The sequence below is a fragment of the Ruditapes philippinarum genome, unplaced genomic scaffold (assembly GCF_026571515.1).
Source record: "Ruditapes philippinarum isolate M1 unplaced genomic scaffold, ASM2657151v2 ctg3524_1_1_1_1, whole genome shotgun sequence".
NCBI classification, from domain to species: domain Eukaryota; kingdom Metazoa; phylum Mollusca; class Bivalvia; order Venerida; family Veneridae; genus Ruditapes; species Ruditapes philippinarum.
Window position 1 is genome coordinate 116,668 of NW_026852478.1, and position 55,613 is coordinate 172,280.

The following is a 55,613-nucleotide window of genomic DNA, read 5'->3' on the forward strand; positions in this document are numbered from 1 at the left end:
ATTGCTTCAAGAGTTATGAACCTTGTCACATAAGATGTAATTGAGGAAATTAGAGATAAGTATTTGAAGTTTGAGGTAGATACCTTTAAAACTAAAGTTATAGTAAAAAAAACGTTTTTAAATAAAAAAAATCTAAGTTTATGGGCAGATAATTCTTGCGATATTGGTGCTAGAGTTATGAACCTTGTCACATTACAAGTGGTTGATGATAAGGAACATATATTTGAAGTATGAAGTTGATCCCTTAAGAAATAATGAAGTAACTGTAAAAAATAATATTTTTTAAGGAAAATTCTAAGATCAAGTGGAGATAATCTGAAAATATTGGTGCTAGATATATAGACCTTGTCACATACGGTAAGTTGTGGTTGGTGATAAGGAACATATATTTGAAGTTGATACTTTAAGAAATTAAAAAGTTATACAGAAAAATATTTTACTGCACCAAAACTTTAATCTGAAATCTGGATGCGGAGGCCAGGGAGAGTAGGACAGCTCTCTATATCCTTTGTATAGTCGAGCTAAAAACAAGTGAAAAAAGTATAACTTCAAGGTCAAGGTCATTAAAAAGTGAATGTCAAATTTAGTTTGATCTTCAAAAATGTCTTGTCCTAGCTACCGTATTTAAGAATGTTCTGTCTAAATATGAAGACAATTCATTTGAAATAACACATTTCAAGCCAGTTATGGCAAAAAATAGCAAAAATCAAAATATCTTGACCTTGGAGGTCAGTCATTTATGACTCAACTTAGTCAAGGTCAAGGTCAGTCTGGTCATTTTGAAGGAATATTCCAAAGGATTGTTGTGTCCAAGTTTGAAGTTCATTCATTAAAGCATTAGCCTTTTTGGTACATTTTTGGATATTTACCAAGTTAAAAAAGGGGCATAATTCTGTCAAACTACCTATCAAGAGTTATGAAACTTGACAAAGACAGTTGTATTGTGATACTGCTTTGAAGTGCCAAGTTAAAATATTTGGTAGGGGTATAATAATTTGTGAATTTTCAAATAATTTCAAGAGTGCAAAGCGCAATCCAAAGTGAACTTGAAATAGAGATATGTTCTAAATCCTAAATGGCTTGAAATTCCACTTACAATGGAAAACAACATGAAAATTTCCTCTTGTTCAGGTACTGTTCCCAAAACTGAGAGAAAGTCCTGGACATCATGAAAAACAATGTGGAAATAGGGTGATAATTTTTTTTATCCAATTGTAAAGCATAAGATACAAGTACTTGGTTCAAACTGCCAATCAGTGTTGAAATTAGGAGGTACTGTCACTTCACAACCAGTTTAATAAATATACAATCTAAAAAATGTTAATGAAGCGACAGTCTGTTTTTCTTTATTATATTTTTAATAGCAACTTATATGATTAAATTATTAACAGACAAACAACATAATAATTTTTACATACAAAAGGTAAAATAACCTGAACTTTGAAACATTTCTTTTGTCATGCAATAACATCTCAATATCAATATTGTAAAAATTTTCATATAAAACATTTCTCATCACAGTAAGCTAGTTATTATACACATTCTCTGCCATGTTTATCAACTAAACTAGTCAAAAAATCAATAACAAAAAAAAAGAAGCAGATTTTTTTATCACAATATCATTTAAGTACCTGCTAAATACACACAGATAACAATATATATTTAGTTTTAAAATAATCCGAAGAAAGGTATATCTATCATTTTAAAGTAGCACGACTCCAGATTCATGCTAATTTTCATGAAAATTCTGAAATGTATTACCAAGTAAAATATTGTCAAGTGAACAAAGAAATCAATTTACACATGGCAAATAACACTCACAACCAATGTAAATTACCAAAAAGATGTCAAAATATGCAAAAATATCACTTACTGCATTAGTAATGCAGTAGAAAATATGGTGAAAATTACTGCAAATTGAACATAACACGCAAATAATACCCTTTCTATTAAATCTTTTTACTATTCTTAAAATCTCTGTACTTTTTTCTCAAGTTTGATTTTCTTGAAATATTTTGGCTCATTTGGAGGCATGCAGCTTTAAGATTTAATATATATACATCTATATACATATTCATATATTTCTTGTTTAGAAAATAGATATCAATTTTCATTTTGAGCTCATTATTTACAAAGCAATATTGAACGATAAATTATAAAAAGTCTTTCTTTAAAACTATTTATAATTTTTTATTTATATAGGATTTTTTATATATTAATTTTTTCATTTTTGCTGTAGAACAGAAGTTCTAAATCATCAATTTTGTTTAGAGTTACGGCTACACTTTTTACCAAAAACTTAGAACTAGGCAACTGTAAGTTGTTAATTAGCTGTTGAGCTAATATTGAACTAATAAGAGGGCCATGACAGCCCTTAATTACCCAACTTCTGATATACGGTTTACATGGAAAAGATTTCATTATTAGGCAGTTCCTATTTTGTTATAAAGGTTTATGTCATTTTTGCATATTTATCTCCCAGGAAGCCATCTGGTTCAGCAAACTGTAATAATTTAATTATTGTTTTGTGCATCATTGTGGAAGGTATGTTGTTTAAGGCCTAATTCTATTTTTGGGCTTTGGTGGTCATCTGATTTAGGAAACTGAAATCATTTTACAAAGATCACTTAATATTTAGTATTTCTGTAAAGTTTCATCAAAATCTGCTGGACAACAGACACAGGGAAATCACAATCAGCTCACCTTGAACATGTTGTACTCAGGTGAGCAGTCAGAGAAGATAATTCATACTGCATATATGACTAGATTAACTAACTTTAAAGGTACATTATGTCTCAGAAATGAATAAAAAAATTTTCAATATTTAGAAACGGCAATATAAGTTTTATAATGTTTGAATAATGGTTTTAAAGCATTATAGATGCTAATCATCTGAAGGTGTCACACTGCATGTGAAATTATCTGTCAAACAAGAACTGTCAGAGGACAGTAACACTCGACTATTCAAAATAGTTGTCACAAGGGTGTTTCATTGAGTATAATAATGCTAAATATATGAATACATAAAATTGTCCGAAAAGGCACAAAGGCTTGTTATTAAGATGTTTAATTGAATTAATCACTGCTTTATTATAATGAATGCATAAAATTGTTCCAAAAAAGGCACAAACCCTTCAGTAGTTATGGAGATACCAGCTTACCAGCAAAAACTTTACCTAGAATTTCTAAGCCGAAAAAGGGGCATAATTATGCAAGAAAAAATCAAATCAGAGTTATGGGACTTGTGATAATCATGTAAGATAATCACAGACAACAAGTGTGTGAAGTTTCAATCCATTTCTTTCAATAGTTATGGAGATACTTGCTTACTCACAAAAACTTAACCAAGAATTTCTAAGTAAAAATGGGGCATAATTATGCAAAAAAGCAAATCAGAGTTATGGGACTTGTGCCAATCATATAATATAATCATTTAAAACAAGTGTGTAAAAGTTTTAATCCACGCTCGGGTGACTACAATAGCTCTACTTATTCTTATCGAATAGTTGAGCTAAAAACTTAACCAAGAATTTTTAAGTTGAAAATGGGGCATAATTATGCAAATAAGCTAATCAGAGCTATGGGACTTGTGCTAATCATGTTAGATAATCACAGAGAACAAGTGTGTGAAGTTTCAATCCATTCCCTCCAGTAGTTATGGAGATACTTGCTTACAAGCAAAAACTTAACCAAGAATTTGTAAGACAAAAATGGGGAATAATTATGCAAAAAAACAAAACAGAGTTATGGGACTTGTGATAATCATGTAAGATAATCACAGACAACAAGTGTGTGAAGTTTCAATCCATTTCTTTCAGTTGTTTTGAAGATAGCAGCTTACATGCAAAAACTTAACCAAGAATTTGTAAGTCAAAAAAAGGGCATTATTATGCAAAAAGGCAATCAGAGTTATGGCACTTGTGCCAATCACGTTAGATAATCACAGAGAACATGTGTGTGAAGTTTCAATCCATTCCCTTCATTTGTTATGGAGATACCAGCTTACATGCAAAAACTTAACCACAGGGATGCCGACGCCGACAAATGGGTGACTGCACTAGCTCGATTATTCTGCGAATATTCAAGCTACAATGCAAATAAATATAAACAATGCAAATAAATTTGACTTCCATACAAAATATTAAATCATGATATTTTTACTAAAAAAGCAACAGAAGTAAAAGATGGTTTTAGTAATTTGCCAGTGAGTAAAGGTTAATTACTACAATTAGCATAAGAAAACACACAGTTGCTGTGGTGAAGTGGTTAGCATACTGTACCGGCAATCCAGACACCTGTGGTTCCAGTCCCACCTGTGGTTTGCCCAATATCATATGATTTTGCTGTGCATAATTTCCATATATAATGCAGAAACAGGCTATTGGATAAAAACAAATACTGATAATCAAAACATTAGGTTTAACAAAAAAATTTCTGGCAGGTTTAAATAAAATAAAAATTTTCTTGCATATAATGATCAGACAACAGGTAAAAACTTTTTTTTCTTGAACAAGGTAAAAATTCCATACATATTTTATCATTTCAGTTTAAATAATATTTTATCTCTTAAGTATGAAGTGAACTTGTTTTGCACTGTTGATGTGACATCTTCAATTTGATTTAAATTTGTTAACAATGTTTAATCAAGAATAGATAAAAATTTATTTGCACAATTTAGTAAAAAAATAAATTTTCAACAAACATCAAACTTGTTTTGGACACATTGTGACCATGATTTAAGATTTGGCCAAATTTAAGCACTTAGTCCCCATGTGACCTAAAATTCAACTGCAATGTAAAAATCTTTAAAATAAAAAGTTTGAAAAGAGTATGTTCAACAACTATATATAAACAATTATATAAGTTTTGATTATACTGTTTAGAAAAAATACAAAATGGTATGTGATGAATATGATGAGCTAAAATAAATATTCATATTGCAATTTTAGATGCTGAAATTTTTTATCTTGGCAGAACTACTTTCATTTTCCTCCCTGGAATGATTGAGTCATCACTAGAATCGTTGTAACAGCTCTCATATCTTGGTGGCAGGGTACCATATCTCTCTAGAAACTCTCTCTTTCCCTGAAAAATAAAATTCAGTAAATTCTAAACAGATACAATTAAAGAATGCCTTTACAAGACCATACCAGAATGCTAATCTATGACCATAAAATGATCAAAGCTTTTGATATAAATAAGCAGCTATTATAAATTCTTCAGACTCAAGTTTACAAATCATCTTCACAATCGGCCTATTTTGTTTAACATTCATTTTGACAAAAAGCTAGAACATTCCAATAAATGAATTTGTGAACACAATATGATACAATGCTTGATTTAGGGTAAATAAAAACTAGAACTCCGCGAGTCTGATGTGTCACCTTGTGAACAATATAGTTTAGGAGAAATGGCCAGAACAAAAATGAAATATGAAAATTAACAAAGGGCAATAACTCAAAAAATAAGAAGAGCAGAGCAGCAGTTTCTGTGCACTGCACTTCTTATCAATAAGATCTATCATCCTATGAAGTTTCTTGTCCATAGCTTTTATAATTTATGAGAAATGGCCTGGACTAAAAATAAAGTATGAAAATTAATAAAGGAAAATAACTCAAAAATAAGAAATGCAGAGTACCATTTCTTGTACACTGCACTTTTTCTTAATGAAGCCTATCATCCTATAAAGTTTAAAGACCATAGCTTTTATACTTTAGGAGAAATGGCATGGACAAAAATAAAGTATGAAAATTAACAAAGTGCAATAACTCAAAAAATAAGAAATGCAGAGTACCAGTTCTTGTGCACTGTACTTCTTCTTAATGAGATCTATCATCCTATGAAGTTTCATATCTATAGCTTTTATATTTTAGGAAAAATGGCCTGGACAAAAATAAAGTATGAAAATTAACAAAGGGCAATAACTCAAAAAATAAGAAATGCAGAGTACCATTTCTTGTGCACTGCACTTTTTCTTAATGAGATCTATCATCCTATATAGGTTCATGTCCATAGCTTTTACACTTTAAGAGAAATGGCCTGGACAAAAATAAAGTATGAAAATTAACAAAGGGCAATAACTCAAAAAATAAGAAATGCAGAGTACCGGCTCTTGTGCACTGCACTTTTTCTTAATGAGATCTTTCATCCTATGAAGTTTCATGTCCATAGCTTTTATACTTCAGGAGAAATGGCCTGGACAAAAATAAATTATGAAAATTAACAAAGGGCAATAACTCAAAAAATAAGAAATGCAGAGTACCGGCTCTTGTGCACTGCACTTCTTCTTAATGAGATATCTCATTGTATGAAGTTTCATGTACATAGCTTTTATACATTAGGAGAAATGGCCCAGACAAAAATAAAGTATGAAAATTAACAAAGGGCAATAACTAAAAATTAAGAAGTGCAGAGTACCAGTTCTTATGCACTGCACTTATGGTCATTATAAGAAGCATGCATGCAAGTTTGAAGTCAATCCGACTTATAATGACTGGCTTATGCTCCGGACAAGCTTAAGGGGACGCCGCTGCCGGAAATGTGTAATTCATAAAAACTTAAAAATTTGGTGTTTTATGACAATATTTTTTTCTGAAGAAAACCTGTGACAATCTGTTCTATTTTTGGACAACGTCATTACAAAGCAGTAACATTTAAGTTATACTAGTATTAGTATTTAGCTACACTCATATTGAAAGATGAGCCCCTTTAAATAAGATCAGAAAATTTCATAAATTGTGTGTTGCAGTGAGCATCTAGACACCTGCCTGATGATGAAATGAATCAGTATTAGACAATTTTTCCATTCATCAAAATACCCAATGTAAGTAAACATTCACAGTCCACTTAAGTAACAATTGCACAGGATCCCCTAGTGTTTTATATATAAAAAAAAAGCTCAATTACAAAAAAAAAATTGTAACAGGCCAAATAGCTCAGATGGTAAAGCCATGGAATGTTGTTCCAAGGGTCACGGGTTCAAGTCCCTGTCAAACAGTTGAAACTGCACATTTTTCTCATCCTGTGACATTTGGCGCCCAACATGAGGTTGTTACTGCATAAAACTCAAACTTTGATTAATAAGCCTAAGAAATTCGAAAAAATGAATTTCAATATAGCAAGGAAGTATGTCACAGTTCAAAACTGTTCACTGTTTAGGAAAAAGATGTGTAAGCAGTAAAATAGCTCAGCCAGTAAAGCTGAAAAGCCGCAGAACAGTATTCCAAGGGTCCCTGGTTCAAATCCAAGTCTGTCAGTGCACATTTTTTTCACCCCATAGATATTCTATAAAATTCTGTTTAGCAGGTGTTAAAAATCTGTCAATATTTAAAAAAGAAACAATAAAGACAATTTAACTTCATGTACAAAATACCGTGCAATTTTAGGAGTATTTTGAACATTTGTCAAATGTATATATGAATGGCAAAAAATTGTATTTCCACTATAATCATCCTTTTAGTAAAATCCTTGATAAAATTTTGACATTAATTTTTTACTTAAAATTTGTATTGTTTTTAAACTTTAAGGTACATACAAGGTAAATTCTGTCCTTTTCTTCCATAATTCTTCTTCGCTTTGATGCCTGAAAATAAAGGTAATATACATATGGATGTTAAAATATGTAATTTTAAAATTTTAGGAAGAACACAATTAAGTATCAGATGCATATTCATTTATATCTCAGTGACTTTTTTTCAAATTTCATAACAACCTGTGGCCTCCTGAAGGGGAAAAGAAGCTCAAAAAATTAAGCAGCCAAGCCTGCCCTTAGCTTTTGGGAAAAATTACAAGGTATTTTTTTCAAAAGAGGAAGAAAAAAAAATGTTAATTCAATTTTGGGAAAAAACTGTATGATTTTAAAGAATCTTTCTTTGGGGAAGCAGCCCTATAAACAGCCCCTGCTATAGAAGGAAAAAAAGCCCTGTATCTTGAAAATATATGATTCCAAGATTCATTGATATTTCTGCTAAGACTTCTATTTGTACTTTATTAAATAATGACATTTTTAGATGATAATTAAAAGGTTCAAACAGACAATTCACAAATGTGTCAACTAAAAAAATTGCATGATATAAAGTCAAAGCATGGTTTGAACATGCAATAAAATTTGAGCAGGTCATTTAGAGCTCATTGCAAAATTCCTGTGTTATTGGGTCAGAAATAAAACAGGTCTAGATTTAGTTTATGGAGAAAATGCCCCTCCATATTGTACAATTGCCAGGTGGTTGTCAATGTTTAAGGAAGGTTACAACTAATGATAAAGGATGATCCCCACCATGGGCAGCCAATTTCTTCTACCTCTGAAAAAGACATCACCAATGTCAAAGCCATAGTTGATGGAGATGAAAGATATACTGTGGAGGAGATAAGTGACATATCAGGCCTAAATGTGTCATATGTTTATAGTCCTGTCCTCTCTCCTTGTGACTTTTGGTTAACTTATATCCATACATCAAATATTGCCTTCACGGTCAACGGCGAGAAAATTGTAGTGTCATCCGAAGGACTCTCTACCAGTGTATAAACAACACACCCAAAGAACAGTTCAAAAATGCTTTTTCGAAATGAATTCTGAGGCTGGAAAAGTCCTGCAGAGGTCAATGGTGAATGTTTTGAAGGACTCTCCTTATCATTTTTCACAGGTATGACTTATTTATAAAAAAGCCCTGGTATCTATCCCTTTTAGAAAGGTCTGTAAATAGTGACTCAATTTTCAAAGTACAACACATGGTAATCAGAAGTTGAGAAAAATTGTTAACACAAAAGTTATATCTATATACAGTGAAACCTGTTATACTTACAGTTCGGTAGATGAACAGTGCAAATAATATATGGAAGACAATGAGAACAATTGCCATTAGAACCATGGACCATTTGTCATAGTATTGTACCTGCTCTTTTATCAGAAAATGACCAAGAGCATTCATTGTAGCATTCTGGGCAGCTTGTAGACCAAGGAATATCAGGGCTGCTATCACATATACATCCTGTAATAAAACCAAAACATACATTCAGTCAGCACATTTTTCTTACCTTGTGAAGATATAACCCTTGTTTTTCAGAGAAATAAGATTGAATATTTCAAATACATTCAAACCTTTAAACAGGTGAAGTAAGAGAGAAGATTTACAGGAAAAAGAAGTAATTTCAATTAAGGGCTATTAAGGAGAATTTTATTTTTTTACTAAGTAGAGGAGATGATATTTAACATTACATGTAGTTTGACTAAAAATCACTTACAAGATAAGTAAGGTATGAGATGGTAGGCAGGCTTTGTTTGACAACCAACTTAAATGCTACAGCAGTGAGAAACAGAGTGATGGTGACAGTGAGTCTATCGGCACTGTTGAAGTCAATCGTGAATGCAGCAAACGTCAAACTGATAATCAACAACTGAAAGCAAACAAAAGTAAAACAATTTGAGATGTAAAAGCAACCTACTTACCAGGTATGTAAGGTATGATATAGTTGGTAAGCTTTGTTTCACAACTAATTTAAAGGCAACTGCAGTCAGGAATAGGGTAATAGTCACATTTATTCTATCAGCATTTGCGTGCTCTATAGTGTATGCAGCAAAAGTTAGACTGATGATCAATAACTGAAATATACGCAAGATCACAACACATATTATTTATTGAATTTAAACAGGCTTGCTATAGAGCCACATAATGCCGGACAAGTAGAGGAATATTTTTGATCAACTTTTGAGAAACATTTCAGATATACAACAGTAATTGAATACTAAGAATAAACAGTTCTTTAAGGGCAAATATACCAAGACAGCAAATAAATACAGTGACAACCGATGTGAATGTAGCTTTAATAACTTCTTTATTTGAATTTAGAACATATACCAATAGGACTGGCACTTTCTTCTACTACATTAATGAGAATTTTTTTTCTTTATGAAATTTATTGAAGCAAAGTTCATTGTGGGTGCAGATGAATTATACATCAGAATTAGTTTGAAACGTTTTTAAGTTGTGTGCCACAATATGAAGTATCAGCAGTTGAGATGACACACCTGCACTCTAAAAATGTTTCTTACTGGCCACTTCATGTCTGGTTTAGTAGTATAACAAACAAGAGCCGGATAGGGGCAACACTCGACATCTTCCAAGAATAAACAAATAAACAGACAGGACAAGGCGCCGACTATATGCTCCCCCGAAATTTTTCGGGGAGCATAAAAAGCTTTAAAACACTCTGGGTGTATTCCATTTATTCCTTCAAATATCTGATTGACCTTTTGACAAAATATTTATCATCAACAAGAGTGTTCCATTTATTCCTTCAAATATCTGATTGACCTTTTGACAAAATATATCATTTGATGATGATATACCGTATGGTAACCTTATAAGTACCTGTATCTACCGAAAGGAGTGGCAAATGTTGTAACTTTAGACGATTGTTTGTCTAGTTGTACAGACCAATATGCATGAGTAAGATGTAACATACTAAAGAATTTAGCTCCAGGAAGCTTTGCTGTTAAGTTCGTCAAGTGTTGATGTGCATAATGAAGTCTATGTATTGCGTCATCAGGCTGTTTTGGGTTTAGGCAAATACGTGATTTTCCGTTTGGTTTTTCTACCACTACAATGAGGTTTACCCAGTCTGTAGGTTCCCTCACTGGCGTTATAATTTCCTCTCTGACCATTGGCTCTAGCTTATGTCTTGATTTGAATGATTCAGTACACGTCTCGCAGGTGTAATTACTGGAATAGCGTCATCAGGAAGGTGTAATTTGCTTTTACCAGGGAGTATGCCTACGCCCCTGAACAAATCACCGTATTCAGACATAACTGATTCTAAAATATGTCATGTACTGAGTACTCATTCTCGGTCAGCAAAATTAAATTCTTTGGAAAATGTCAAATCGTACTTAAATCTGCTTTTAATTACCAGTATGTTGAAATAATCCTGAGTCTCTGAGTCTCTTATGTGTGACAAATACAAATAGCATTAACCAGTGCATTATGCTATAAACAAAATGATCAGTTAATTTCCCATAGATGAGTTGTGTAGCCACAGTCAAGCGCAGGCTAGACCTGAAATTTTTTTAGTGTATATTGTTATGCGGGTCTGTATCTTTTGAACTGGTTGAAGCAAATTGAAACAACTTCCATAATTAGATGATGCACAGAGCAGCACAGGTTTCACCTTCCTCAGATCAAACTCAAGATAATTTTGTTTAAATTTCATAATTTCATATCCGTTCTGCCTCTTTTGTACCTATTGGTACAAAAGAGACTGAACTTTTAAAGAAAGAAACTTTTAAACTTTTTGGCAGAAATATAAAACTTATAATGAGACAATGTGCAGAACACATGTTCCAGAGCTTTCTGATATCAAAATTGTGAGCTTTCAGGGTCGTTGAAGTTAACACTCTAGAAGAAGCATTTGCAGCCCAATTATCCTGAAAATTTGTCAGAAAGGTTGTCCAGATGGTTTCATGATTAAGTTTAAATTTGGGGTCAAAAACTAGGTCACATAGCGCAAATATGAAAAAAAAAAATTGTTAACACTCTAGGGGTTACAATTTTCAGCCTAACTATCCTGAAATTGGTCAGAAAGATTTTACTTCAAGTTCACAATATAGGCCATCAAAGTCCAAATATAAAAAAACAACTTTTTTAACACTCTAGAGGCTACTACTCCATTCAAAATATCCTGGAAATTGATCAGGAAGGTCGTTTAGATGATTTTTAGGTCAAGTTTGAATTTGGGTCAGCTGGGTAAAAAACTAGGTCATAGAGTCCAAATATGGAAGAAACCTTGCAAACACTTAAGAGGTAAAATTTTCAGCCTAACTATCCTGGAAATTGTTCAAATGATTTATAACCCTAGGTCGATACATCTGGGGTAAAAAATTAGGTCAGAAAGCCCAAAAAAAACAAGAGCCCGGTTTGAGCCGGGTGATGCTCCCCGAATAGGTTTTGGACACAGGAAAGTACACCTCATGAAGTTTTAGAGTTATGTCCATGGAAAAAGTTTAAAGTCCAAGATTAGGCAAGGCAGAGTTACTGTTCTTTGCACTGCACTTCTAATCAATGTGATCTATCAACCTACAAAGTTTCTTGATGATATCTCTTATGATTTCCGAGTTATGTCCCGGACAACTTCAAAAAGTAAAAATAAACAAAGGGCAATAACTCCAGAATTAGGCAAGGCAGAGTTATGATTCTTGTGCACTGCACATCTACCCATTGAGATATATCTACCTACAAAGTTTCATGTTGATATCTCTTATAGTTTTACAGCTATGTCCTGGACAAGATTTTTCTAAAAGGGGAGATTATTAAAAAATGAGGCTTAACAGAGTTATGGTTCTTTTGCACTGCACCTCTACTCAATGAGATCTATCTACCTACAATGTTTCATCTTGATATCTCTTATAGTTTTAGAGTTATGTTCCGGACAAAGTTCAAAGTGTTAAAATTAACAAAGGGCAATAACTCCAAAATTAGGACAAAAAGAGTTATTGTTCTTATGCACTGCACATCTACCCATTGAGATCTATTCACCTACAAAGTTTCATGTTGATATCTCTTATAGTTTTACAGCTATGTCCTGGACAAGATTTTTCTAAAAGGGGAGATTATTAAAAAATGAGGCTTAACAGAGTTATGGTTCTTTTGCACTGCACCTCTACTCAATGAGATCTATCTACCTACAATATTTCATCTTGATATCTCTTATAGTTTTAGAGTTATGTTCCGGACAAAGTTCAAAGTGTTAAAATTAACAAAGGGCAATAACTCCAAAATTAGGACAAAAAGAGTTATTGTTCTTATGCACTGCACATCTACCCATTGAGATCTATTCACCTACAAAGTTTCATGTTGATATCTCTTATAGTTTTAGAGTTATGCCCCGGACAAGATTTTTCTATAAGGGGAGATAATTCAAAAATGAGGCTTAACAGAGTTATGGTTCTTTTGCACTGCACCTCTACTCAATGAGATCTATCTACCTACAATGTTTCATCTTGATATCTCTTATAGTTTTAGAGTTATGTTCCGGACAAAGTTCAAAGTGTTAAAATTAACAAAGGGCAATAACTCCAAAATTAGGACAAAAAGAGTTATTGTTCTTATGCACTGCACATCTACCCATTGAGATCTATTCACCTACAAAGTTTCATGTTGATATCTCTTATAGTTTTAGAGTTATGCCCCGGACAAGATTTTTCTATAAGGGGAGATAATTCAAAAACCGGGCAAAATAGAGTTATGGTTCTTTGACACTGCACTCCCCCTCAATGCCCTCTACCAGTGTATGAAGTTTCAACAAATTATCTCCATGGGTTTTCAAGTTATGCTCCGGACAAGACAACGGACGGACAGACGGACGGACAGACGGACAAGGCGCCGACTATATGCTCCCCCGAAATTTTTCGGGGAGCATAAAAAGCTTTAAAACACTCTGGAGGCTAACGTTTTAGTCAAAATATCCTGGAAATTGGTCGGACAGTCTCAGATTATTAAGGTGATTTCTTGGTCAAGTTTAAATATGAGTCACCTTGGGTCAACATATGGTCACACAGAAAATATACTAAAAACCTTGTTAGCATTTGAGAGGCTTCTATTCCAGTCCAAATGATATACCTTGGAAACTGGTCAGAAAGTTGTTTAGGGGATTTCTAGGTAAAGTCTGAAGATGGGTCACATGGGGTCAAAATTAGATCCCACAGCCCAAATATGGAAAAACACTAAAAGGAAACATTTTCAGTTTCACTATCTTGGATATTTTGTCAGAAAGGTTGTTTAGATGATTTTAGCTCAAGTTTGAATATAGGTCATCTGAGGCCAGAAACTAGTTCACACAGCCAAAATCTGGAAAAAAACCTTCTAAACACCCTAGAATCTAGTATTTTGGTCCAAATAGCCTGGAATTTGGTCAGAAAGGAATATTTACATAATATGACATCATCTGTTTTAATGACAGGTCAAATGTGTGCATTTTAATATTTTCATGGGAATCAAGATAATGGCTAAGACAGCAGAGACAAAAAGGAATGGATATTTTTTTATTTTTGGGGGTGGGGGGTTGGGGGAAATACACTTGCCCAGGGATGACCAACTTGCCCAACCAATTTTTAACTTTGCTGTGCAAACAGGCAATCTTTTATTTCTAATACTGAACTGAACAGATGAGCACTAAAACCTACATTTTCTCTCCTCACAAACTTACCATAATGAAGATTATATTCCACACAAAATAGCCCATCTTTCTAGCAACTCTGCATTGTGCATGTACAATTGGGTGCACAGTAGAACTGCAGTATTCAACAGTTGTGAAATCCCTTGATGTTTCTATATGTTTGTATAGACTCCACTCCTGGTCCATGAATGCTTTAGTGTTGATAGAACTTAGTGATGTCTGATCTTCTATAAGGTCAACTTCCTTGTCAGATCTTTCAGTGGATATAGATATTGTCAGATCCTTGAATCCCAAAAATAATGACATTAAAATAATGAATTTAATATTCGGAAATATTTAAATATTCAAAGTCTTATAAGAATATTAAGGGCAAAATTGCAAAAGGATATGAGACAGGTTCTTATGTTCTTGAAATACTGAAAAATATCAAACTTATGATGAAATTGAAAATGATGACAGCTCTTGGAACTCAAGACAAAATATGAAATGGTAAGTAGAATGCATAATAAACAACTGTCAGATCCTAGATTTTAAAATGCTAGATAGAGATATTGTCAGATACAGGAATCCAGAAATGAAAGGTATTGTTAATGCCTAAAATATATATAATCTAACATTTTAAATTTGATGTTGTCAGATCCTGGTATTCACAACAAAAGTTGTTTACACACTGGTCTTGTCCTGATAAAGGCCCCCAAATTTACAATTTTTACCGTTTACACTATTGCTAAGGACCGAAACGATACCGTTTAAATGGTGGTACTGTTAAGTACTATATACACCATGCATTTGAGTCGCCAAATGAAGACTTACTTTCTTTTTTTAATACATGTACAAATAAAGAATGTTCAGGGCTCATTACAATTGAGTCGGCAAACATTTTCTGCATGGTATCCCCATTTTTTACCAAAAATTTATTATGTCACAAGCAATTTTTTGCAGGGTAATGCTGTGTGGAGGGTTGTAAACATCCATTTTCCGTTTTTTAATTTGGAATAAACCACTAGAATTGATAAGATCCAACTTCAAACCAAAATTTTCTTAGATCAATTGTAACTTCTTTGCATAATAACGATTTTTGTTTTATATTTACATAATTTTCTGAAACGCCAAAATATACCTACGAGGTATGTTCAAAAAGTTCGTGGATTTTTGCTGTCATTTTTTACTTGGTTCATAAAAACACCCTTAGTGGATATGAAACGAAAGAGTGTCTTTATTTCTAAAAGTAAGATTTACTTTTATTGTAAACTTTTGTTTCCTTTACGAGTTATGTGCACTTTAATAACCATGGCAACGCAACATCGGCGCACGCCGAAATTTTCATATAATGTTTAAATATAAACAAATGTTGAAACAAACTGAGTGATTGTTTTATGAAGTAAATTACAAGTAATCATCTTATAGTATGTAAATGACATAAATCTGAAATTTGACGTCGATTGGACGTTGTATAGCTGAACAAACAGGTTTTGAGCAGTAGTAGACAGACGGGTTAGTTTGGAAGTATAAAGCCCGTTTAAAAACTAGAAATTTGCTCTTTCGGAAATTTTTACCAATAAATGTGGGATACTCCTTCATAATTTTATTAGGTGATTAAATTAACTAATAACAATGGGTTGGCGAGCAGGTCTCTTAGTTTCAGGTCGCGCAAGCGATTTAAATACGGCAAATACATGCTCACAGACAGAAAGGGTGACGGAGAATTTTTAGCGGCAAATTGTTGGGACGTTTGTAACGTCAATTGCAAAAGATCTACAGAAGTCCAGACAGTATGAAAGGTTTGCGATATGTCCGACATATTTAATTTCTGCATCGGATCTTTGCATTCAATTCTGACAAAACAATTTAATTTAATTAAAATAATATGTTATTTCATTCACCAGGATATATGCGTATTTACAATAAATAATTGTAGTTATTTTTGTATTACGTGTATTTACTCTGGTCCGTTTGATAATTAATGCTATTTAAACCGGTATTCAGTAGATTTACCGCATAAAATGATTGTCAGTTGATAAATGTTTTTTCTTTATCATTGATAATCATATTGTTTAAAGATCGGACGAGGGCGGTTTCAAATTGATACTATAAATCAACAATTGAATTAAACTTAATAACACTGTCCGTTAAGTGTCGAAATTACTCAAAAATCCCGATAAAGAGCGGAAATTATGCGGCACTCGGACCTTTATACGGAGAATGGAGCGAAAAGATGAACCACTTTATATCTCGGGTCATCATCACACACAGAAAAATGGTTTTGGTATATGATCCGCAGATATTGAACACTAAAAAGAAACAATGTCGCTGGTAAAATGTTTCATTTATATTGCGACGTCACTAACGTCATTTTGTTTCGTCAACAGCGTGCGCCGGATTGTGCACCCCTTGTGATTTGTAACTGTCACAGAATTGTTATTTGTAAACATATTGTATTGATTTTTTCACTGTTAAATAAGGACATATTTTCGTATATGTCTCTTGTAAAATCATATACGCAAATTAAAAGATGTGACCAGTAGAGCCGCAGTCCACGAACTTTTTGAACAGCCCTCGTATGAGTCAGAATATTTTTTTCTTTCAAACTTTGGGGACCAAAGTAATCAAAGCAGGGGAAGTTGTTATGTTCAACTGTAAAATAGTGTTTATTGGATAATTCCAGGTATGTGACTTTCTACATTTATTATATAAAAAAAGTATAGTTATGTTATTTTCCTATCTATGTACTGTACACGTAAATATGTATGCTATTTCGTGTTCTTTATTAAGTTCATGTTGTTTTAATATTATATAAATATTATTTTTTGTTTTCATCAATAATTGTATTTCCAATTTTCATTATCAAATACTTTATAACTCAAACTGTACTTACTGTCTATAAGCATTTAGTCATTTTTTAAAGACGTCAGTAATATTCATTCTATTCATACTGATTTTTAATTAAAAAAAGGCATTTGTAAATAACTTATGAAATAAAGAAGAATTCTTATTCAATTAAGTAAAAAATAAATAAAAACATTAATCTAAAAAATTAATAAAAACATTAATCTAAGTAAACAGCTACATTTTTAAAAGTTTTATTACATTTTTGTCAAGTAAATTTTGGTACATATTAATTAATTATTTGGCTTAAGGGAGTAATATTCTTTTGCCTTTACCATAAATTTAAGCTATATTTCCCCATTTTATGAAAAATTTAAAGTTTATTGGATAATTCCAGAATAAAACCAGCTAATTTACAGTAAAACTACTGCCTCAAGCTCACAGTTTCACGCTTTCTCCTCGTCCAGATATTTTACAACACAAACATTTTTCAGCTGCGCATAGCAAGAAATTTATTCGGCATTATAACTGTAATTATAGCATAAAATCGGCTATTTTTCCCTCTTTTGCCCATGCTATAACGGGACCAAAATCATGATTTAACATAATCACGCGCTCTTGTTATAGCCCAGTTTTACCTATGCGCAATACATACAGGGCCCAGTAAACAAACAAAAAAATGAGATTAAATTGGCCTTGTTTGCGAAAGAGTCATGCGCTTTTGTTATATTGAAATTATTGATTCGAAGGCATCAATCGCATAAGTAACAGCGAGCAGCATGAAGTAACTGTGCCGGAGATACGGCGTATAGACATCGCCGCTAATCTTAGTTGTCGCCCTTTCTAAGAAACCGACCTTTGTCAATGTAAACAAACCCTCCGAGTAACTTACAAAACAAGATAACACAAAATGAATATTAGAAAATGTTGTTTTATTGATGTTTATATTGATAAATGCTCTTTATATTTCTTTGAGAGAATAATGTTTAGTGCCTGATTTTTTTTATACATGGTTCATACCAAATTCTCAAATCAAAATTCAAGGACTTTTCAAGGACTTTTCAAGGTAAAATTGTCATTTTCAAGGCATTTTTTTCCCGATTGATCTTATTTAAAATTATACTTTTACAACCATATCTGCGATATACATTTTTATTGCAATTGATCTTATTTAAAATTATACTTTTACAACCATATCTGTGATATAAAACATGTAAATAAAACATGTGTATTTCAATTTAAGGTTCAAATGACTAGAATTGCAAAACAGTGACTATATTTAGAAAATCAGCACAGTCAGTAGAATATATGAACACCAAAACTGTAACATATAGGTGATTGAGTAAATTCACACAACTCTATCTAGTTTTTCCTTTCTTTTTTGGATTTCTCTTCCAATTTCCTCAACTTCCAGTTTCTTTTCTTTGAAGCCCTTTCTTAGAATGTTTGATTCAGTCACAAATCAATGATTACTAGAAGTAGGTGGGGGTGGTATTGTCATGTCATGCACAGTTTCCGTTGTGGATTGGGATGGCACAATGTTATTATTTGAATCAGATCTACTGCAATTTTCAGTTTTGACATTTATAGTTCCTTCCTGTCTGACAAATGCAAGGCCACACTTCGTCAATGACGACTTGATGTCTAGATTTTTTAGGTGCTTTGCACCCCTCACATGCGATGTTAATGCACTCTCTCCCATTTGCGACAAATCGATGGTTTTCATACACATGGTACATTGTGCTTTTCGTGGGTCTTGTATAACTTGTTTTACCCAACTGTATTGTTGAAGCCATTTGAGCTGAAACGTACATTTCTTAGTGTATTTTCCCATTTTTTACTTCGCAATGGAAGCTGACATTTTGTACACAATTTGCGATGACGTCATACACAAGTGCTTGTTAAAATCCGTGCCAAAACCGTAAAGCTGGCTAAACACTACTGAAACAGATCCAAATCGGCGCACTCGATCGGGCTGCCTTCGTTCACATGTCCGATTTGTAGCGGAAAATTTGCCTGACCTTTACAGCGACAGGTTTTATACCCTTTTGGATTTTCAAGGCATTTTACCGAAATTCAAGGAGGTTTACTGAAATTCAAGGACAATTTTAGTGTTTTTTTCAAGGCAACCCTGAATTCAAGGACTTTTCAAGGTTGAAACCAAATTCAAGGACTTTTCAAGGCCCGTGCGAACCATGTTATAAACTTGTGTGCTTGAAAAAAAAATGATTCTGATGTCATTGATCTTTTTTCTACCGTCAATCAGAAATAATTCTAGAAATTTTTTGAGGGTCATGTTTTGTCTTGGGTAGAGTAATTAAATGTGTATTTTTTCTTAAGTTAATAAATCTCCGATGTTAAGCTTTGTTAAATCAATTAAAATTCGAAATTTCGTTCGGTTCTGCAAAGATGTTGGCCCCAGAAAAATAAAACGCATAAGTAAAACATGTAGAATTGGATAAATACCGTCAAGCGCAAGGATTTAATGTATGTGTTTTGTATTAAATCGTCATCATGCATCTATTTTAAAATTTTATGCTATAATAGCGTCAACGCACGTTTTTCAGTGTTATAATGTCTGCAGAGTCCCGAGGAACTGTTGGTGCCCGAGCCCGGTAGGGCGAGGGCTCCAACGGTTCCAAGGGACTCTGCAGACTTTATAACACGAAATAAATGTTAACCCTATATTACAGGCAATGATTAAGAAATTTTGTAAGACAATATGGTCATTTCGATTAAACGGTAAAAAAATATTGTAAACGTTTATGAATGAAAATCGAAACAAATCCGTTTAAACGTGTAATTGGGAGGCCTTAGTCCTGATAGTGCTATTTGTTATAACCCTTGAAATTTGCAACAGACTTACAAAGGCTCACATCAATGTTTCTAGTCCTTTGGGATCTGTGATTCCAGCATGTAAGTGTTGAAGATTGAATAGTGCATAAGTGGTGCTCTAAGGCGAGAGCGATGTTGCACTTTTTCATTAGGAACAGACTCAATCAAACTGGGTCAGAAATTTTCGTAATATATTGTGTTCTTTGGTGAATTTGAGGTATCACCCCTATTCAAGATTTTTATTAATAGTTTTATTGGTAAAGCTGCAGAATGGTATTTTGAAGGTCCCAGATTCCAGTTCCAATCAAGCTGCATGTTTTCACACCATGCAACATAATAAATATAAGAAGGACAGACACAGTGTCAAGTTAAGGCTACCAGAAATATTTTTTGACCAGAGGTTTAACTTTACAACCACCTCACAACCAGCAAGAACTTTGGTAAAAGTAAGATAAAGTGTATAATACCTGTACATCCACAGGAAAATGTTCCAGCTCAAGATTCTCTTTGAAGAATCCTTTGAAGCGCCACAGTTCTATGACTACTGGACATTTATAACCAGGTTCATGAAATCTGATGTCAAATGTCTTACGATTCAGAACAAATGCACCATCTATATTCATTACTATAAGCTTGGGTTCCCATGGAATCAGTTTGTCTAGATCTTCACTATCCTGAAACCCAAGAAAAAAATAAGAATAAAAATATACTTGTATTAATAAATATTTTGGTCTAAAGTGACTTGTATACTTGTTTTATTGTTAAATACAATGTGCATGACTAAGTGATTTTATCAAACACAACAGATCATTAGTTAACAAATGACAAGCTCACTACAATCTACACTCCTGAACATCCATCCCATGATCGTCTTTAAAACTTTCCATGTTGACGTATGATGAATAATAAAACTAAACAAGAGGGCCATGATGGCCCTGAGGTCGCTCACCTATATATAGCCCCCCCCCCCCCGGGCCAATTTTTTACCAAGGGCTTTTATTTGTTTATTTGAACAGACTTGGTAGACACCCGTAAGAAGATGTTTCATGCTAAACATCTAAGTTCTAGCTCATTGGTTTTTTTAAAAGAAGATTTTTTAAGTTTTTACTATACACATATAGTTAAAAACAATGACACCCCTGGGGCAGGGCCAGTGTTGACCCCCGGGCTTTTATTTGAACAAAGTTTGTAGACATGTGCACTCACTAGAAGATGTTTCATTCTTAATATCTAAACTCTAGCTGTTTGGTTTTTTTCAAAGAAGATTTTTAAGTTTTTGCTATACACAAAAAAGGAAAATCAATGACCCCCGGGGCAGGGCCAATTTTGACCCCGGGGCTTTTATTTGAACAAACTTTGTAGACACTGATTAGAAGATGTTTCATGCTTAATATCTAAACTCTAGCTATATGGGTTTTTTCAAAAAAGATTTTTAAGTTTTTGCCATACACATATAAGGAAAATCAATGACCCCCGGGGCGGGGCCAATTTTGACCCCAGGGCTTTTATTTGAACAAATTTGGTAGACACCCATTAGAACATGTTTAATGCTAAATATCTTAACTTTAGCTAATTGGGTTCTTTAAAAGAAGATTTTTTAAGTTTTTACTATATGCATATAGGGAAAATCAATGACCACCTGGGGCGGGGCCAATTTTGACCCCAGGGCTTTTATTTGAACAAACTTGGTAGACACTCACTAGAAGATGTTTCATGCCAAATATCTTAGCTCTAGCTCTTTGGGTTCTTTAAAGAAGATTTTTTAAGTTTTTACTATATGCATATAGGGAAAATCAATGACTCCCTGGGGCGGGGCCAATTTTGACCCCAGGGCTTTTATTTGAACAAACTTGGTAGACACTCACTATAAGATGTTTCATGCCAAATATCTAAGCTCTAGCTCTTAGGGTTGTTTAAAAGAAGATATTTAAAGATTTTTCTTTCGGTTGCCATGGCAATCAGAGTTCTGCATGGAATTAAATTCTTTGAACAATTTTTAAAGGTGACCACCAAAGGAACATTCCTGTGAAGTTTGGATGAAATTGGCTCAGTGGTTTATGACGAGATGTCATTTAAAGCAAAAGTTTACGGACGGAGGGACGTCGGACAGACGGACAACGGACGGACGACAGACGAAAAAGCGATCACAAAAAGCTCACCCTGTCACTTTGTGACAGATGAGCTAAAAAAAATATGCCTGTGTGTAAATCATATTGTTTGTAAGTCAGCATAACTAACTTCATGTTTTGCCCCACCCCCCTCCCATCCAAAAATGTGCATTCAGTACTACCAAATTTATGCTAAAATAACTACATGTGTTTGTTTTGAGGAGTAAGCTTATATTTTCAATAGACTTTTTATATGCATAAATGTTCACAAACCCTAAGAATTTTGAAAAGACAAATGTTCACACATTTGAATAACTGACAACCAGTTTTACAAATGTTTCATAGTTTGAACAAGTCAAGTACCTTGTCTTTACTGCCAAATAAACTGTGTTGAAGTTGAGGCTCCTCCCATTTTGCTTGTACAAATAATTCAGGCTTCAAACTGCTGGTTGATTGTATCAATATCATTGATTTTAAGAAATTACATTTGAGTTCTACAACTACCTATAAATAAAATACAAAAATGACTTTGCCTTTTTTTTATAGGCAAAAAGAAAACAACAAGCAATTTTAATTTACAACAAGTATATGAGTTTTCTTAGATTTCTGTATTAATAAAATTCAAAGGAGGATGACTCCAGTAGGGTGAAGATAAATTGTTTTATTATTTTACAACATTTTTACAGAATATTGAAACATTATTCATCTTAAATATTCATCTTAAATATATGTGCTATTATGTTATATTATGTTAGAAGAATAACATTGCTTTCATCCACCAATGATTGAGCACTTATCAAATTAATTCATGTTAAAAATTGGGTCACAATATTAACAAAGGGCTATGATAGCCATAGATTGATAACCTGAGATATATAGAAAGAAAAGATAACAGTCTTTATTCTTCATTGCTAAAATTAGTAAATAGTTCACATTAAGTTTAGTTTATACAGAATTCATTTTAGTTTGATTGCAGGAGGCTTTAAGCTTATAGACACACTTTCAAATCTGTACTAAGCAATGAGTGTAAAGTTTCTTGTTTGAATGAAGTCTGATGTGTTAACCACTTGGCCACTTTGAAATAGATGAGCTAATAGACAAGAAACATGACAAAGCAATTAAGAAAACAATAGGTTTTCAATATTGATATTTCATGTTCAAGTTAATATGTCTGTGAGTTGGCGAGATTGGAAAGGATGTATAATAATAACGTTATAGACAGTTACGGCAAAAAAAAAATTTATAGACAGTTACGGCAAAAAAAAAATCAGTCACTTGACCTTGAATGTCAAAGTCATTTATCACTCAAGATCAATGTAAGTGGTCTATCCTCAAGGATTGTTGTGTCACAGTATGAGGACAATTTATTCATAAGTAAGTAAGCTATAGCCACTTAGGTACATTTTTAGAGATCTTTTAAGTTAGAAAAGACGTACAATTATGTCAAACTTAAACTGTGAGAGTTAACAATCTTGACACACACACACAGATGCATTGAAATATTGCACTGATATGCCATGTTTATTCAAGTTGATACTAATAATTTCCATATTGTATACTAATAACAAAGTTTTACCAAAAATCTGAAAATTTAAAAGTGAAAATTCAATAATTACACCTTCAAGGTCACTTAAAAGTCAAGGTCAAAGCTAGTTTGATTTTCAGAAAGGTCTTTTCCTAAAGGATATCATTACTGTGTCTTAAGGCAATCCATTTATAAGTAGAGCTGTCATTGATTCAGTGCAAAGCATATCAACGATATATCCATATCAAGTAACTAAAATCAACGATACACCGATATATCGATAATATCCTATACTCACTTGTCTGTCATTCATTTTCATACCTGTTTCAATGATTTCAGTCAAAAACATGTTCTGTACAGTGTCTTGTCCACTGCATGATTTTTTCTAGACAATATTATTTGTCACCATTGCTATGAAATAATTCCACTATATAACAAAAGCATCACATTTGATATAAATAATTGTTTCTGCATATATTTTGGGTGAATTGTATAATTTCTAGACATTTAATTTATAAGTCAAAAGTATCGATTTTTTAAAATGTGTATCGATTATTGATCGACAAAAAAATATCAACGATACATCGATATTGTCGATATCGATGACAGCTCTATTTATAAGAAACAAATTTACTAATCAGTTACAGCAAATCAAAGCACAGAAGGCGCTGAATTTGTTTGGGTCTCAGAATATCAGAAAGTTGAAGGTTGTGAGATTATAAAATTTGTTTTTGTATAGTGCCAGCAATTCTTTCCAGCGTGCAAATTGGCTATAAGACTAATTGCAACACTGATATTCAATCCAATGTTTATTTGACTTAAACAATTTGAAAAAAAAAAAATGAGTTGCCTTAACTGGAATTTGAACTCCAGACCTCTCGCTTCCTAAGCGAGCGCTAACCCCTCGGCCAAGGTGAATTTATGTGTTTACGGTCTCAAGAAAACCATATTATTCTAAATTAGGGTTTGTAACGACGCTAACTGTTGTTTAACACTTGTGTAAATAATCATGGCGCTTACTATAAGCATGTATATCTATAAAGAATAAAACAATATTAGAAATATTCGACCATTCGAAGATTATTTTGCTTGAAAATTAATGCGTCTGTCATGTGACCATATTTACACAGTGATCTCCCCTGAATTTTTCGGCCTTAGTGTTACATATAAAGGGAAGTAACCGCTTCAAAAAAGCGGACTACTTTTGGCATTTGCAATTAACAGAATAAGAGTCTGAAATTTCGCTACCATTATTTGTTTGGTCTGACGACCCAAACAAATAAAAACTAGAAATGTGTCCATAGGACACAGGTGCCCCCACACTCCTCTGTTATGTCAATCTTTTGACTCTAGGTCAAATATTTTTTGGACTACATGTGCCACAAGTTGAAACTAAAAAACTTTTACTAATTAAAGGGAAAGAGTTTACAAATACTTAATAAATCCACAAGCAAACCCCAAGGTGCATAAGTACACATGCTGACCAACATTCTTGTAAACTTTCAGGCCTACAAGATAAATACTTTTTGAGCTATGCATGAACTATTTGAAAATTGCAAAATTTATACTACTGTAAGTCAAGGGCAATAACTCTAACAAACTGAAAAAAATCCACATGCAAAGTCCCAGGTGCATAGCTTCACAGTGATGTTGATCATTATTCCTGTAAAGTTGGTTGATTCTAACTCAAGCACTCAAGAAACAAACAACACAACATAATGAAATGGTTTCTAATAAGTCAAGTGCAATAACTCTACAAAAACTGGATAAATTCTTAAGCGAAACACCAGGTGCACAACTACATATACTGAGCAACATTCCTGTAAGGTTTCATGACTCTATGTCAAATCCTTTTTGAGTTACATGAGACACAAGTTGAAAATTGCAAAATTTACTAAGTCAAGGGCAATAACTCTAAAAATACTAAATAAATCCACAAGAAAATACTCAGGTGCACAACTACACATGCTGGTCAACATTCCTGTAAAGTTTCATGGCTCTATGTCAAATACTTTTTGAGTTATGTGCGACACAAAAAAGAACTGACGAACAGACAGAAGAATTAAGCTTAACAGTATTTAAAAAATCAACATCCGCTAAAATTGCACATCAACATGAAAAATATTTTGCATTCTGTTTTATTTGTGATAATGACTTGAAATATATTTTCAAATAAAGAATTGAATTGGAAATTATTTTCTGCAAGAAATTTCACTCAAGTAATTCTATAAATGTTAAAATTATATAGTTGTAACGTTGTAACCTAAAGTGACATCCACTTCAAAATGATGGCGCCCATATTGACATCATGTAGTATTCCTCTCACAATAAGCTTGATATGTTCTCAGTAAAATTAAACATTTGTTACTGATTAATATCTAAATGTTATCACTAAGATGAACAAGAGCCACCGCCGGGCGGGGGCAACGCTCAACTTTTTACTTTTTCTAAACGCAAACAATAAGAAAGGTTTGGACATATCTTAACGTTTCTTTTTTATAAATTTAGTTGGTCTGTCTTGTCACATTATTTTTGTTTATCTATTTAAAAAATTTTTGTATATATATATATATGAATAGAACCACGCAATTCTATAAATAGAAACACACAATTTCTAAAAATAGAAACATTACGCAATTTCTAAAAATAGAAACATTACTTATTACTTAATTTTACAAAAATAGAAATGCAATTTCTAAAAATAGAAACATTACGCAATTTCTAAAAATAGAAATTCTAAAAATAGAAACATTACGCAATTTCTAAAAATAGAAACATTACACAATTTCTAAAAATAGAAATGCAATTTCTAAAAATAGAAATTCTAAAAATAGAAACATTACACAACTTCTAAAAATAGAAACATTACGCAATTTCTAAAAATAGAAACATTACGCAATTACTAAAAATAGAAACATTACGCAATTTCTAAAAATAGAAACATTACGCAATTTCTAAAAATAGAAACATTACGCAATTTCCATAAATAGAAACATTACGCAATTTCCAGAAATAGAAACATGCAATTTCCATAAATAGAAACATGCAATTTTTAAAAATAGAAACATTACGCAATTTCTAAAAATAGAAACATTACACAATTACTTAAAATAGAAACATTACGCAATTTCTTAAAATAGAAACATTACGCAATTTCTAAAAATAGAAACATTACACAATTTCTAAAAATAGAAAGGCAATTTCTAAAAATAGAAACATTAGGCAATTTCTAAAAATAGAAACATTAGGCAATTTCTAAAAATGGAAACATTAGGCAATTTCTATAAATAGAAACATTACGCAATTTCCATAAATAGAAACATTACGCAATTTCCATAAATAGAAACATTACGCAATTTCCATAAATAGAAACATTACGCAATTCTATAAATAGAAACATTACGCAATTCTATAAATAGAAAAACTGTTGTTGTTGTTGTTGTTGATGTGATGATGATGATGATGATGATGATGATATATATGTATATATATATACACACACACACCAATAAATATATAATTATGGTCATTTAATGCACAAATCTGAGAAAATTCAGTAATTTAACCTTCAAGGTCAAGGTCATTAAAGAGCCCAAGCAAATTTGGGTTTGATAAACAACAAGGTCTGGTCCTTAAGAATGTTCTGTTATAATATGAAGTTGATCCCTTCAATAATAGCAAAGTTACAGTCAGTTACCGCCAAAACAATGAAAATTTCAATAATTTGACCTTCAAAGACAATGTCATTAATGAGTGAAGGTCAAGGTCTTTCGGTATATTTTTTAACAGTTATCTTTGAAGATTATTATGTTCAAGTTTCAAGACAATCCATTCAAAATAACAAAGTTACAGCCAATAATAGCCAAAAAAATGAATATTTCAATAATTTGACCTTCAAAGTCAAGGTCATTTATTAGAGAATGTCAAGGTCTGTCTAGTTATTTTTAAGGGATATCCCTGAAGATAATTATGTTCAAGTTTGAAGATAATCCATTCAAAATAACAAAGTTACAGCCAATAATAGCCAAAAAAATGAAAATTTCAATAATTTGACCTTCAAAGTCAAGGTCATTTATGAGTGAAAGTCAAAGTCTGGCTGGTTATTTTTAAGGGATATCCTTGAAAATTATTATGTTCAAGTTTGAAGACAATCCATTCAAAAATAACAAAGTTACAGCCAATAACAGCATGAACAAGCAAAAATTGGACTTTTAACCTTGAAGGTCAAGGTCATTTATGGATGAAGGTCAAGGTTAGTGTGGTCTACTGGAAGGTCTTGTCCCAAGAGTTGTTGTGGCCAAGTATGAAGACAATACACCAAGAAATAAAAAAGTTATGATCCAGGTACAAGTTTGCGGACGGCAACGGCATCGGCAACGCCGAACCGACTATAACAATACCTCTACTTTTTAAAAAAAAAAAAAAAATAGAAACATTACGCAATTTCCATAAAAAGAAACATTACGCAATTCTATAAATAGAAACATTACGCAATTCTATAAATAGAAAAACTGTTGTTGTTGTTGTTGATGATGATGATGATGATGATGATGATGATGATAGATATGTATATGTATATATATATATATATATATATACACACACACACACACAAACCAATAAATATATAATTATGGTCATTTAATGCACAAATCTGAGAAAATTCAGTAATTTAACCTTCAAGGTCAAGGTCATTAAAGAGCCCAAGCAAATTTGGGTTTGATAAACAACAAGGTCTGGTCCTTAAGAATGTTCTGTTATAATATGAAGTTGATCCCTTCAATAATAGCAAAGTTACAGTCAGTTACCGCCAAAACAATGAAAATTTCAATAATTTGACCTTCAAAGACAATGTCATTAATGAGTGAAGGTCAAGGTCTTTCGGTATATTTTTTAACAGTTATCTTTGAAGATTATTATGTTCAAGTTTCAAGACAATCCATTCAAAAATAACAAAGTTACAGCCAATAATAGCCAAAAAAATGAATATTTCAATAATTTGACCTTCAAAGTCAAGGTCATTTATTAGAGAATGTCAAGGTCTGTCTAGTTATTTTTAAGGGATATCCCTGAAGATAATTATGTCAAGTTTGAAGATAATCCATTCAAAAATAACAAAGTTACAGCCAATAATAGCCAAAAAAATGAAAATTTCAATAATTTGACCTTCAAAGTCAAGGTCATTTATGAGTGAAAGTCAAAGTCTGGCTGGTTATTTTTAAGGGATATCCTTGAAAAATATTATGTTCAAGTTTGAAGACAATCCATTCAAAAATAACAAAGTTACAGCCAATAACAGCATGAACAAGCAAAAATTGGGCTTTTAACCTTGAAGGTCAAGGTCATTTATGGATGAAGGTCAAGGTTAGTGTGGTCTACTGGAAGGTCTTGTCCCAAGAGTTGTTGTGGCCAAGTATGAAGACAATACACCAAGAAATAAAAAAGTTATGATCCAGGTACAAGTTTGCGGACAGCAACGGCATCGGCAACGCCGACCCGACTATAACAATACCTCTACTTTAAAAAAAAAAAAAAAATAGAAACATTACGCAATTTCCATAAATAGAAACATTACGCAATTCTATAAATAGAAACATTACGCAATTCTATAAATAGAAAAACTGTTGTTGTTGTTGTTGATGATGATGATGATGATGATGATGATGATGATGATGATAGATATGGATATATATATATATATACACACACACACACCAATAAATATATAATTATGGTCATTTAATGCACAAATCTGAGAAAATTCAGTAATTTAACCTTCAAGGTCAAGGTCATTAAAGAGCCCAAGCAAATTTGGGTTTGATAAACAACAAGGTCTGGTCCTTAAGAATGTTCTGTTATAATATGAAGTTGATCCCTTCAATAATAGCAAAGTTACAGTCAGTTACCGCCAAAACAATGAAAATTTCAATAATTTGACCTTCAAAGACAATGTCATTAATGAGTGAAGGTCAAGGTCTTTCGGTATATTTTTTAACAGTTATCTTTGAAGATTATTATGTTCAAGTTTCAAGACAATCCATTCAAAAATAACAAAGTTACAGCCAATAATAGCCAAAAAAATGAATATTTCAATAATTTGACCTTCAAAGTCAAGGTCATTTATGAGTGAAAGTCAAAGTCTGGCTGGTTATTTTTAAGGGATATCCTTGAGGATTATTATGTTCAAGTTTGAAGACAATCCATTCAAAAATAACAAAGTTTCAGCCATAACAGCATGAACAAGCAAAAATTGGACTTTTAACCTTGAAGGTCAAGGTCATTTATGAATGAAGGTCAAGGTTAGTGTGGTCTACTGGAAGGTCTTGTCCCAAGGGTTGTTGTGGCCAAGTATGAAGACAATACACCAAGAAATAAAAAAGTTATGATCCAGGTACAAGTTTGCGGACGGCATCGGCAACGGCAACGCCGACCCGACTATAACAATACCTCTACTTTAAAAAAAAAAAAAAAAAAAAGTCTCAATTATACAATTATGAAAGAATTTCACACCTATTATTCGAAGCCAGACTAATTATTATTTGAAGCCAGACTAATTAGCGCAGATCCATTCGCTGACCGGTCGACTTGTGAAAAAATATCAACAGTCATGCGTGTATTTAGACAATCATGATAATTACTCTTTGTGTGTTCTTTAATCAACTTAAATTACCGAAAATGAAAAGCTTAGTGCACTGTGTCCAATTTTGTTACTGTTGAGGATGACAGCAATAATTTTCATACATACAGTATATGTGAATTTGTCAAAACATCAAAAACATTTTTTTTCATTAATTGTAACGCTACAATTGAAAATACCAGAGTTTAGCTGTAAATACCGTAGTGACAACACAGCCATTTTTAAGGCTTTGCGCGAAACGAAACAATACATAATTAATAAATAATACATGGCCTAGAGGGCAATATGCAAGTTTACGAACTGATTGGTCAGACTGAGAAAGGTATATGCCCGAAAGGCCATGTTTTATTTGTTATATTATACCGAATCAAAATCCTTTCATCCCTTTTGTTGCTGACATTTTTACTATAATTTGCTTTCAAATAATAATTTATGTGTTCAGTGTGTGAAATATCTCAAACCTTAGCCGGGTTTATTATTATTTTCAAGCGATACAGGAAACAAATCATGCTCTTCTTTTGTTATTCAATTTTTGTCAAGCAAAAATAACTCCCGAACTTTAACATTTAATATGACGTCATCCAGTCCATATATGAATTATGGACCGCCCCCGGTCTGTATGCGGTTTATGGACCGGATGACGTCATATTTAATATAGAAGGGCGTATGCAAATGAGGTATAATATTGTAGAATAATATGCAAGTCTTTATGTCTTCGATGCCAATAAAATATTTTTTACGCATCTTATCTTTAATATTTATTTTTCTCAGTTGATTGCAGGAAGTAAGTGTGTTGTAAATGGTAGTTTTGCTATGATTGGTCAAAGTGGAGTAGTTTTCGTCTATCATAAAATTCCGATTTCGATTATTCAAACCCATCGATTAATTGAAGTAAATATACAGTCCAAGGCACTTTGAATAAACGGGGTTGGACTGTATCTCTACCAGTTCCTGAGATGAGACGAGACAGGACGGGACAAAGTGATTCCTATATAGCCCCCCCCCACCCCAATAACTATGTTTGGTGCAGGACAAAGTAAGTTTAGAGTACCACATGGTGATAATATATGAACAACAGACAAACTGCAATCACAAAAACTTACACGAAAGCACTTTGTGCCGTGTGCTCAGATGAGCTAAAAAATGAAGTAGCATATATGTACAACATTTAGATTTTTCTTGATTAATGTATTGTTATACTGCGGAAGTAAAACTACAGGTAGCTCTTGTAGATTAGTATCACAATTATAAGTTATAACTAGCCTTATCAGATCTTTTAGCATCAGGTATAATGAAATCTGTATCATCTGGAAGTGTTGTTTTGTTGGTAGACCTAGATAAAACATCCATTGTTTGCATGACGCAATGCATCACCTCAGTGTTCCTGTCTACAGACTGCACAAGTCGACCAAACAGAACTAAAATATAATATCAGTATGTAATATGTCACATTTTATTGTGGGTAATTGCTTCTATTTTGAATAAAACTGGTTTTTTTTCTTCTACATAATATATATATCTAGAGAAATTGAATGAAAATGCACAAAAATTTGGATTTTTTTAAGAAATGCAGAGAACAGTTTTGTATATTCCTTATTCATGATAATACCAAATTTACTTTGTAAATGATATCTTTTTAATCATTTCACATTGAGAGCAATATATATCTTATATTTTATCAACTTGTTTCCCTGAACCATCTTATACTGACTGCTGATATATTTTATTAAAATCCACAATGCTTGTCTCCAAAGTGGGAGAACTTGCATCAGGAATGGGTTCATTATAGTTAATTTAAGTAACATGAATTCATATTTAAGGTAAATAGACACTAAACTTTTCTCTCTTTAAAGTAAATTAGAAGTTTATTTTAATGATATATGTGTCAACCTGACCCAGCTGGTATGTTTCTTAGATTTTCATTCTCTGGTACATAAAATTATCTAAAATCTTACCAGTTAACGTACGGTTATCTTCACTTCTACTGGTATCTTTATCTTGCCTACCATCAGACTTAGATCTCTTTGTATCTAATAGATTCTCTTCATTTGGGAAAAAACCAATTGTGTTATTTTTTTTGTTCTTTGGTGAACTCCACATGTTTATGTCTTTCAACTTTTTTTGTTCTGTTGCTGCAAGGTTGAATTTCTCTAATTTTACTGTACTTTAAAAAAAGAGCATAAAACACTACTATTATTAATGCAGGGTTTGGGAAGATGATCTTATGACTCTAGGGATTGTGAATTTGAATATGTAATAGTAAATTATTATACCTTTATTATTTCCAAGTATAAAACAAGCAATTATCAAAATATTGCAAGCAATACAAAAGTCCCCTACTGGTTAGAAATAAAAAGTATGTCAGCAACATTCTGAAGGTCATGGCCACTCAATTATGCCATTGTGGAAGACATGAATGAACTTTTGAGTTCTTTGTCTGTATCATGGTAATATGTTAAGTATCCCTGCCTAGTAAGAAAATTATGTTTATACAACAGATAATCAAAAGATCAAATTTTCTCAGGATGAATATATATAACAAATGTTTCAACTTTTCTCTATTTGAAGTAAATCTGTTTGGAACCTTCCTGGCTGTAACCAGAAAATAACATTTTTAAAAGCAAAATACTTAAACTAAAGAGGAGATAACTCTTGAAATAAAATTGCTATACTTATGAACCTTCTCTATTTTAGATACCATTTATAGTAACAAAGAAGACAACTTAAAAAATATATAACAATTTTCAAATAAATTCCAAGTTCAAAATGAAAAAAATATGGAAACCCCAAAGCCCTAGACTTATAAATCTCACATAAAATTATGATGTAGGTGTTGATAATGAACATGTATTTGAAATTTGAAGAAATATGAAAAGTTATCGAATAAATAAAGAAAATTTGAAGTTTAAGGGGGAGATGACATTCTGGAAATATGGATGCTAGATTTACAAGAATTTGTAACAGAGTTTCCAACGTCCCCCACCTCAGGGAAGTTTTATATGAAGCATAAAATTGTGCTATTTCAAAAGACTGAGGTATTGATTTACCTGGGACTTTCAGTGCAAAATGCTACAATAAATTTATTAAAGAAATAAAATGAAACACGGAATTTAAAAATCTATCATGTTTGACTTTGACCGCTAAGTGTGACCTTGACCTTGGAGGTAGGGGTGTAAGTGTTTTGCATGACATATCGTCTTATTATTGTTACTATTTGTGAACTTTAAATCCCTTGAACTATGAAGAAGTTGTAGATGAGACACAAAATATACCATATAACAGATGATGTTAATCTTTGACCTCTAAGTGTGACCTTGGAGGTAGGAACCCATGTTTTGTGCCTGATATATTGTCTTATTATTGTAGTTATTTGTGCAAAGTATTTTTAAAATCCTTTGATCTATGAAGAAGTTATGGACTAGACACAAAATATACCCTATAACAGACTATGTAGTCTTTGACCTCTAAGTGTGACCTTGACCTTGGAGGTAGGGACACAGGTGTTGAGCATGACATATCATCTTATTATTGTGACTTTTTGTGCCAAATACTTTCAAATTTCTTGATCTATGAAGAAGTTATGGACCAGACACAATAAACATATGAGCCGCGTCATGACAAAACCAACATAGTGGGTTTGCGACCAGCATGGATCCAGACCAGTCTGCGCATCCGCGCATTCTGATCAGGATCCATGCTGTTCGCTTATCAACTCTATTACAATTAAAGAAACTGATAGCGAACAGCATGGATCCTGACCAGACTGCGCGGAGGCGCAGGCTGGTCTGGATCCATGCGGGTCGCAAACCCACTATGTTGGTTTTGTCGTGACACGGCTCATATATATAACAGACTCTGTTAACCTTTGAACTCTAAGTGAGATCTTGACCTTGGAGGTAGGGGTGCAGGTGTTGTACTTGACATATCATTGAGTCATTGTGCGACTATTTGTGCCAAGTTATATCCCTTGAACTATGAAGAAGTTCTAGATCCGACGCAAAATATACCCTTTAAAAGACTATGTTAATTTTTGACCTCTAAGAGAGACCTTGACCTTGGAGGTAGGAATGCAGATGTTGTGCATGACACATCGTCTTATTTTTGTGACATTTTGTGCCAAGTATTTTCAAAAGCCCTTGATCTATGAAGAAGTTATGGACCAGACACAAAATAAACATAATTATAACAGACTCTGTTAACCTTTGACCTCTAAGTGTGACCTTGACCTTGGAGGTAATGGTGCAGGTGTTGTACTTGACATATCGTCTTATTATTGTGACTATTGTGCCAAGTTATTTCAAAATCCCTTGAACTATGAAGAAGTTCTAGATCGGACACAAAATAAACCCTTTAATAGACTATGTTAATTTTTGACCTCTAAGAAAGACCTTGACCTTGGAGGTAGGAATGCAGATGTTTCGCATGACACATCGTCTTATGATTGTGACTATTTGTTCCAAGTATTTTCAAAATCCTTTGATCTATGAAAAAGTTATGGACCGGACACAAAATATACCTTACAACAGACTATGTAAATCTTTGACCTCCAAGTGTAACCTTGACCCTTGAGGTAGGTGACCGGTTGTTGCCCATGACACATTGTCTCATTATTGTGAACAATTGTGGCAAGTATTTACAAATCCCTTCTAAGATAAGAAAGTTATGGACTGGACACGACATATACCCTCAAATAGACAATGGTGACCTTGAATGAGCAAGTGCGACCTTGACCCTGGAGGTAGGGGTCTCGCTGTTGCCCATGACACATCATATTATTATAACAAACATTTGTGCCAAGTTATTTCAAATTCCTTTGATAAATGACAAAGTTATGGACCAGACACGAAAGTGTGACGGACAGACGGACGGAAGTTCTAACAGGAGAGTAATAATGTGGCTTCTCTATTGTTCTTTTTAGCCACACAAAAGAAAATAGCCATATAAAAGCATTAAGGAATGAATGACAGCAAAGAGAAAGAACAGTTACCTCTTGTCCCTCTAGCCACATAATTACTGTCCTGTGAGTGCAGACAGACAGACGGATGGACAGATGGACGGACCATGCCTATTTCTATATCCCCCTTTTTTCTTCGAAAAGGCGGGGGACAATAAACCTTGTCATATTATTTAATTTTAATATTATGATGTTTGTAATAATCCTTTGAGAAATAGAGAAGTTATATTAAACTAGAAATGTGTCCATAGGACACGGGTGCCCCCAAAGCGCCACTGTTCTGTCAATCTTATGACTCTAGGTCAAATATTTTTTGAAAACTAAAAATCTTTTACTAAGTAAAGGGCAAGAACTTTACAAATACTGAATAAATCCACAAGCAAACCCCAAGATGCATAAGTACACATGCTTACCAACATTCTTGTAAACTTTCAGGCCTACAAGTGAAATACTTTTTGAGCTATGCATGAACAAGTTGAAAATTGCAAATTTATACTACTGTAAGTCAAGGGCAATAACTCTAACAAAACCGAAATAAATCCACATGCAAAGTCCCAGGTGTATAGCTTCACAGTGATGTGAAACATTTTTCCTGTAATTTAGTGATGTTGATCATTATTCCTGTAAAGTTGGTTGATTCTAACTCAAGCACACAAGGAACAAATAACAACATAATAACATTACTAAGTCAAGGGAAATAACTCTAAATATACTGGATAAATCCACAAGCCAAACCCCAGGTGCAAAACTAAATATGCTGAGCAACCTTCACGTAAGGTTAATGACTCTATGTCAAATCCTTTTTAAGTTACATGGGACACAAGTTGAAAATTGCAAAAATTTTCTAAGTCAAGGGCAATAACTCTAAAAATACTGGATAAATCCAGACAAAAATACCCAGGTGCACAACTACACATGTTGATCAATATTCCTGTTAAGTTTCATGACTCTATGTCAAATCCTTTTTGAGTTACATGAGACACAAGTTGAAAATTGCAAAATTTTACTAAGTGAAAGGAAATAACTCTACAAATACTGTATAAATCCATACGAAAATACCCAGGTGCACAACTACACATGCTGATCAACATTCCTGTGAAGTTTTATGACTCCTAAGGTCAAATACTTTTTGAGTTACATGCGACACAAGTTGAAAATTGCAAAATTTTACTAAGTCAAGGGCAATAACTCTAAAAATACTAAAAATATCCAGACGGAAGGACGAACGGATGGAAGTATCGACGGACGAACAAGGGTAAATCTAAATGCCCGCCACTAAAGTGGGGGCACAAAAATAAAGTTTCCTTTTAAAAGAAAAGGCTTGCCCAGCTGTGCCATCATCCAATCCCTTTAAAAATGTTTTTTTTTTTTTTGAAAAACTTCCTAAATCAACTCTTTATGATAAAGAAATAATTACATTGTATATAAAAAATAATGACTTGACCTTATATACCAGTAAAAAAACAAGGTACCTATGTTTTAACAGGTATAGAGGGTCAATTTATTATCACTATTTTTATTAATTATTTGTATATCATAAAGGGTTTATTTAGGATTTTGTTTGCAAAAAAAGAGTTTCAAGACTTGACGAGCACCTTTGCCCATTTGTGCCACCAGTGGCATGCAAATTTGGACAAAAGAAGGACCAGAAGTTCACTGATTATAACTAAACCGGAACATGCTGATGATAACAGTAACAACTTTTTTTTGTAAAAAACGAATATTTTTTTGTCAAAAAAGACTTGAAATCTATTCTCTATTGTATAAAACTAATAAAGAAAATAATCAATCGTAAAAATAAATAACTTTGGCTCTCCCACGTGGAGGAAATAAAAGTATCTATCTATCATACTGAAAGGAAACAAGTGGGTACATTTCACTTTTCACTTTTTTTCGCAGAAAGAGTCATTCATTTTGGCAGTTGCTAATTTCATTTAAATAGCAGCTTTATAGACAAGTAAATGCACTAAAAGGTACCAATTAATATGCATGTATCAACTATGTTACACCTATTACAGGGACGTAGCTAGCGTTACTCACCTACGCATGTGCGTAACATTGATCCAGGAAACCGAAAATTCAAATATACTAGAAACAGTGAGAAAACTAAAGGGTATTGGCGAGGGTGGTGTTGGAGGGTTTAGAGGCATGATTCCAAAATTTGTTACCTCTAATTATATTATTGATTCCAATATAAATATAGATCTTCGAAGTATTTAGGCAATAAGTTCCAAAAATTAAATATGAAGAGTATTAATCCATAAAGAACTATATGAAGCATAGGACCACCTTGATCATGGTAATATACTTCGCCCTACATCCAGAACAAGTTGATTTCTGTATGTCAAAACAATTGTGGAGACCTGCAACGCCACTCCATTTGTTGGCTTCATCGCCAACTAGGCCACGGATGCGGCGCCCATGGAGCAAGCAGCTTTTGTTCCTAGGAACAGATCAACTTTATATTGAGTTTCATTTTTCATTTATGTGTTTGTTTGCTTTTGTATATCTCTTCACGTTAAAACACATTTTAAATACCTAAAGTAATTTTGTGTTGAACATTGTCAACGTCTTTATAAACATATCCATACAAAAATAACATAAAAAAATGACATAATATTATCATAGATAAATCACAGGACGTCGCTTGTTATAACCACGTTTTTTTCTGTCAAGAATAAGGGCACATTATGCCCCAGAAATAAATAAATTATTTCTTCTTTAAAAAGTAGAAACATCATCGAGATCGAGTTTTAAAACATTTAAATAATGGTTTCAGAGCATGTTAAATGCTTCTAACATGAAGAAAGTAGCGCTTAATGTGAAATTATTTGTCATAAAAAGAGAAGCAAAATTTAAACAAGAGCACCGCAAGGCAGAGCATTATATGCCCGAAAGTGTTTTTTTTTAGTAAGGATGAAGCATTTGTAAGACATGGGAATTAGTTGTTCATCCTATAAAATTTTACAGCTGAAGGTTGATTAATATTTAAGTTACAAATGACCTTAACCTTTGACCTTGTGACCCAAAATCAATAGGGGTCTTCTCTCCAATATGCACAATCATACTATGAAGTTTGAATAATGTGGGCCAAATGGTTCAACTTAAGTTATGCTCTAGCAACTATTTTCAGTATTAAGGTAAAAGTGACTTTGACCTTGTGACCCCAAAATCAATAGGGGTCTTCTACCCAATATGGACAATCTACCTATGAAGTTTGAATATAGTGGGCAAAATGGAACTTAAGTTATGCTCCCGAAACTGTTTTTGGTTTTAAGGTAATTGTGACCTTGACCTTTGACCTAGTGGCCCCAAAATCAATAGGGGTCTTTTGCCCAATATGGACAATCATCCTATAAAGTTTGAATATTGTGGGCAGAATGGATCTTAAGTTATGCTTCGGAAACTGTTTTTTTTTTTTAAGGTAATAGTGACCTTGACCTTTGACCTTGTGACCCGAATATCAATAGGGGTCTCCTACCATATATGGACAATCATTCTATGAAGTTTGAATATTGTGGGTCAAATAGAACTTAAGTTATGCTCCAGAAACTGTTTTCAATATTAAGGTAGCAAATGTAGCAAAAAAAAATCAGTTTTTTGCTATGTGCCTAATAAGTAAATGTTAGCCATGTACGGCCGTTTTCATCAAAGCACCAAGTAACAAAGATTATATCAGATGTTTAAATGCTACGGGAACATTGAGCAAACAAAAGTACATGTCATTTAAGATAATAATCATCGCTACGTTGTTACTGATAACATTTTTAGATTTTAGTTAGTAATAATATTTAAATTGAGAATAAAATCTAACAAGAGCACCGCTAGGCGGAGCATTATATACCGAAAGTGTTCTTTTTTTAAGTGAGGATGAAGCATTTGTAAGACATTACATAAATTAAATGAAGTATTACCTCATTCTTATAGCAAGCTTTCTATAAACTTTAAATATTGTGGGCCAAATGGAACTTAAGTTATGCTCTGGAAACTGTTTTAAGTTTTGAGGTAATAGCAACCTTGAACATTGACCTTGTGACCCCAAAATTAATAGGGGTGTTCTACCCAATATGGACAATCATCCTATGAAGTTTAAACACTATGGGCCAAATAGAAATTTAGCTATGTTCTGGAAACTGTTTTCAGTTTTAAAGTAATAATGACCTATGACCTTGTGACCCAAAAATCAATAGGGGTCTTCTAGCCAATATGGACAATCATCCTATGAAGTTTGAATATTGTAGGCAGTTCTGCTCTGGAAACTGTTTTCAGTTTTAAAGTAATAGTGACCTTGACCTTTGACCTTGTGACCCCAAAATCAATAGGAGTCTTCTACCCAATATGGACAATCATCCCATGAAGTTTGAATATTGTGGGCCACATGGAACAAATGCTCCGGAAACTGTTTTCAGTTTTAAAGTAGTAGTGACCTTTACCTTTGACCTTGTGACCCCAAAATCTATAGGGGTCTTCTACCCAATATGGACAATCATCCCATGAAGTTTGAATATTGTGGGCCAAATAGACCTTTAGTTATGCTCCGGAAACCATTTTCAGTATTTAGCTAAAAGTGACCCTGACCTTTGACCTTGTGACCCCAAAATCAATAGGGGTCTTCTACTCAATATGGACAATCATCCTATGAAGTTTGAACATTGTGGGCCAAATGGAACTTAAGTTATGCTCCAGAAACCAAAATGCTAACAGACGGAACTGTTTTCAGTTTTAGGGTAATAGTGACCTTGACCTTTGACCCCAAAATCTATAGGGGTCTTCCACCCAATATGGACAATCATCCTATGAAGTTTAAACATTGTGGGCAAAATGGAACTTAAGTTATGCTCCGGAAACAAATTGCTAACGGACGGACAGACGTTGGGCCGAAATGGAATAAGGGGCCATTTCTTTTGTTATTTTCTATTGTTTAAGAGAGGGCCAATGGCCCCTTACTCTATTGTTACGGAATGAACTCTATTGTTCTCTTTTGTTCTGTTTACAGTTAGATGGCCCCCTATCCCTATTTGGTAGTGCAGACAGACAGACGGACGCCAGGGGGTATATAACATAATATGCCCTTTCGGGCATATAACAAAGTAGTATTTTGACTTCCATACAAAATACTAAATCCCTTTAACTGTATTGAATAATTGCCAAAATGCAACAGTAGAAAAATATGTACCTATATAACTGTAATTTTAAAAAACGTTTTTCTTATGTTTTTGTTTTCTTTTTTTCATTGACACACTTAAAAGTATAACCTTAAAGGTCCATACTATGCTCCAGAATTCTTTTGTTTTTATGTCTCAAACGTTTTTTTACTTTTATAATTTCTTTCATCAGTTACGCATTGGCCAATTATATAATCCCACACGAATATATCTTCAAGATATATTCGTGTGGGATCATTATTAAATTTGATTGAACTCTTTAAAAACAAATTATATTGTGCTGTCGCTATAACTTTTTTCTAACTCTATTTATTTTTGCTAATTTGAATATGATTTGTTGTGTAATAAAAAGAAACTAACATTAGTTGTCATTATATAAAAAATCTTAAACTCTCATCAAAGGTTTGTAACTTTTTCTTTCATATTTTTACATCAAATTTTGTATCACATGACAACTCATGTGAGATCCTATAAATGTATATATCATAGTACCTGTAATAAAACAATAACATGTTTTACTATAATGGCATTATGTAAAGTCATCACTCTTATGAATTAAAAAAACAAATAACGAAAATTAACTGCTTAACCAAATTGTATATATGATAAATGTTTGATTGAATATGCTTTATATCACACTGAGAAATGAAAAATTGCAATATTTTCACAAAAGCAAAGCACACTTTTCAGTGTGAAATATAGCATATTAAAAATGTAGCAAAAAAAAATCAGTTTTTTGCTATGTGCCTAATAAGTGAATGTTAGCCATGTACGGCCGTTTTCATCAAAGCACCAAGTAACAATAATTATATCAGATGTTTAAATGCTACGGGAACATTGAGCAAACAAAAGTACATGTCATTTAAGATAATAATCATCGCTACGTTGTTACTGATAACATTTTTAGATTTTAGTTAGTAATGATATTTAAATTGAGAATAAAATCTAACAAGAGCACTGCTAGGCGGAGCATTATATACCGAAAGTGTTCTTTTTTTAAGTGAGGATGAAGCATTTGTAAGACATTACATAAATTAAATGAAGTATTACCTCATTCTTATAGCAATCCTTCTATAAAGTTTATATATTGTGGGCCAAATGGAACTTAAGTTAATGCTCTGGAAACTGTTTTAAGTTTTGAGGTAATAGCAACCTTGAACATTGACCTTTTGACCCCAAAATTAATAGGGGTGTTCTACCCAATATAGACAATCATCCTATGAAGTTTAAACACTATGGGCCAAATAGAAATTAAGCTATGTTCTGGAAACTGTTTTCAGTTTTAAAGTATTAATGACCTTATAATGACCTTGTGACCCAAAAATCAATAGGGGTCTTCAAGCCAATATGGACAATCATCCTATGAAGTTTGAATATTGTAGGCAGTTATGCTCTGGTCACTTTTTCTCTTTTAAAGTAATAGTGACCTTGACCTTTGACCTTGTGACCCCAAAATCAATAGGAGTCTTCTAACCAATATGGACAATCATCCTTTGAAGTTTGAATATTGTGGGCCACATGGAACATATGCTCCGGAAACTGTTTTCAGTTTTAAAGTAGTAGTGACCTTTACCTTTGACCTTGTGACCCCAAAATCTATAGGGGTCTTCTACCCAATATGGACAATCATCCCATGAAGTTTGAACATTGTGGGCCAAATAGACCTTTAGTTATGCTCCGGAAACTGTTTTCAGTTTTAAAGGAATAGGAATGGATGGATTGATGTCTGTCTAATATAAATATTCATCATTTAAAAAGAGGAACCATTACAGTTTTCCTATTGACATCAACCCTATAAGAGAGAAATTCGTGTTTTAAGACACTATTTTTTACTTCAGAAATAAGTTCATGGGCGCCGCCATTTTGGCGTTCTGTCATTCTCGCAAGACAGACGAGACCGAGATTGTGACGTGTTACACCCACTTCCGGTATAGGTACAACTGAAATATATCTTGATGAAGAACTTATTAATTTTATTGCGTACATTATATATTATTTATGAAAACATCATATGGAACTGAATTGCTTTAATTAATTAATTGAAGACGCCGCGACATTAATTATCATTTGTCCGATATTCAAGCTTGCTGAAGATCCCACCACATGATTTAAGCAATGACTGCTTAATTTTCAAAGATAAACCATAAATTTAATTTGGGTACTATGAGAAACTTCTTCAAATTGACGATATATCCTTTTATTTTGTACTTAATTTTCGCTAGACAAGCTGTGTAAATAGGGTACATCGCCGGTCATGTATCTTTTTTTCCGGTAAAATATCAACTAAATCCAATATGCTGAGGACGCGATTTTCCGCCATTGACGCTAAAAATGAGAATGGCGCAGGAAAATCGGCAGCCAGACTAATATCGTATGAAAACAAAACTGTCCGTTAGGTTAATTAGGCACCCAGTCAAAACTGGTACCAACAGCAACAGGTTGCCCATTCCCCTATAATTACGCATATTCTCGGGTTTATCCAGTTCCCTAAAGCTTTTTTCCACGTTATCTACTTATCAAATTCCTTTCCCCGACAGATACGCATTTCTACTACCGTAAATTTAATCCAATAAAACAAAAAATCATAAATCTACTTAATATTTACACAGATATACATAGTCTTTTCAACTCCATGATATTTAAAATGATTATTGGTAACTGAAAAAAAATGTGTTGTTATTTTATGACGTGCTGTAATTTACTGCAGTATAATTTGACAGGTGTGGAACCTAATTCCCCCTAAAGTCATTCAGTTCACTGATGAAGCGTAAAAAAATAGATATCTATTTCGTCATTAGAATATTTGACATGGGTGATTAACCAATCAGGGCAACATTGTGCATGATCAAAAGGTCTGACGGCACAGAGGCATACAAGGAGCAATAAAAATCGTCAGTACACAGTGTGACAGAAACATATGGTGCAAATTAGGAACAATTAAAATGGACAATGCGCAGTATTAGGCATAAGTAGTAAGAACCAGCAATTGTGTGAATAAATTATGCAAATTAGATTTTTGAGCAGCCAATAAAAATGATTTGCCGGCTACGATTACGATGTGCAGCACCATACGTTGACAGACATGTTAACAATTTACTTTTCAAAAGAGTTGCTTATATTTTTGAAATGTGTACATCAATTATAACATATGTTCACACCTTTAAATTTGAAAGTCAGAATCAAACTGCAAAAATTTAATTATATGTACTATTAAGAACACGTTTTAGTAGGGTTTTTATAACGGAAGTGGCTAGCGTACGGGCCTGTACGGCTAGCCAAAAGTTTTAGCCGTACGACTAGCAAAGACACACTGTATTGGCTAGCCGTACGGCACTTTTCAAAATTTTATGGAAGTCGAAAATGCATATGTTATTTTATGACTTTAAGCGAGGATTTTAACCAAGAAACAGCATTAATTGTCTTCGGATGTTAACTTTTTAGAGATTAATCGCCTTGATCGCTATATATATATCGATCTTTGTCATCGCAAGATGTCGAGAAAAAATAGCCTTTGCTTGCATTTACACCAATTGAAATAGTTTACAAAATTTACAAAATTTTGATAATAATCCTTTTTTGTTTCATTAAGTTTAATTTTCGACATTTTTAATATGAAAAAAAAAACAACAAACACTGAAAATGATTGTTGTTAGGCTCTTGATAATTGCGACAATTAGCGACGGTACTGTATAGAAGTTTGTCCATCAAGGAAAGTTTGCATGTTCCGTGAAAGGCATTCTAAAATTCTATTGTCAGTCCCTGGATAGGTTTTAATTAAGGCTAATTAATTGATTGACTGTGCTTTTATGTTCGATATTTATCTACTGTTTTGAAAATTATATAATTACTTTTGCATTTCACCGTTTTTTTTCATTCAATGTTCTTTTTATTTATTTATTCCACTCCGATCATTTTTTATTCGATCCATGTGCTTAAAATTAACAAAAATGATTTAATAATTCATACAAATAAAACAACAAATGATAAGCATGAAAATCAACAATTTTATAACGTTCGACTTCCATATAATTTTGAAAAAGTGCCGTACGGCTTGACAATACAGTGCGTCCTGGCTAGTCGTTCGTGACTCACGTACGGCTAGAACTTTTGGCTAGCCGTACGTTTCTTTATTTATTTTTTTTTATTATTTTTTTTTTTTTTGATATTGTTACGTATTTTGAACCATAAAAAAACTCCTCTACACCTCCTGTGAAAATTAAATTGTCTGGTCAATACTTTATTATATTAATATTTCCTTACGATTCAACTAGATTTATCATGAATCTAAAGATGTGGGAAATGACATCACGCGCACCTGTTTTTATACGGCCAATACACAAACATGGCCGCGCTTACTGATTTGTAGAAATCTGTGATTTAGCGATTTAAATTTTGTTATCATTCGTTTAATATTATTATTTGGCGGCAGAAAATTTGCAGATTTACTATTTATAGTATTCTTTTTCTGAAATCAAGTTTTTTATTCTAACCTTGTCTTTCCCTTTAAGGTAAAAGTGACCTTGACCTTTGACCTTGTGACCCCAAAATCAATAGGGGTCTTCTACTCAATATGGACAATCATCCTATGAAGTTTAAATATTGTGGGGCAAATGCAACTTAAGTTATGCTCCGGAAACCAAATAAATGAAACTGCTATACGTACGTACAGACTGATGTTCCAACATTTTGGTTTAGGGGCTATTTTCTTGTTATTTCTTTTTTCTTAAGGGCTACTAGGCCCTAACCCTTTTGAGTAACGGAATGAACCTATTTTCTCTTTGTTCTCTTTACTGTATATAGCCCTAAACCAAATGTTTTTGCTGGACGGAGTCGGCGAAATAAGCCATTTCTTTTTATTCTATGTTTAATAAGGGCAATGGTTCCTTACTCTATTGTTAGGATAATTATTTGCTCTCTTTTTCTGTGACAGTTAGATGCCTCTTTCCCTTTTCGGGTATGTGTCGACACACGGCCGGCAGGGGATTTAACAATAGTATCCGGCAATTCTTCGGGCATTATAAAATAAGAAACACAATTATTTTCTGCAATTATAACGTTGAAACTCACTTTGGTTCAACGAGTAGAATCCGTGCTGCAAATATCCCAAAAGTTTCAGTGATTTTTATCCCAATTTCAAAACAACCTTTGGCGTTCTGAAGGGAATATTAGCACCGTAAATCAGAAAAGGGAATGAAATCAAATCCAAAACTGAAATGATATTACCCAACATTTTAGGAAAAATATTCAAACAATTAAATTATGATATTGTATATATAGTGTTTATTACCCTTCCAATTTGTCGCTTTTTTGTTTGTTATGATTGCACACGAAGAAATTGGATATAACCGAGCCAAACGGAAAAAACAATTCCCCTGAGTCCACTGTAAACACATGCGCTGATGGTGAATGCGCATTTACGGCGATTTACGCGTTGTAAAATTCCATTACAATCACTTTTAACTGTCAAATGATAATATTACCCAAGTAGTTAGAATGATACAAATTCCCATATCAGTATGTTGAAAACAAATATGATCTTGTGAAATCTTGATATGAATTTACACAAAGTGCTTTCAATAATCACTCCTTTCCTTCGTTTACATTCTTTAGTACCGGAAATCTAGTATTTATATGTACCGTCATGTTTTGATTGACAGATCGTTACCCTAAAGAATCTGTATTATCTATTTCATTTTACAGCAATGATTGTTTAAAAAATCGTGCTAAATCGGCAGGGAAGGGTATAAACATTATTATTTTGTTTTGATGATTTATGTGAATTATACCTCCAAGAAATAATATACCCTCGGCCTACGGCTCGTGATTATAAAATCTTATGCAGGTAATACATGTTATCCACATATATCACTCAAACCATAATAAACATATAATTTATAGCAGGGGCTATCTATTCAGCTCATATAAGTCGATGCTTTAGTATGGTTTGGTAGGAATCAGAGGATTTTAGGGGAAATATTAGCATTTAGGTAGAACGACTTATTTTGCTATTGGGAAAACAGCCTTTATAGGACCTGTAAATATTACAGTGAAAAATCCCAATAGCATACCACATACAAGCAACTTTTATTTCATCACTTGAGAAGCTATAATAACTTTCTTGGCTCTCACCTCCCCTCTGCCTAGACTTTTGAGAATCCCTCAGAGTATCCCTTAGGGCCTGACGACAGTAAAAAAAAAAAATCGCCGGGATTTTTCACTTTTATTTGCTGACTAGTAAAAGTTACATCATTTTTTTTGCATTTTTTTTTTGCAAATTTTTTTCCTTATTTTAACGTTGAAAACAAATAAATTTTTTAAAAATTATTATCGATCTAGCAATTAAAATTTTTAAAACTTCTCGTTAAATCAAGTCGCAAATAAACACCAATCCTATCAATTACATAAAAAGTTATTTATGATCATATTTCATTCCTTAACTTAAATTTGTTTTTTATGGACCAAAATGGGATGAAATGAATTAATTTAAACATCCTCTAAATGGGAAAAATCAAGGAGCTTCTGGGACTTCGCCCCCTGGACCCTTAAACCAGGGCTCTGCCCGGACCTCAACCCCCTTTAAACCCCTACGTAAACGGGGCGGTAACTCAAATTTCGGCCTAGCTTACGCCCCTGCCTTTAAAATATCTATGGTCAAGGATAACCACAACAAGGGATGCCCATAGCGCACATGGTAAGGTTAATGACTCATCAGCTATTTTTTAAAAAGACAAAAACAATCATAAAAAAAACTCAAATTTTGCGTCTCTTGAAAACGTTAAAGAATTTTCGTTTATATTTATTCTTCCCTTCTAACTTACGCTTTTAATACCGATTTAAATCAAAGTAAAAATGGCAAATTCTTATTTATGAGAACAAACTGGGTATTAACAAAATAACTAAAAAAAAGCTTAGGATTTCCGTAATATTAATTTCGTCTGGACTGGACTGGGTTTTCCCCTTACCATCATAACAAATGTTCAGGGAAACCAAACCGGGAACAACTTTTCCAAAACAAAAGTTGCAACAAGCCAATAATTATTCATTTTCTACAAAAAATCTAAGTTCAAAGGGAATAATTTTCGCAAACTTAAATTAGAGGATTTCTTCTCACACATGATTTCAGTATTATAAGGAAACTTACTTGAAATTGGAAGTAAGACCTTTTAGAAATAAAGAAGTTTTAGATACCAATATTTTTTTTTATGAAAAATTCAAGTTACAAGGAGATAAAATCTGATAAACAAGAGGCCATATGGGCCCTGAGGTCGTCACCTGTTTAACCCCCACACACACCCCATAAGAAGATGTTTTCATGGTGGCGAAATGGTAAGCTCTAAGCTCATCTTTTTTAAAAAAGAAATTTTTTTTAAGAATTTTCTATACAAATATAAAAAAAACAATACACCCCCTAGGGGGGGGGCCAGTTTGACCCCAGGGCTTTTATTGAACAAAATTTGTAGACACTTACTAGAAAAATGTTTCCATGCTTTAATATCTAAAACTCTAGCTATTTGGGTTTTTCAAAGAAGAAATTTTAAGTTTTTCTATATAACACATTAAGGAAAATCAAATGACCCCCGGGGCAGGGCCCAATTTAACCCAGACTTTTATTTGAACAAACTTTGTAGACACTCAACTAGAAATTTTCATGTTAATATCTAAAACTCTAGCTATTTGGGTTTTTCAAAAAGGACCTTTTAAGCATTTATAACACATATAGGTTAAAGATCCCCCCGAGCGGGGCCAATTTTGAACCCCCAGGTTTTTTTGAACAAACTTTTGGTAGAAACCTATAGAACCATTTTGACACTAAATTCTTGCTCTAGCTCTTTGAGTTCTTTAAAGATATAATTTTTAAGTTTTTAACTATATGCATTTAGGGAAAATCAATGACCCCTGGGGCGGGACCAATTTTGACCCCAGGGTTTTTTTGAAAAACTTGTAGACACCTAAGAATGATTTCATGCTAAAATCTAAGCTCTATATTGGGGGCTTTTAAAAGCAGATTTTTTTAAGTTGTTTTTTACTATAACATATAGTTAAAAACAATGACACCCTTTTTTTTTGGGCGGGCCAGTTTTGAACCCCCAGACTTTTTATTTGAACAAACTTTGTAGAACTTACTAAAAAGATGTTTCTCTTATATCAAAAACTCTAGCTTTTTGGGGGTTTTTTTCAAAAAAGATTTAAGTTTTTGCTTTTACACATATAAGGAAATAAATCCCCCCGGGGGGCCAATTTGACCCTAGGTTTTTTATTTAAAAAATTTTGTAAACTCACAAAAAGTTTTTAAATGCTTAATATCTAAACTTTTTGGGGGGTTTTTTCAAGAAAAATTTTTAATTTTTTTGCTAAAACAAAAAAAGGGAAAAAAATCCCCCCGGGGGGGGAAAATTTTTGACCCCAGGGTTTTATTTAAACAAACTTGGAAACACATATTAAACATTTTTGATGTAAAATCTTAGCTCTGCTTTTTGGTTCTTTAAAAAAAAGATTTTTAATTTTTACATATGCATATAGGGAAAATGCCAACACTCCTGGGGGGGGGCCAAAATTTTGACACCCCAGGGCTTTTATTTGAAAAACTGGGTAGACACAAATATTAAACATGTTGATGCTAAATATCTAAGCTCTAGCACTTAGGGTTTTTTAAAAAATTTATTTAATTTTTACTTATCAATTTTTACTATACTGCATTAGGGAAAAATCAATGACCCCCCCTGGGGGGCCATTTTGACCCAGGACTTTTTTGAACAAACTTGGTGACACTCCACTAAAATGTTTCAAGCCAAATTCTATAAAGCCTGCTCTTATGGGTTTTTTAAAAAGAAGATATTTAAAGTTTTTTTTTCGGTTGCCATGGGCAACCCAGAGTTCTGCATGGAATTAATTCTTTGAAATCAATTTTTAAAAAAGGTGACACCAAAAAACATTCCTGTGCCTAGTGCGGTTTTTATGAGGAGATCATTTAAGTAAAAGTTCGGACGCGGCGGACGACGGACGAAACGACAAAAAGCGCACCCTGTCACTTGTGACAGTGAGTAAAAAAATTTTAAGTTATTAATATGTGGTTATGATAAGGGAACATTATTTTGAATTTTTAAGAAAACCATTAAGAAAATAAAGAAGTTATAACAAAAAACATTTTTTCTGAAAATTTTCAATGGGGTATTTCTGGATAATCCTTGGTGCTAGAGCTGTGAACCCTTTCACATATGAAAATATGGCCAATGATCAGAAACATATATTTGAAGATTTTAATAAATAATTTAAGAACTAAAAAAAGTTGTAGTGAAAAGAAATTTTACTGCCAGAAATCTGGAGGCGGTCGAGACGATGGTTTTTGGGACAGCTTCTCGAAAAATAACATCTCAACACTGCAAACTAATGCCATATTTCAAGGGGTTTCTTAAAATACTTTTCAGTAGTTTCCGTTTTTCAACAAATATTTTATATTTGCAAGTCCTTTTTTTTCCCCTAAAATTTAGGAAAAAGCCAAATGGCAAATTTTTGGGAAAAAATTTTGGTTTTAAAATTTTTTAAAATTATCGGGGGAAAAATTTTCTAATTTTTGGGAAAAATATGCTAGATTTTCCCGGTGTTAAAATTTTTTAAAAAAAAATCTAAATCTAAATAATCTTACTTTTAAAATGTTTAGGGCCCTTTCTCTCATAAACAGAAAACAAAGGACAAGTGTGTACAAATGTAAAATGATATTTAAAAACCTGTTTTTATTCACAAAAAATGAAATATTTCCCGTTAAAATTTTTAGTTAATTTTTTAAACATCTTATTAAACTTAAAAATGTCTTTTTATGTCTTTTTTTAAAATTTTTCCCCGCTTTGATTTTTTTTGGTGGGGCATCCTTTTTTTTATGGGAGCTTCTTTTAAATTGGGTGAAAAACTGAAAGATGTTGGTTTTTTGTGACTTGAAATAAATGTAGGGAATTTGGGATCTTTGTATCTTTCAAAAAACCCGTATGTGACCCCTTGGGTTTCCCGGGTGTTTGTTAAACTTACGGTAGGATTGGGGGGGGGGGGGGGGGGGGGTCATCCCAGATTACAAACACTTACAGTCGGGGTTTTTGTTTGGCCGGGAGTATCAGTTTTTATGTGCCCCAAAACACTAAAACTAACAGGTAAACTGATTTTATGTTTTTTAGAAAACCCTTTTTAAATACTGTCGATTTGATTGACAGTTTTTTGCATCTTTTTTCCTTAAATTTAGCGCAAATAGTACTTGCTGTTTTTGCGACATGCTACGTTGTTACGGGAATTTTTTCAAATATTTTCGAAAAAGCCGTGAAAAAAAACCCTGCAAGAAATTGAAAGATATCCCAAAATTTGGAACCCTTTTTAAAGCTATTTCGCGAAAACAAAAATTGAAAACGCGATTTAATTTTTTTTTTCAAATTGCCGGGGCTTGTAAAATTGGGGAATTTTTTTTTTGAAATAGGAGAAAACCCATTAAATTTTGGGAGGGAATGGGCCGATATCAGACCCGGGGGGATAAGGGGAAAAAAAGGCCCGAAATTTGGGGGTTTTTTTGTTAGGGATTTCATTTAATTCACAAAATGGAATAAATCCAATTTTTTTTCATCCGATACAATATTAATTTCCACTTTTTAAAAATTGATTTCAAGCTTAAAAAAAAATTTTAAAATTTTTTTTTAGGGTTCATTGAAAAATCCCGGGAATATTTTAAATATTCCCAAAAACCCCAAACAAAAACCATCCTCGTTTTCAAATCAACGGGTTATATAAATTTTCGGGAATTTTGGGTAAAAATTTTTCAAACGATATTTTTCAAAAAATTTTTCCGGACCTTTTTTTCTTAAAGGGGCAAGTATTAAGATTATATATTTAATTTTCGTTTTAATTCCCCCCCTGTACAAAAAATACACGAAAATTAATTTTTTATTAATATGATTTTTCTGATACAATTTTAACGATTAATTTTTCAATTTAATATCGACCTTTTGTAAATTAACGATATAATCATCAAGGGTTGAATTTTCCTTTTGATACAATATCAACCGGATTATCACAATATCGATTTCTCTGATCAATTTTACACGATATATCATAAAAAATCGGGCCCTCTGATACCAAATATCAACGGATATATTATCAAAATCTCCTTTTTATACAATTTTTCAACGTATTTTATTTAAAATCGTCTCTTTACAATATCAACGATAAAATCATCCCAAAATTGAAACCTCTGATACAATATCAACGATTATTTATTTAAAAATCCCATCCTTTTTATTTAAAAATCAACGAAAAAAATTTATAAAAATCATCCAAAACAATCCTTAACTTCAATAATTTTTAGCATATTTTAGAAATTTTTCGGGTCCTCTGTAAAAAATTTAAATGGGTTTTAAACATCAATAAACAATCCTCTTTATACAATATAAAACGGGTTATTTGCAAAAATCAAACCCCTGATAAAATTGATTTTGAATTGGAAAAACAAAATTAATTAAATTAAACTAAAATCGGTAAATAATTGAAATTTAAAACAATATGCTGGTTCTTTTTACCAGTTGGTTATAATTTTGAAATCTAACCCAAGTCCCCAACTTTCCCTTTTTTCCAAAAAATCTATTTATTTATTTTTCTTTTTATAATTATTTTATCCAAAAAATTGGGGGACAAAAAACAGACTAATTGGGGAAAAATTCTTTTTTGTTAAAAACTTAAAAGGGAAAAGGGAAAATTTTTAGACAAAGCCTAAACTCCCTTTAAAATTTGCAATTTTAATCTTTTTTAAATTTAAATTACAATGAACTTTTCTAGCACTTACTTGAAGAAGCCAAAAAACAACCATAAAAATCATTTTCTTTTAAAGGGAAAAATTTTAAATTCGTAAAATCTTTAAAAAAAGAAAAAAGAAAAAAAAAAAAACCCTTTAACAAGAAAAAATCCTTAACAATAGAAATTTTAACTCTTAACCTTTTAACTGAGTTTAACTAGCCAAGTTTGAAAAACACAAATCTCCCAATTAAGAATCATTTTCATTTTAAAAAAAAATTATTGAATTCCTTTTTCTCGGTGGGGCGAATTCTTCTTGTTGAAAAATGCAGCTGGGGCTGAACATCGTTCCTGGGGACAGGGGGAGCGGGAATTTCCCAAATATTTTCTGGCTAGGATAGAGACCCGCGGATAATATCTTCGTTTTTTTCCACCACTCAAGCAAGCTGAGATTTCCATCGATTTTCGGGGAAATGAAGGTAACGGGAAAATTCGCTCAACTAAACTAGACACTGGGTTTTAAGACTGCCAAAAATGATAACATTATCAAACCCATCTTTAAGTCAGAGATTTTTATTTTCTTATTTGGGGGTTCAGGAGAAAAAAATTTGTGATCTCATCAATTTTGGTTATAGGCTGGGAATTTTAGGTAGGCTGGAAGTTCAGTAGGCAGGAAGTTAAAGAAGAGGAGCTTGTTGCTGTTTTTGTTCACTAGCATCTCTTTTTTGTTTTTAAAAAACCCCCGGGGACAGCCCATGGAGCCAAACAATGAAATACATTTGCAAAAAGAAACTTATGTGCTTGGTGCTTTTGTTCACGAAAAAGGAACCTTTTTTTAGGTCAGGTTAAGCATCCCCCAAAGAAATGTCCTGAAAAAGCCCTTTTGTATTTTTTTTTTGTTTCATTACATTAACAACTTTCTGATTTGGTGAAAAAGTTTTTATTTTATGTATGTCTTTAATTTTTTGCCATGCACAACAATACCTTACTTAGGCCCGGAGCTTTTTAGCACAGAGGATGATGTTGTTTTTTTTAAACGGTTACAAAACAATTAATAACCCCCCTACAGGCTATGTTCATCAAAAGTAACAGTAAGTTTTTTTATTTGAAGCTGTCTTGTTTTAATTTGTCGTCACTCGCGCGCAAAAATAGCTGCACTCTGTTCAACAACCCTTTCCAAACATACATAACAGCTTTTCCAGGGGTAGGAAATTTTTTGAATAAGTTTGTGTCAATAATTGATACTTTTGTTCTGATTTTTGTTCTCTTTTTTAAGCAAAAAATGTTAAACTTGTAGACTGAGAAACACCAACTAGTTTTTTTTTTTTCCCGACATCCCAAACTTCAGGATTGAAGGGAAATGTTTTACTATTTTTTTAATGCGGCCCATAGAACCAAAACCCCCCAAACCCAAAAAATCTGCACAGTTTTGACTTCATTTGCTGCATTGTCTGTTAAACAATAGGAGGTGGAGTTTCCCGGGATAACAGCTTCAAAAACAAATAAAAATTTAAACAACTATGAAAAATTTGAAAAATTTATAAACTTTTTTTTTTGAATAAGTAACATAAGTATATATTTTGTAAAAAAGGGTTTATTTCTTTTTTTTAAAAAAAAGAAAAACACTTTAAAAAAACTGAAAAACTTTCATTAACTTTTTTTTTAAAGTTTTTAAAAAAAATTGATTGCAAATCTAGTTGTGTTTTGATAAAAAATGGTGGCCCTTTTTGGATTATTTTCAACTGTTTTAAAGGGTTTTTAGGTTATGTTTGTCTTAAATCATCTAAATTAAAAAATCCACCCCCTTCAAGTTTAGCAGCAATTTTCTCAGCTGTGTGGGAACCTCTCCCTTACTGTTTGAAACAGCACTTCGCAGTTCCAGTTGGTTAATAAAAGGGCTTAATTGTATCATAACTCTGGGGGGGCACGCTTGTCCATCGTCGTGTGTTATTGCTACAAACCCTTTAGAAATGGGGTGGCAAAATCTTTTTTTGTTTTTTTACCATGTCTACCTCCTTTTTTTAGCAAAGCTTTTGATTCTTTTTTGATGGCAATCATAAATAAAAAAACAAAAAGATAAAAATTTTTTTTGTAAAAGTACAATTTTCTACTTGGAGTTTTTAAATTTTAAATGAATTTTAATTTATTTTTTGTATTTTGAATAAATAAAAAATTCATATAAAAACATTTATTATATATGTAATGTATGTATTAATTAAATTTTTTACTAATTAAAGATTGTAATGTAATTTTTAGTTAATTTTTTTTTTAGTAGTTTTTTAAAGTTTAAATTTTTAAATAAACCCCTTTACCCGGTTTTTTTAATTTAAAAATGAAAGAGTTAAAGATTTTTTTGGGCTCCCAAAAATCAGGGTTTAAAACTTTCTGATTTGGGTGCCCGAAAACATTTTTTATACCCCTTTGGGTTTAAATCCTTTTTCAAGGTTTTGAAGTGGCAGTTCTGACTAAAATCAGTGGGGAGGACTTTTTCCCCCTAGTGTTTAAAGGTAAGGTCTCCAACCTTTTTTTTTCATTTTTATTTCCCTTCATTTTTTTTACCCTTTTTCCGGGGAAAGTGGCGTGTCAATTCCCAAACTAGAATAGTTTTGATGGAGGGGCAGGCCCCTTTAACTTTGATGGCCCCGTAATTCAGGGGCCCAAAAAAAATATTTTTTGGGGGAAGGGGCCCCAGCCTTTTTCTTGGGAAAAATGTGTCAAATTTTGGCATACTTTTTTGGGGAAAAAAAGGGGGCTCAAATTTAACACAAACTTTTTAAAAAGGGTTTTTCAAAATTTCAAAAGAAAAAGCCTGGAAATCTTATTTAAAAAAGTAAAAGACCTTTAAATTTAACACCATCATTTAATTTTGTTTAAATTCCCATGGGGGAAAAATTTTAAAAGACTGGGGAATTTAAGGGCCAAATGGGGAAAAAAAAAAGGGTATTTTGTTTTTGGGGAAGCAAACCCTTTTTTCGGCCTTAAAAAAGACATTTGGGTTTTTGGCCCCCATATGCTAGTTTTTATCCCGTTTTACTGTTTTTTAATTGTTTGTCCAAATTTTCTTCGCTTAAATTTTGTTAAATTTCTAAAAATACACACCAATTTTCTCCCCTACCCTTTCCCTTTGGGAAAAACTACTTTTTTTTTTTTTTTTTATGGGTTTTGGGCTGGGGGGGCTTTTGTTTTCAAAATATTCATTTTTAAAAACCCTTTCCCTGGATAATAAAAAGTTTAAAAATTATCCCTTTACTAAAAGGGTTTTTAAAAGGTTTAAAATTATACCGGGTATTAAATTGGGGAATATGAAAAAATTAAATTTCGTACCCCGTACCCATTTTTTTGGAAAACCAAATATTTTTTAAAAAAACATAATTTTCAAATTTAAATTTCCTTCTAATTTTTGTCCAAAATTTGCCATAAAAACTTTAATTGGGGAATTTTTAAACAGGGGCAAACATAAGATTAAAAAAATCCGGGCAGCTTTAAATTTTCAATAAGCCGGGGCCCCGTTTAAATTAAAAATGTGAAAGGGTTCACAAAGCAACTTGTTTTTTAAAACAAATTGTTTTAAAACCCTTTACTTTTAAATTTAGTCCCTTTCCCTTTTTATTTAAGTTTTCCAAAAAATTATAAAATA

At 32.6% G+C, this 55,613-nt stretch overlaps 1 protein-coding gene across 2 annotated transcripts; it reads right to left on the reverse strand.

Annotated features, from left to right (window-relative positions):
- Nucleotides 1-1,337: 1,337 nt before the first annotated feature.
- On the reverse strand, nt 1,338-33,687 carry LOC132714517 (gamma-aminobutyric acid receptor subunit beta-like). 2 transcript variants are annotated; one of them, XM_060697422.1, is made up of 9 exons: nt 32,053-33,687; nt 31,361-31,515; nt 22,299-22,439; nt 20,295-20,501; nt 14,197-14,448; nt 9,446-9,598; nt 8,802-8,987; nt 7,535-7,582; nt 1,338-5,085 (listed from the first exon to the last, which is right to left on the reverse strand). In XM_060697422.1, exons 1-9 carry the CDS (start codon nt 32,195-32,197, stop codon nt 4,963-4,965), a joined length of 1,410 nt encoding a protein of 469 aa, XP_060553405.1. In that variant the 5' UTR covers nt 32,198-33,687; the 3' UTR covers nt 1,338-4,962. The 2 variants fall into 2 exon arrangements, with proteins under 2 accessions (XP_060553405.1, XP_060553399.1); XM_060697416.1 differs by lacking the exon at nt 9,446-9,598 and adding an exon at nt 9,241-9,393 and having other exon boundaries at nt 32,053-32,773.
- Between the last annotated feature and the right edge of the window lie 21,926 nt (nt 33,688-55,613).

Excerpts from the sequence above, each read along its gene's own strand:
- LOC132714517 (XM_060697422.1), bottom strand. The coding sequence starts at position 32,197 with ATGTGGAGTTCACCAAAGAACAAAAAAAATAACACAATTGGTTTTTTC. Across the intron at positions 14,449-20,294 it reads ATTTTCCTGTGGATGTACAG|GATCTGACAATATCTATATC; the intron begins GTATTATACACT and ends TTGGGATTCAAG. Across the intron at positions 7,583-8,801 it reads CACTGTTCATCTACCGAACT|GCATCAAAGCGAAGAAGAAT; the intron begins GTAAGTATAACA and ends CTTTATTTTCAG.